We start from the raw sequence: 72089 nt of genomic DNA, 5'->3' as shown, positions 1-72089 counted from the left end.
CAAGATGCTGCCAACTTCCACTACTAATGCTTCACTTCGACTGGCCGGACAAGCAACGAACATGGGTGACACCATCCTCAGAATTACCATCTCAAGAGGCGCAGTTATCAAGGTCTCCACCTTTGGGGTCAGATGATGCACCTAAGGAATGAACATGGTAAGAAGCCCTGTTCAAAGGACTTAAAACACTGAACCCTCAACGGGAGGCAAAATCGGTAGTTATCTATATTTACTCTTTTGTATTGCATGGATTAACTTTCCTTTAAGAATATTTACTTTAGCACCGCAATAGAAAAGAAAAAAACATATATTTGTTTGTTGCACTGCATCATAAATCTTAAGCCCCATATGAATAATTTCGTGGCGTGTAAAAACTCACAGGAATATTCACCGTGGTGGCATAAAATAAAAATAAATATGCATTCATCTTGTTACATTCCCTTTGCATCTTAGAAAATACAAAAATATAAAAAAATATTGACAAAAAGATCCTGCTGAAACCCTGCTTAGGAAAAAAAAATCAGAAACAATCTCAAAGGCTCTCGACAACTGAGGCTTAAGTGGCCAACCACTAACGCTTAATCTGTTCCATGAGTTTTGTTGTTTATTTGAGTTTCACAGGATTTGAAGGACCGAGAAGAGCTGACAAGCAAGTGGGTGTTTTATCCACTGTTGAAGCGCTGTCTCAGCAGTCATCAACATCAATAAATGCTTCGATAGAGGAAGTACATCTCCGCTGCCAGTCTGCTACTCCGCAATATCGAACGACTATGACAACATCTAGCTTGGGGGAGGAGCATCCCCCATGTATCCAGCTAAGTATTACTTTCTCTTTTCAGCTTTACTATTTTTGAGTTTTCTATATATTTGTTAGAGTCATAAAAAGATGCATAATAAACTAAAACAAAATAAAAATTTATCTTAGCTATACATATACAATAGGTGTGATCTTAAATTATGAAAACAAAATAAAAGGTTTATGTCCCGTTTTCTATTCTTAAGAGTTGAATAAAATAAAAGGAACTCAGAAAAGTCTCTTGTAATGGAAATGATGAATAGTTGCTATGTCGTAATTCCTTTCAAGTACCTAGTTTTCAGCTTTGAATTCTCCCGAGTTTTGGATAAGATTGTTTTGATATAAGGATTTACTCTGAACTTGAAACTCGTGGGTAGCATATGCTTGAGCTAAGTCTAGGTAATTGATGGATACGATATGAGAGAGCCTGAGCTGCTATTTATCTTGTTCCTAGTGATACTAGAGTTCTGGAGATTTATCTTTTGAAAATCATAAAATTTATGATGAGCTCCTGTATGACAAAGCTTAAATTCCTACCAGAGCCATATATGATACTTAGATTAGAAAAACTCTTAGTCATATATGTTGTTTGTTTTGCATTGAGTTTAGTCAAGCTTTGTTGATGCCTTATGAGAGGTTTGTCATACTCTTAAAATCAAGATCACATACACACTACCCATATATGCACTATTCCTACACCGGGGGTTAGGCGCAACCACATTCCATCTAGATCCACCCAAAAATGTTTTACTCCTACACTGGGAGTAAACACCAAAAATACCCTATAGGATTCCCATCAAATAAATGCTCCAACTTCTTGTTGCTATCTCTCAAAAGTTTCTGTTGCAGAAAAAAGAGACATGGGCTATGCAAAAGTTATTCATAAAAAAAGAGAAAAAAAGAGAATTGAAAAAATGGACAAGTGTCCGAGTTATCAAAACAATGGGTACTTAGATGCCCACATGAAAAAATAAATAAGATAGCCCTTACTCTCTAGCAATTATTTCCAAGTTTTAAAAGAGAGATATGTTTTCAAGGAGCAAAGTAGAATTAGGTTAGCCACCATATATATATCCACCATACATCCACACACATGCACATCTTGATTTGATTGTATGACTTAACTCTCTTTGGATCCATTATTTGACTTTACAACATATGCATTGCAAGTATGCTCTAGCTTTCTCCCTACCTCTGAACTCCACATAAGCCTTAGTGGTAGGAAGAGAAAAAGGCATAACATCTTCATTGCCTGGGTGAGGATCCATAAATACCATATATATTGAGAGACTTGAGAGTGTCATACAATGGAATCTCTAAGTTTTATTTTGAAAACTTACAAAAACTCCAGAACAATAGTGTAACAAACAACTTGAGACATAATGCTTGACTTGATCGTTCTGTCTTTCAATTACTCAAGACCCAAGTGAAGGCTGCGAAGCCCCATGGTTGAAGGTAATATGGGTAAGTTTGAAAGTCTAGATCAATTTATTCTAATCCGGAGGAGAATTCTTGTTTGAACGCATGCGTACTTTTGAGGCATGAAAGCATCGTAGCAACTCCTAATCCATTACTAAGTTTGACTTTGCTAAGGGACTAGCAAAGGTTAAGCTTGGGGGAACTTGTTGACGATAGTTAACTACCATTTTAAACCGTCAACCAAACATGAATAAGGGCATAATTCTATCACCAAACATAGGTTTAGGGATTGAACTAACAGAATTCCATAAGTTTTGGTGAATCAGTGTTTTCCAGGGATTAATCAGGAAAAGAGCCAAAGAAGACCCACATGTCGGGTAAAAAGCATATTCCACCGCGAAACCAAGTTGAGAAGAATCTAGAAGACACGAGAAGGCGACCCACCAAAGGAGGGGCCCACCTACCACTGAGATGGGTGGCCGATCGGGGCCTGGGTCGGCCGACCCAGCCCAGTTCTGGATGGTGGCCCGCTTCGTACGTCGGCTCTTCATCGCCTTAGGGTTTGCATCTTCACCGTTGATCAAGGTCGGTTTGATCCGAGGGCTCTGGTCCATCCCACCGGCTGATATAAGCACAGCCCTACCCCCTAGATTGAGATCATCCCTGAAATCCTAATTCATATCCTCTAGTTAGGGCTTGGATTGAGAGGTGTCCCATTGAAGGATCAACCTCTCTCCAATGTAGTAGATTAGTTCTAGTTGAGAGTTAGGGAGAGTCGAGCTACGTTCAGGTTCTGGAGAATTCTTCGGAGGTCTGGTATGTCTGTGTATCTTACTTTTGCAAGACTTATGCATTAATATATATCTTCTCTATTTACTTTTATGCCTTTCATGTGATTGGTTAGTATAGTTGTTACACTTTAGCATGGGATCTCCGCTCGTATTGGGTGCTCTAGTTATTGTACATGATTAGAGTAGTAATCGATAGTATAGACATGGTGTCTAGACTATAGGTTACCTGAGATTGCGCCCAATCCTACGTTTAGTTGTGGTAGCCCCAGGGGTGACAGCTCTGTTAGGCCGTTGTAATCCACCACGTTAGGGTTGGTGTTCGTAGAGCTTTAGGCAACCTTGTCCCGACTACGCTTTCTCACCCCCCTCGAGAGTCGGAAAGGTACTGCTGCTCCAAAGTGTTATTGTGTGATCGCTATATCTACCCATACTTCATTTACCATCTAGTCTAGACTAGAATAGAACCAAAGTAATAGAGAAGTATTTAGGAACCTTGAACTCCCCCGTTGTCCTCTCAATTTAGCTAACTACTCTTTTATCATGGAATCCTCCAATGTGTGTCATTATGCATAACTCCTATCATTTATCACTCACCCCTACTTAGGTCTAGTTGGTATATTAGTTAGTAGATACATGATGGTGAACTATCAAGTTATTTAAACATTGCTTCCCTATGGATAAATACGATACTCTGGAATACTCCCGGGTAAAAGCTACAATGGTATAATTGTCTGTGCGCTTGCAGATACTTGATATTCTTAGATATATAATCATTCTAGTCACTTGCACTAATAATAACTGCTTATTATTATTCTAGTAGTAATGCTTGGTAGTATCCATACATATCTCTTGTATATATACTAGGGATGACAACCTAGTTAAGCTAGGAGGTATAGGTTATAATAGGTGGCTAAGTACTTGGAACAAGTGACTCGTTAATAAATACCAATAGGGGCGCGGCACGGGCTCGGCTGCAGGCTGGGCCGGGGTTGGCTTAGGCGGGAGAGGGAGGCAGCAGCCTCACGGGCTTGGGCCAGAGGAGGGAGAGGAGGGAAATGAGCCCGGTTTCCATTTCCATTTTATAAATTCCCTTTTCTAATTCCAAAATAAACCAAGTGCACATTTGAATGGATTTCAATTTGGGTTTCAAGGAGGTTTGAACTGTGGGGTGTTTAGTAATTCAAGGGGGAGGTCAAGGAGTATTACATCAAGGAAAAGTCAAGGAAAAAGTCAAGAAGATTACTTAGTGCCAAATAAATTCTAGGGCAAACAATTCATACAAGCATGAAATCACAAACACCCAAGCACTCACACAATCTACCCTAAATGCATATGGTGAGTTTTGATGCATGGTTTTGGAAAATATTTTATTTTGAAAATGGTTTGGCAGGAAATAAACTAATCGAATTTTGATTTGTTGTAAAGTTTTAAAAAGTTCAAATTTTTAGTAGTTTTTAAGATGATGCAAAAACACGGGTGTTACACCTGATCGAGTGAATTGAGCTTTTCTGCAAATTTATGTGTAGGCCTGAGAAATTCCCAAATGCTTGGAGGACCGTTTTGATAGCTTCCAGATCATCCTTTATGGGGTTGATGAAAATGGCAGCTGCATCTGCATACATGGAGATCCTCCACCTTGCTGCAGCCGAAGGCAAGGGAGAGAGGATTCCATGTTGTGTGGCTAACTCCAGTAGGCGTTGCAGGGGATCCATGGCGAGGATGAACAACATGGGTGATAGGGGGTCACCTTGGCGAACCCCTCTACTTTGGCTGAACTTAGGTCCTTGTTGGCCATTTAGCAACACCGTCGAAGTGGTCGTACGGAAAAGGATGGATACCCATTCGCGCCAACGAGGCCCGAAGCCCAGGGCCTGCAGTACCTCCAGTAAGTAGCTCTAGTTGATTGTGTCAAAAGCTTTATGGATGTCTAGCTTCATGAAAAGGGACGGGGTTTTTTGTTTGTGCAATTTTTGTACTGCGGTCTGGACATATAAGAAGTTGTCATGGATGCTTCTCTTTTTTATGAACGCGCTCTGACAATTAAAGACCAGCGAGTTGAGTAGAGGGGCAAGCCTGTTGGCCAGGAGCTTCGAGAAGATTTTTGCAAAGCTGTGGATAAGGCTGATGGGTCTATAATCTGTGATCCGCAGTGCGTCTTCTTTTTTGGGGAGTAGGACAATGTTTGCCGAGTTCATGAGTTCGAAGCCCTGGGAGTTCAGATGGAACGAATTATTTATGGCTGCTGTGACGTCGTCTTTGATGGTCTCGCTTTGAAGAAGGCGCCGGTGAATCCGTCGGGGCCCGGGGTTTTGTCCGATGGCATCGAGTTTATCGTGTCTTTGATCTCCTCCTGTGTGAATGGCACTTCCAGCTCTGAGAGATCCCGCGGGGTGTATCCCAGAGACTGCCAATCTAAGGTCCTGGTTCTTTGGGACGACGTTCCCAAGTGATTCCTGAAATATTCTCCTGTCACTTTCTCTTTCTCATCATGGTTGAATGCCATCCCCTCATTTGTGTGCAGGCAGTGGATATAATTTTTCCTCCGTCTAGCGCTAGCTCGTATGTGAAAAAATTTTGTGTTGGTGTCTCCACAACAGATATAAGTGAGCCTAGATCTTTGCCTTATCCTTGATTTTTTCAATGGCCGCAAGAACTTTATGTTTCAAAAATGAAGTTGCAAAGATCGAAGAGATTGAGCATTTCCATGCACTCGAAATTCTTCAACCTGGTAGAAACATATTACGGGGAAGCATTTTGCAGTAAAAAATTGCACATGATTCTTGCTGACCTGAGTGACTGCATGTTGTCTGGAAAGTTAGTTTCTCCGGTCAGTGAATTGAACTCGAGTCATATGTTATGCTTCATGCTGTATGGAATTTGTTTACATCCAGATCCTGCTATTTCCTGCAGCCTTATATCACTACGTAGAAAACCATTTGTAGCAACGCCACCTTTTTTTTTTTTTGGGGGCGGCTCTATTTTTAGCCGCTCCTACAAATGGTTCACAAACGAGCCAACCATACAAATCGATTTGTAGGGGCGGCTGGTGTTTTTAGCCGTCCCTATAAATGCGTCTATGTGTAGGGGGCGACTCAACATTCAGCTGCCTCTACAAATCCAATTTGTAGGAGCAGCTCTATATTGAGTTACCCCTACAAATAGACTCCGAATATTTAAAATTAGGCACTAAAATTCAAATTTTTCAAACGACCTCGGATGGAGAAATGACCAAAATAAAAGTTGTAGATCTCGAAAAGTTATAAAACTTTATTGTTTACAACTTTTATATTTGAATTCATTTGATGCTTTAAAATACTGTTTAAAATTCAATTTTAAATTATTGAAGAACTCTGATTTCTCTTTTTAATCTCTGCCAAAAACTTGTAACTAGTTTTTCTCTCTCATACTAACTTCAAATTACTTGGTTTTTTTCTAAAAAAATTTAAAATCATGCTCTAATAAGTTATTGTGTTATTACTGCTATTATTTCGGCAATATTTTATTGTGAACATTTTAAAATTTGAATTTCAAAAAAGACAACTTCAAAGAACATTTTGAAATGTCAAATGATTTCAGCTGAAGAAGTCATGAACATAAAAGTTGTAGAACTTATCAAGATCTACTACTTTTATTTTAGTCATTTCTTCATTCGACAAAGTGATAGTAACATTGTTCACAAAATTTACATATCTCATATAGTTTATGAATACAGAGAGATATATAAGATTTGTGAACAATGTTACTATCACTATGTAGGATGAACAAATGACTAAATGACCAAAATAAAAGTTGCAGATCTTGAGAAGTTATACAACTTTGTAGTTGATAACTTTTTTATTTGAATTCATTTTGCTAAGGAAAACTACGTTTAAATTTCTCAGATTTGAAATTTGAATTTTCAAACGACCTCGGATGGAGAAACAACCAAAATGAAAGTTGTAGATCTCAAAAACTTATGAAACTTTGTAGTTGACCACTTTTTGATTTGAAATAATCTTGTCAACGAAAACTACGTTTGAATTTCTCAAGTTTGAAATTCAAATTTTGTAAACGACTTCGGATAGAGAAACTACCAAAATAAAAGTTGCAGATCTCAAAAAGTTATGAAACTTTGTAGTTGACCATCTTTTGATTTGAAATCATCTTGTCAACGAAAACTACGTTTGAATTTCTCAAATTTAAAATTCAAATTTTGTAAACAACCTCGGATAGAGAAACTACCAAAATAAAAGTTGTAGATCTCGAAAAGTTAAGAAACTTTGTAGATGAAAACATTTTGATTTGAATTCGGTTAGAGCCTCAAACAATCAATTTACACTTGGTTTAGTATAATATGTGGGGAACCAAAATGGATTATAGATACAAGTGATAAAAGAGTGTAATGGTAGAGGAGGGCATGCGCGAGAGGGAGGTCGTGGGGTCAAAGGCCAGCAACCGCATAACGTGCAAAAAATGACATGACTTGCTATTTTTTTTTGCCATTTTTGAGGTCTACAATCATGATTTTTCAAAATGATCTGTAGAGCCGCCCGAGCGGATGGTGTTTTTAGCCGCCCCTACAAATTGATTTGTAGGGGCGGCTGGCCAACCGCTCCTACAAACCGGGCATTTCTAGCCACGGTGTGGTAGGGGCGGCTGGCAAAACCGCCCCTACAAACCCTTGTGAGCCGCCCCTAAAAAGCCTTTCTGTAGTAGTGCATGTTTTATCTTGTTGCAAGTGATGGGAAATCTTGACAAACCTACAAGAGCCGTGACTGGGTAGAAATCGAATTCGACCTTGTGCAGTTTTGTAAGAGCCCTGTTGGGAGGGGGCCCTCGGGGTGCGGCGGCTAGGGTTAGGGGCGGCGGCTATGGTGGAGGAGAGGTGGCGGCTAGGGTTTGTAGAGAGAGGAGGAGGAGACGGCGTTGGGAGAGGGGAGAGGGAGACGTTGGGAGAGGGAGAGGGGAGAGGGATATGGAAGCCCACAGGCTGTTCTTTCTTGATTCCAGATGATTACAATGCCTCTGTATTTATAGTCTCGAGGAGATCCTATCTAATCTAAACCGACCCCTCATGACGACGACGGCAGCACGCCACAGTACCACGTGGTACTGTTCATGCCGGGTCCACTTTGGGCCCAGCAGGGTACCTTGGGCCTATCATTAGACGTATGACATCTCCCCCCCTTCTCCATGCAGCGCGTCCTCGTGCTGCATCCTTGTTCGGTTGTTGACGTTGCTCGAGAAGGAAGGCTCCTCAGAAGTCATCGCCTGTATGCTGAAGATGAAGCACTTTAGCTTGATCGCCGTGTTGGTGGTGTTATCGCGAGTGTTGTTGATGATGGGCTCGTTGTGTAGATGGAGATTACCGTTGTAGCCGACGATGAGGTGGTAGTATGGCTTGGTGGGCGATGTTGGCCCAAGCTTGTCTCAAGCTATGGTGATAATGCGGTCTCCGAAGTTGTGGTGTGTGTTGATGTAGCCGATTTCCGCAAAGAGGGACATTGGGGTTGCTGTAGCGTGGGAGTGTTTGGTGATCAAGTGTTGGTTCATTGTTCACCCAATGGCAAGGAGGAACTCCAGCGAGTTCGGTCATGGTGGTGATGGTGCCTGCAAGTAGAAGTACCTGCCAAAGTCGACGATGATCCCTTGGTCAAGTGGCCAAGTTCGTGTTGTGGTGCCACCCATGATGGTGGTGGCGACATTGGGTGGTAGGTGAGCTCCCACTTGTATTTCCTCCAGCTGCATGATGTGTCTTTGAAGCACTAAGGCTCCTAGGTGGGCATGGTATTGTAGAGCGTTGATGTAGCCATAGAGGTAGTAGGCACCTTCTATGATTGTCGTTATGTGGCGGACTGTGGCATCGATGGAGAAGTGCTGCATCCCTATTGGTGGCGTCGTGAAGTTGTTGGAGTGGTTGGCGATATCGGGAAGCAGGTAGGTGTTCACCCATTGCCAGATGGTGGAGTTGGAGCATGTAGCCGGCGTTGTCGTCAGGTCCAGCATGGTGCTGAACATGAAGTAGCCCTTCTCGAACTCATCAGGGGATAGTCGTTGTTGGTCGGAGTTGGGTCGAAGGCCAATGAAGATGTTGTCAACGTAGAAGATTTGTCATCTCAAGTCGTTAATGAAGATCACCATAGTGGAGGAGACTACGCCCTGCAACCATGGGTGACCCAGTAGAATGCCAGTGGGGGTGGCATTATGGTGGGGAGCCATTGTTGGTGAGTTGCTGCTGAGAGCCAAGTACCTCATATTATCAGGGCCACCCAGTGATATAGCCGCAAGTAGATACAAAAGGAGTGGCGTTGTGGTCTGGTGTTGTTGGCGGAGGATGTAGACCGAGTGCCCGGGCCTCAAGTTTGCTTGTCCGCCGTAAAGTGCTGTGTCTGGTAGGTCCACCAAGAGTGGCCAGGTGGCTGGAATGTAGAAGCCTCCGTCGAAACAGCAAACCTTGGTCAATGGACCAAACTAGGGCTGTGTTTTCATCGATGATGTCGATGGCGATGCGCTGCTATAGTATGGCGTGTCGCAGCTGGCCGAAGACCGTGTCTTGGTTGCTGATGTGGTCGAGGGCGTTTGGGTGACGTGGTCGTGTCGCCCGGCTCATATTGCAGCAAGGTAGGGGCGATGGTGATGGTTACCGAAGTGGTGCAAGCTGCTGACATGCTGCTCGCGTGATGGCCGGTAGTGCGGGTAGAGTGGTGACGTTGGACGGAGCTTGCCCATGAAGTACGGTGGTGTTGATGCGCTGCTCTGTGAAGCCGATGAGGCGTGCAAAGTTGATGTCGATGGAGTTGTGGGTCGCGCTTGTGTCGACGAGCATGTGGTCACCGGTGCCAAGGATGGCGCCTGCTAGGCACATGGTGTGCCATCCATGCACAGTTGACTACATGGCGACGATCATCATAAGGAGGCTGTAGTCGATGTCGTCGGCGTCGTAGTCATTGATGAGCGAGATTTTGAGGTTGTTCTCGCGTTTGTAGTTGTGGATGGGGTGCTTGTTGTGGGCAATGTTGATGCTGATCTACTGTCACTTGTCCAGTGGATAGACTCGGGTAGGCTGGCCGAAGTGCTTGGTGATGTAGAGGCCAGCGTGCACAGTGTTCGTTGCCGGTTTGATCCCTGTCAGGTGCATGTATCGTAATTTTGCTGTATCGATTAGATGAAAGATTGTGTACCCAATTTTCATGTCGTTGGGGCTGTCTTGCCCTTTGAAGGACTTGCAATAGTTGAGCCACGATATTGGGTCTATCGTGCCATCGATCATGGGAAAGGATAGCTTGGCGTAGTGTTGTTGGGGGGTTGGCGAAGGTCCTTTTGCCACCAATTGCAGCGGTTGTTGCAGTGGTATATGCGCTTGAAAGGTCCTAAATGGCTAGAGGGGGTGAATAGCCTAATAAAATTTCTACAACACTTCAAACAAATAGTTAGTCAATTAGATGGCGAAGCGAGTTTTGCGCTAGCACTAACTTGGGTTGCAAGCCACCTATCCAATTCTACTTTCTATGATCACTAATATATCACACAAGGCTATGTCACTACTAAACACCTAAGTGATCAAACTAATGAAGACAAGATAATCAAGTAATTTACTAGCTAGTCTTCACTACCACAATCTCTATGTAAATGAATATACAATGAAATGCAAGAGAGTGGTAGAATGGTATACCGACGTGGCAAGTGATCAACAAGTGAATACTAAGAATACCAAGAGACTATTAATACACAATGATTTATCCCGAGGTTCACTTGCTTGCCGGCAAGCTAGTCCCCATTGTGGCGATACACTCACTTGGAGGTTCACGCGCTAATTGGCATCACACGCCAAACCCTCAACAGGGTGCCGCACAACCAACACAAGATGAGGATCCACAAGCCACGTGCAATCCACTAGAGTACCTTTTGGCTCTCCACCGGGGATAAGATCAAGAATTCCTCACAATCACAACGATCAGAGCTAGAGACAATCACCTTCCTCCGCTCGACGATCCTCGCTGCTCCAAGCCGTCTAGGTGGCGGCAACCACCAAGAGTAACAAGAGAAATCTACAACGAAACACAATCACCAAGTGCCTCTAGATGCAATTACTCAAGCAATACACTTAGAATCACTCCAAATCTCACACAAATGATGAATCAATGGAGATGAGTGGGAGGGCTTTGGCTAAGCTCACAAGGTTGCTATGTCAATGCAAATGGCCAAGAGAGTGAGCTAGAGCCGGCCACACGCCTTATATAGAGCCCCCAAACAAATAGAGTTGTTGGCTCTCTGTCCACTGATTCCTCGGGGTGACCGCACGCACCGGTTGGGTTGACCAGACGTGGACTCCAGTGTCCGGTCACTGGATGTCCTTCTCCTTCAAATGTTAGCCACATGTCTCAACGGCTAGCAGCCGCTCGCGCGCCACTTAAGTGACGACCGGACGCACAATAGTTATTGACCAGACTCTGCACTCCAGTGTTCAGTCGACTCCAGTACGGCACCAGAGAGGATTTTCTGTGACCGTATGCGTCCGATCAGCGTTGACCGGACGCACATCAGAGTCCGGTCCACCTCTGCTCAACTACTCTCTCTGTGTCATCGTACATCAACATTGACCGGACACACCTCCTCAGCGTCCGGTGCTCAACGTCTTCAGAGTTCGATCACTAAGACTGAGGCTGTGTTGCTTTGCTATTATTGACCGGATACTACCCTCCGAGTCTGGTCACTACGTGACTGGCGTTCGGTCACTGTTTCTCAGTGACAATCACCTCTATCACTTCACCAACTTCTCCACCCTTGCTCTAGTGTGCTAACCATCATGTGTATCACCTTGTGCACATGTGTTAGCATGTTTTCACAAACATTTTCAAGGGTGTTAGCTATCCACTAGATTCTAAATGCATATGCAATGAGTAGAGGCATCTAGTGGCACTTTGACAACCGTATTTCGATACGAGCTTCGCTCCTCTTAATAGTATGGCTATCTATCATAAATGTGATCACACTCGCTAAGTGTCTTGATCACCAAAACAAAACGGCTCCTACCATTTATACCTTTGCCTTGAGCCTTTTGTTTTTCTCTTTCTTCTTTTCCAAGCCCGAGCACTTGATCATTTGTGGTCTCATCACAGTCACCACCATCTTGATCATCTCCATTCTTGCTCATCACTTGAAACATGCCACCTATCTCATAATCTCTTAGATAAACTAGGTTAGCATATAGGGTTTCATCAATTCACCAAAATCAAACTAGAGCTTTAAGCGCTGAGGGTGTGGCCTCTGGAGGCGCCGTTGTATCTACTGGCAGGTGCGGGGGTAGAAGAGATAGCATCTCCTTGACGTGCTTGTTGTCCTCCTTAAGTTGATCTGCAACGATATGCTTTTCTTGGTTGGCCTTGATCATTGTTGCGGTGTTGGTGTCCTGCGGTGTATTATCCTCCCGCTGAATTGGATCTGTTATTGATGGGGAATTGGTGCACCCATCGAAGAGCTCGTGGAACATCCTCGTCCAACGATCGAGGACCTTGTGGAAGTCATCTACGCCGTCCTTGTTCAGGTCGGCGTCGTTATCCACAAGTTTGGTGGCGTGGCCGCTGCCTAGAAGGCTGGCGGCGGCACTGCTGGCTGCATGGCCGCTGCGGGGTGCAACGGGCAGCGAGGGCGCGGCGGCGTCGGGCAGCAGTGGGCTGCTATTGTTGGCGGCAGTGGTAGCCCTGAAGTTGCTAATCTAAGGGGACTCGTTTTTTAGGCGAGCGAAGAACTCATCGTCAAACATCTTCTTCCACTGATCGGTGATTTCGCGGACTTTGTTGCAAACTATCTCCATGTCAATGATCTTGGTGGTGGTGGCCATCGGATCGATCTGTTCTCCGGATACCACTAGCGGCAACACCACCAACAGTTCAGCGACGACGATCGCCCATGCACACAGTCAGCCGACCCCTAGCTTCCCCGGCTGTGCCGCCTATCCAGGCGCCACCATGGCAACCGGCCGCCACCTGAGCGCCGGCGTGCCAGGAGGGAGACCGCCAATCACCGTGCACTCAGACGACATCCACGACGACAGCATCGACCCCACCTCAGCAACCCATCTCCATCCAAACACAGCTCACGACACCGACATATGATGGTCTGACGGATCCCAGACCATGGCTCTCACGCATACAGCAAATCTCCAACATCTACCTTTTGCCAGAATCACAGAAGACCTATAGCGCCGTGGGTACTGTTCATGCCGGTCCGCTTTGGGCCCAGCAGGGTACCTTGGGCCTATCATTAGACGTATGACAGGTTTGAAGATTATTAACTAAAGAACTAAAATAAGGCTGGCAAAGCAACAGACCAACTTCAATGCATGGGTTTCAGGTACTCTCTCAACTTCATAGCTTCCCTGTTCACTTGTCTAATTGCTGCAAGGCAAGACATCTGCTTTGCCATTCAGGAATGATCTGTGTTAGAAGAACTGTACCTTAGCCATAATGGAATTCAAAATATGGAAGGCCTTTCTACCTTGCAGAACCTCCGCGATTTGGATCAGGGGCGAATTTGGGCCCCGGGCTGCCCGGGCTGCAGACAGGGGCGAGGCCCAATTGCAGTGGAAATATGTTTCATAAAAAACACAAAAAAAGGCCAGGCAGCCCAATAGCCCACCCCGAGACGAGGATAGCCCAGCAATATCCGATCCTAGCCCTGGCCGCAGGCCGCAGCAACCCGACTCGGCTTTATTATATTGCTGGCTGGGCCTCTCGTCTCGCGACCGCGACAGCAGGGGAGAAGGAATCGCGCGCAGCCGCACGACTCGCGACGGCGCCCCTGCCTGCTCCAATTCCAGCCTCCCGCCTCTGCGTTCGTGCCCTGTACATAAGCTACGAGTAGAATGGAAAGAGCTGGTGAGCCTTCTCCACTATGAATATTATCAAAGACTAAAAGAAGAAATAAACAGTCTAAAGTGCTTTCGAGGCTTAAGAAACAGTAAGATGAATTTGTGGACCAGAGGTGCATGTCGCGTACTAGTATTAGTACATTTCAATATATAATGGTATCTTGCTTTTTAAAGAACTAACACTTAAAAAAGTTTTATGTAGTATCGAAGATATCGGTACAAGTGGTGTCAAATCATGAAGACATATATTGATTTTTTTGACATGTTCTTCACAGTTGGTACTTTTATATGTTCTAGTCTCAATGTTCTTCGTATTGTTTGAGCCTTATACTAGTTAGCCCGGGACGTAGCCCGTTTTTGGATCCGCCGCTGATTTGGATGTTTCATCTATCAAGCTAACCACTATAGAAAATGTCGAAACCTTAACCAGGTAAATGATACCATGCTACTGATAGCTTCTTTTTCTCATAGTAACCAAATAAATAAAAACAGCTATTGTAATATAAGAAGCTAGACAAAATGGTTATTTCTGGCTCTTCTTTCTCATCTGAACTTGCTATATAGGTTGGAGGACCTGTATTTGAATGACAACTAATTACCATCTCAAGCTGGGATAGAGGCTGCTTTGGATGGTTCGTGGGAGAAGTTGATAACAATATATCTTGACCGAGATCCCTGTGTAAGTATCTCATAACTTATACATGTAATCCTTGAATGTTTCTATATAGATCAGAAAAGAGCCAAGATTCACATGCCACAGTTTATTATGGCTAAGCTGCTGCCATTCATTGCTGTGCATTTTTTTTGTAAAAATATATTGTTAATTTTCTAACAATTCCGTCCTATTGTTGATGTTGATACTGATTGCTGTATATTGTAAAAAGCAACACTATTGATTAGGGAACTCTTGAGAAGTAACACTATTAAAAAGTAAACTGTTTGATGGGAACCTCCGTAACCCTTGAATTAATTTGCTATTACAGTTCTGTATCCTGGAATTTGATCAGATAAGCTTTTTTCCAGAATTGTCTTGGCTATTTTCAGAAAGCTCTGACTTTGCCTATGCATGGTCTGGGTTTCAGATGGCTTTGAGTTAGCGTGGAAACAAAATAGCAAGCTCCCCCTGTATAAAAGGACTTCTTATAGGTACTGGCCGGTATACAAAAGTAGTTTTGACACTAGTAGAGAAACGACATTTTATCCCACCTCAAAATTTGGCTTTAGTCCCGGTATTTTTCGCACCCGGGACTAGAGAGACCTTTAGTCCCGGTTTGTAGCTCCAACCGGGACTAAAGGTCCCTGCCCAACGGCTACTGCGGCAGGCTTTTGCTGCAGGGGACCTTTAGTCCCGGTTGAAGCTATCAACCGGGACTAAAGGTTAACTTTTACTCCCGGTTCATCCATCCAACCGGGAGTAAAAGTGTACTCCCGGCTGGAGGCTCCGTCCGGGACTAGAAATGGACCTTTAGTCCCGGTTATTGTCTCCAACCGGGACTACAGTTCCCCTCCTATATAGCCCTTCTTCCTCCCCGAGCCCGAGCCACTTCGAGCTCAGTGCTTTCTTGCTTCATCGCCGGCCTCTCTTCTTCCTCATCGTCGGTAATCACAAGATTTTCTTCGATTCCTCCATCGATTCTTCGGTTATAAAGGTTACCAACTTTGTACTCTCATGTTTCATTAGTAGCATATCTCATTTTGTGGACTAGATATATGTGGTTTTTTATGATGGATTTTTTTATTTGTAAGTCATTTAAGCTCAAAATCACTTTAAAGTTTGCATATTTGGATGAAAGAAGGTTAAAGTAGTTATTCAAAACTAATATTCAGTTTTCATTTCTAGCATGCATAGCAAACTTCATGGTTTAGAGATATAGAGAATTTTAGAGTTTTTTAATTTTATTTGTTTATAAAATGAGAAATTTATATTATATTAAAAATGAGTATAGAGAGTAGATGGCAACTGCTTCTGGGTCCTCGGCCTCTCATTGGGTTCAAAAGCGACTGAGACCGGACCTCCCTCTTATTGCATGCGGCAAGTGTGAGGAGAAGATTGTGATGGAGTACCGGGTGAGGAAGGAGTGTCCCAACAAGGGCCGTATCTTCTACAAGTGTCCGGATCACAATGTGAGTTATTTTGTCGCATTTGATGATTATGGTTAATTTATACTTATTTTCATGATGATTGTGATTAAAGTTCTAATTTTTGTTTTAATTTCAGTGGGATGGCACTGGATGTTCAGGCTGGTACTGGGAGGAAGAGTATGTTGAACACGTGCAAAACTCTCTTGCACAGGCGGCTACGGCGGCTGATGAGGCAGTGATCCTACGGAAGAAGCCCATAGATGTTGAACAAACGCATGATCTGTCTGTTTTAGTTGGGATTGGTCGCGAAATTCTTATGCTGCTGAAGTGCATTTTAGCTTTAGTTTTTTTACTGGTAGTTGGGATTGTCTACATTGTAGCGAGACTTTCATAAATTAATACCTTGTGTGGTGACATGCATGTCGTATAATTAACTAATTATATTCTAGGTTTTAATATGGTATGTATGTTATGTAATGCAGATGAGCCGGCATTGGATGTACTATGCTGATCGCCACTCCCAAGAGTTCATTGAGGGCGTGCATTCTTTCTTACGTGTGGCCGAGGCAAACAAACGCGATAGTTTCATGTGCTGCCCATGTGCCATATGTAAGAATTTGAAGGAATATGCTAGCTCAAGGAGTCTTCATTCACACTTGTTGAAGTCGGGTTTCATGCCAAACTATATTTGTTGGACGAAGCACGGAGAAACCAGGGTTGTAATAGAAGAAGGTGAAGAAGAACAATGGGACGATGATGACATTATTGCTGAATATGGTGCCTTCAATGATACTACAATGGGGAAAGCTGAAGAAGAGGTAGTGGCAGAAGATGAGTCCGCTAATGATCTTGGTCAGGCCATTCGTGACGCACAAAGAGAATGCGAAAGTAAAAAGGAGAAGATCAAGTTCGAGCGCATGCTAGAGGATCACAAAAAATTGCTATACCCAACTTGTGATGCGGGATAGAAAAAGTTGGGTACTACACTAGAATTGCTGCAATGGAAGGCAAAGAATGGTGTATTTGACAAGGGATTTGGGGAGTTACTGAAAATCCAAAAGAAGATGCTTCCGAAGGATAACGAATTGCCCGTCACTACGTACGAAGCAAAACAGGTAGTCTGCCCTTTGGGATTAGAAATCTAGAAGATACATGCATGTCCTAATGACTGCATCCTCTACCGTGGTGAGGAGTACGAGAAGTTAGATGCATGCCCGGTATGTCATGCATCGCGGTATAAGATCAGGCGAGATGACCCTGGTGATGTTGAGGTGAACGTCCCATGAAGAAAATCCCTGCCAAGATTATGTGGTATGATCCTATAATACCACGCTTGAAACGTCTGTTCAGAAACAAAGACCATGCAAAGTTATTGCGATGGCACAAAGAAGACCGTAAGGTAGACAATATGTTGAGACACCCTGCTGATGGGTCCCAGTGGAGAGCAATCGATAGAGAATTCCCGGAGTTTGCAAATGACGCAAGAAACTTAAGGTTTGCTTTAAGTACGGATGGTATGAATCCTTTCGAGGAGCAGAGCAGTAGTCATAGCACTTGGCCTGTTACTCTATGTATCTACAACCTTCCTCTGGTTATGCATGAAGCGTAAGTTTATTATGATGCCAGTGCTCATCCAAGGCCCAAGGCAACCTGGCAACGACATCGATGTGTACCTGAGGTCACTAGTTGAAGAACTTCTACTTTTGTGGAATAGACCAGGTGTACGTGTGTGGGATGAGCACAAACAGGAGCACTTTGACCTGCGAGCATTGTTGTTCATAACAATCAATGATTGGCCTGCTCTAAGTAATCTTTCAGGACAATCAAACAAGGGATATAATGCATGCACGCATTGTTTCGATGACATTAAAGGTATATTCTTGAAAAAATGTCGAAAGGTCGTGTACCTTGGCCATCGTCGATTTCTTCCTGCGAATCACCCCCTAAGAAAGAAAGGCAAGCATTTTAAAGGTAAGGCAGACCACCAGACTAAGCCGGGCAACCGAACTGGTGAGGATGTACTCAATATGGTCAAGGATGTGAAAGTAGTATTTGGAAAGGCACATGGCAGCGAACCTGTTTCGAACAACGCCGACGGTCACGCACCCATGTGGAAGAAGAAGTCCATATTTTGGAAGCTACCCTATTGGCAAGTCCTAGAGGTCCGTAGCGCGATCGACGTGATGCACCTGACGAAGAATCTTTGTGTGAACCTGCTAGGCTTCATGGGTGTGTATGGGAAGCCTAAGGACACACTTGAAGCACGATAGGACCTGTGGTGTTTGAAAGAACGAGACAACCTACATCTAGAGAAGACAGATGATGGACGCCATTACTTAAGTCCTGCCAGCTACACTCTTGGCAAAGAAGAGAAGGAAAGCATGTTTGAATGCCTAGCAAGCATCAAGGTACCATCTGGATTCTCCTCAAATATAAAGGGTATAATAAATGTGCCAGAGAAGAAATTCCTAAACTTAAAGTCCCATGACTACCACGTGCTCATGACGCAATTGCTTCCAGTTGCATTAAGAGGAATTCTACCTCCAAATGTACGTCTAGCCACCGTGAAGCTATGTGCATTCCTCAATGCAATTTCTCAGAAGGCAATCGATCCAATGGATCTAGCTAAACTACAGAATGATGTGGTTCAATGTCTTGTCAGCTTTGAGTTGGTGTTCCCTCCTTCCTTCTTTAATATCATGACACACCTCCTAGTTCACCTGGTCAAGGAGATTAGCATTCTTGGTCCTGTGTTCCTGCACAACATGTTCCCCTTTGAGAGGTTCATGGGAGTCCTAAAGAAATATGTTCACAACCGTGCTCGGCCAGAAGGAAGCATCGCCAAGGGCTATGGAACAGAGGAGGTCATTGAGTTTTGTGTTGACTTTATTCCCGACCTTGACCCAATTGGTGTTCCTGAATCGCGACACGAGGGGAGACTAAGTGGAAAGGGGACACTAGGGAAGAAAACATATATTGGTACGCAGGACAATTATTTTAATAAAGCACACTACACAGTTCTGCAAAACTCCTCCTTGGTGGATCCGTATATCGAGACACATAAAGAGTTGCTCCGATCTGAGTTTCTAGGGAAGTCTGAAGCTTGGATTACGCGTCAGCACATGGAAACTTTCAGCGACTGGTTGCGAAAAGAATGTCAGGGTGATGGGAGTATTGATGAGCAACTGTATTTGTTGGCTAGGCAGCCATCGTGGCATATCCTCACATACAAAGGGTACGAGATAAATGAGAATACATTTTACACAGTAGCCCAAGATAAAAGGAGCACCAACCAAAATAGTGGTGTCCGCATAGATGCCACCGACCCTAATGGAAATAAGCAAATATATTATGGCCGCATAGAGGAGATATGGGAACTAAACTGTGCACCTACTTTTAAGGTACCTTTGTTCAAGTGCCAATGGGTAAAGGCGACTGGAGGAGGGGTAGCAGTCGACAACCAGTATGGAATGACAACCATGGACCTCAACAATATTGGGTACAAAGACAAACCGTTCGTCCTTGCCAAGGATGTGAATCAGGTGTTCTATGTCAAGGACATGTCTACAAAACCGAAGAGAGGGAAAAACAACAATGACCCAATCAATGAGCCAAAGCGCCACATAGTTCTTTCAGGGAAAAGAAACGTCATCGGAATTGAAGACAAGTCAGACATATAAGAAGATTATGAAAAGGATGACCGAATTCCACCCTTCACAGTGAACAAAGACCCAAGCATCCAGCTAAATGATGAGGACACTCCATGGTTATGGCGCGATCATAACCAAGGGATATACGTTAAGAAGAAGTTCACTACTATGCCCGCTTGATATATATAGTGATGTATTAGACCTATTATGTAATAACTGTGACTTTAGATCTTTTTGTCGTGTTTTCATATTTTCTACGGTTTAAATGAATTTTCTGCTTGACGGTGGATTTCCCGTGGAGAATGTGTGATGAAAAACCAAATGATCAACGTTAATAAGATGTGAAAACTTATTTCCTATCAAAAAGTAATAGTTTTAATGATTTTAATCAAGTAGTATATTTTTGCATGGTGCAAATTGTAATTATTATTTACACTATGTTAAATATTTATACAGTAAAACAAAAGAGTTTAGGTTACAAATTTTTGTTGTGTATAATAATGCAAAACCAAGTCAAGAAATATTTATTATAATTTTTTGGATGATATTTTATTTATTAGGCAATTAATAACTCTCTGCATATTTATATAAAAGAAATAAATAAAAAAGGGAAAAACTCCTGGAACCAACTTTAGCCCACCTTTACTCCCGGGTCGATCAACCACCCAGGACTAAAGGTGGGCTACGTTTTCGTGGCCCGCCAAAAAAATAACTTTAGTCCCGGGTCATGGCTGCACCCGAAACTAAAGGTCAGACCTTTAGTCCAGGTTCTTACCACCAGCCGGGACTAAAGGTTCTATAGTCTCGGGCCATGGTTTCACCCGGGACTAAAGATCCACCAAATATATATCGCCTCATCTTCTTCTCCCCATCCATCGTCTTCATTCTTCGCCCGAGAGCCACCGCGCCGTCGCCGCTCCCCATAGCCTCCAGACGCCTCCATGCGCCTCTCCCGTCTCTCACCATCTGCGCGCGCCTCTCCCATTCGAGCATGGTGCCTAGACCCGGATCCACTGCCATCATCCTTGCCCTCACCCAGATCTGATTTGGATCCACCGCGGCCTCATCGCCATCGTCAATCCTCGTCCAATTCATCGTCCCCGTCGCATCCTCATCGTCGAGAGATCACCTCGGCCATCCTCGTCGTCCTCGTCATCCTCCATGCTCGTCGTCCTCGTCGGCACGCTCATCCTCGTCGTCGACTTGATTAAAACCTCCGGCCATCGTGCTTGTGTTGCTCGCCGTGCTATATGTGAGCAACAGTGTGTGTATATTTATTTGTAGATTTTATTTGTGTATGAGTGTGTGCTCGGACCGACGGCCATGGAGAGGGAGCAGGGGAATGGGGAGGCCATGGAGCAGCTCAGCGGCCATGCTGCCACTGTGCCTGGCTGAAGGAGGAGAACGTCCTGGTGAGCGAGCACCGCGCAATCATGTTGCCTGCCATCGGGGGAGCGACACGCATGCCTCGCCACGTCAGTTAGTGAGCATGCTCGACCACGCCACCAGCCGCACACAGTGAGCGAGCGTCGCTCGGCCGCACGCGCCTCGCTACGTCTCGACGAGCGAGCGTAGCTCCATTGTGCCAATAGCTATGTCTCGATGAGTGAGCGTCACTGGGCTAGAGCGAGTGTCGCTCGGGGCATGTGCCCTGCTGTGCCTCAGCGAATTTAATGAGGGCAAGACCACCCCGCCTTTCATGTCCCAGCGAGCGAGCGCCGCTCGGCCCTGCCTGTTGGCGAGTGAGCAATGCTCGCGGCTTGCCACATCCTTGTTATCAAGCGTCGCTCGACCGCGCCACCGGCCATGTCTCGGCGAGCGAACTCTGCTCGACTGCATGCGCCCCGCCTCATCCTACCGAGCGAGCGAGTGACGCTCGACCGCCCCGTCTGCCACGTCCCGACGAGCGAGCACATGTTACCAGACACAAACGTTCGACGGCGTCCATGACGTTGTAGTAGCAGGGCACATAGTTCTCGTACTCGGCCAGGCATACCTTCGCCTCCTTGGCGCAGACTAGTTAGAAAATTGTAGAAAATCCATACTAGTTGAACTCGTGGATCATGTTCATCTCGGTGAGCATGTTCTCTACCGAGCGGTAACGGACGTCAAGGAGGAGCTTTGATTCTACGAGGGAGAGCGGCAACAGTCGTGGAAGACCGTGTTCCCTTCCTCGTAGAATTGGAGCTCTTCCGTGGCCAAGTATGGTGCCGTTCGGTGGAGAAATGCTCGCCGAGATGATCACGTAAGCAAGGTCAACTAGTGCAGATGGTTATTTATTCACACGTCCCGATATCATCGCAGTAGTCTGTCAATCACCGTACCCAAACGTAGTATATATATAAATATGAACGATAAACGATTATTATGTGTGTACACTCCCATTCTTCTGTTAACCTACGGAAATATCATGTGAATTACTTACCTGCCACAATGACCATGGCCACGGCCATGAAAAATGCCAACGACACAACACTAGCAACCTTGTCGGCAAGCACCATTGTGTTGTTGGGGACGAATTACTATATGGAGAGAAGCACTTGTTCCTCTCTGTCTGGATGGGTTCTTGTTCATTCATTGCTCTCCTCTTCCCCGTCGGGTTATATATACCTAGAGTGTTGTTATTACATTTGTTGCATCAATATCTTACTTTTACCAAAGTCTCCTTTGATGAACTTTCCAGAAACCGTAGAGTAATCAATAGAGTTTACTGGAGTTACATATTTATGCCACCACGATGTACATTTACAACAGGTTTCCTTGTCCAGTCTAAACCGCAGAGTAGTGTTAAACACTCTGGAAACCTTTAAACTTTGTCAGTTAAGATTTCCCCTTCAAACAAGCTATGCACTTAAATAAGGCTTATGCTAGATTCTATCACTAGTACAGATACAGAAATGATTTTTACAAATGTTACTATCCTTGAGGTGTCACGTCCTGTAGGAGTTCATTTTATAGATATAGTTTTTATTTTTTATAGATATATCTGGTGGTGTAAAAGCTAAATGGCTGCCTCAAGAGACAACATGGATGAAGAAATGATGAATATTATCAACACCGGCACTCAATTTGCCAATGGTGACCAGCAGGATGTAGATGACGAGAGTCAATACCTGGCTCTTGAAGATAACCAAGAAAATATTGTGCAAGAAAATACTAGCGAGGTATATATATTTATATATATATTTGAATATTATATATATATATATATTTGAATATCTATCATCTATTATGTGTACACATGATATTGATTTATTCTTTTTTATACGTAGCCCTCTGGATCAACGACCACAATGGCAAAAAGCAAAAAAATTCGAGGCCCGAAAAAGCCATTGGAGGGGCGCTACATAATATCGGAATTCAATATCAAGATAGGCGAACCACTTGGTCCACATGCAAAGAAATTCATGCAACACTATGGGTGCCTTGTAAGGGACAGACTTCCGATCAGTGCCCGTGAATGGAAGCAAAAGATCAACGAGCCTCATGTTAGTTTTGTCTCTGATCTTGATAAGAATTTAATTTGGGATGATATCCTTCAACATTTCATGTTGCAAGCGGATGATTATGATGCTATCAACGATGATGAATTGAAGGAACTAGTTTGAAAGTGGGCTATGAAGAAGATGGCCACACAATTCCAGACTTGAAAGAAATCCCTATACACGAAATACGTCAAGAAGAACCTAACGCCCAATTTCAATACTAGCGGCCCGCTCATGAAGTTGAGGCCCTACTGGAATGATTCTATACAGTACAAGACATCAGAAGAGGGTGAGGAACGGGTGAGAAGGAACCAAGAGAATGCCCGATAGAAGGTATACCACCATAGCATGGGATCAGGTGGCTACGCGACTGCCATTCCCAAGTGGGAGAAAATGGAAGCGGAAATTCTTGCCAAGGATATCACACCAGAATCACTCAATTGACCCAAACGTGCGAAGAATTGGTTTTTTGCTCATGGGGGAAGACTGGACCTAGAGACCGGGAAGCTGGTTCATGGCCCAAAACTCAAAAGAGCAACACAAAGATTGTCTTATGCTCTACAAGCTAAAGCTATTGGTGTGTTCAGACCCAATAGAGAGAAGGATGAACTGGCGTATGCCATCGAGACCGCTGAACACAGTGGCCGAACAAGAGGTTTAGGACGGAACATTTCTTGGGAGCATGGTTTCCTTGACGATAGAGATACCTACAGAAGCCGACAGAGAAGGAAGGATGAGGATGCAGCACGGATCAACAGGTTGGAGGAATTGGTTCGTGAGTCACGGGAGGCGTTGCTTCAGGCACAAGAGCGCGAAAAAGACATGCAAGCTAGAATGCAGGACGAAATCATAAAGCAAGTGCAAATAGCAATGAGTGCCCAAAGGCAGGCATCAGATCTAGGAATCAACATTAATATTAGTCCCCCTGATCAGTTGAAAAGCAACTGCGCTTCCACGGAGTTGCCAAATCAAGATGATGCAATGCTATGTTTTCCCGTGGATGACATCACTACACCGTTTACATCATGTGAGCTACATATTCCAAAAGAGAATGCCACAATCATGGTGGCTCTCGGTGTTTTTTCTCCTCTAGATCCTACCAAGACACCAAGAATCCATGGGGCAATAATACCATCTGGATATGTTAGCGTCTCAGTGGATAGAGTTAACAAAGGTTTTAGTGATCTGCCTCTTGACATTCCAGGAGGTGATGGGGAGAAGACTCTAGGAGAAGCAGAGAAGACATTCATACAATGGTGCAGGCGCTACATCATTATTCCTGGGGTCTCTAGTCCACCGCCGCCTCCTCAACTGCCAGACAATAGGTGCGGACAAAAGTGAACGAAACAATTTTTTCACAAATTTTCTATTGACATGCATGATTAATAATAATAATTTCTTATACCTAATTATTCTTTTTTGTAATCACACAGCAGGGCCTCCGCCAACCTAAGTCCAATTATTCAATCTCCAGATCATCATAGTGCTCCGGGCAATGATTATGCAACGCCGCCACCGCCGCCACCTCCAAGGAGGTCTCCAACGCCTCCAAGGAGGTCTCCAGCTCCTAAGAGGTCCGCCCCGCAAACGAAGCCGTTGGCCCACTAGCCGACAAAGAAGAAAGCCTCCTCTAATCCAGTTATTCCCCAAAAACTGTCTTACGAGAAAAGTGAAAAGGAATTAAAGGCTGAAGTACAAAAAGATGTGAAGAGTTTCTTCGAAAATGTAAGAAAGCAACGACAAGCGAGGGAGAACCCGGAGAAACCGTACTTCTACCTACCTCCAGATCTTCTAAGAAAGAAGGTGAACCAGAAAAAGCAGGAATCTCAAAAGACCCAGCCAAAATCGGACTACGAAAGATCTCTCACCAAGTCATTTGAGGCAGCGCAGAAAAAGACTAGAGTAGGGAAAGGTGTTGCACAACTCGGACAACAATCGCAACAATCAGTCCCCCTCTTGTCATTCGTAATGAATATGGTTCAAACTTAGACTTACCAGACGTCAATTTTGAGGAACTGGTTCGGTTTTACGAGGATACTGGTTTCGACCTTGCCCAAGTGCTCGCCGAAGGACCATCTGCTCCGAAAGTGGATCCTTGGAAGAAATTTGAACATGTAAAAAGTCTATACAACCCTGAGGCCTTAGGTGAACTGGGTACGCAAATGTACCTACTAAACAAGTGGTACATGGCGGCGTGTAAACGGGGAGAGAACTTTGTTTCTGTCATAATTAGAAACCAACATTACTTCCATGGCGATGACGTTATATATGTCGAGTTTGGAGAATTACACCAACTATGCCACCTGGACTCTCTCGACAAAAGTCTCATTAGCTGCTATTGTCTGTAAGTGTGATTATTTTCTACTATTAAAGTGTATATATATAAAGCTACATGTATATATATAAATTATATATCCTCACACTATATTTTTATATATGAAGATATGAGATGACAGAACTCAGAAAGAGACAGGATAATGATATTGGTTTCGTTGATCCAAATGTCGTATTCAAACACCCTGATCCCCCGCCTGGATGGAAAGCTGAACTCGAGAAAAATCTCATGAGGTTCTTAGTGAACCAACAAAACAAGGACATACTATTCCCCTACAACTTCAAGTGAGTGTTAAATAATTAATGTCGATCATATGGACATTTGTTCAATTATTTGCTTACTAGCTAAGCTATCTCCCATATATACATATGTTGACTCTAGTTAATGTTGATCATATTTGTGTATAAAAACATATGCAGCAATCACTGGATATTGATGGTCATCGATATGGCCAATAGTCGGTTGAGCATCTTAGACTCGTTAAGAAAAGAGCAAATAGAGTACCAAGACATGATAGATATTATCCAAGGGTAATTTGGTCTCTCTAGAAACTATATATACCCCGATCTCTTAACTGCAACAATTATTAAAGGCCAAATTAATTTTTTATTTTATTGGGCACAGTGTTTGGAAAAGTTTCATTGAGGAACACCACATGAAACATTGCAAAGCGCCACTAGATGTAATCGCACACAAAGTAAGTACTAGCTACATTTATATATATATATATAATTCAATTAACACCATGCATGCTTTCAATTCACCGGATCTTTTTTCTTGTAAAAGTGGGTTCTGAGGCAAGAACAGGGGAACAACTACTGCGGATACTATGTTTGCGAGTTCATCATGACGTACTAAAAAAGAACTCCTAAAGAGAACATCAAAGTACGTTATATAAATATATTCATATATTTACAATTTCTTTTATTGCTCATATATATAAGTAATCATGTGACCAACACACACACACATATATATATATATATTAATACTTTTCCTTTAACTTTTATTGAAGACTCTATGGTTGAAGGAAAAAGTCATATAACGTGACCAACTGAAAGTAATTCAAGAGACCATAGCAGGATTTCTTAATGACCAGGTCCTAAACCCCGCCGGCGAGTTCTACAATGACGTGAAAGAAACATGGAAGCCAAACTAGATGGAGTGAATTTGTTATCCCAAGGATATGATAGAATATATAATGCAAGCTTTATTTGTAATATATATATATATATATATATATATATTATATGTACATAAAATAACGTACAATATATGTATATGCATGTAATTAATATATACGTTAGTTTCATACTTTACTTTGTACAAAATGTTCGAACATTATAAACGTGTAGAATACGTATATTATTAGCAGCGTAGAATGCGTATTCGAAAACCAAAACAAATCATCAATTGAAAATAGAAATAAAAAAAACCTTTAGTCCCGGTTGGTAATACCAACCGGGACTAAAGGGACGGCCCACGCGGCCAGGCCGGGAGCACTACAACAGCACAGGGATACTGTAACACCAACTTGTGTTACTGTAGGTTGGAAAAAGTGTTACTAGCTCTCTTAGTAACATATTTTTTTATTCCAATTGACCATGTTACTATAGACTGATTTATTATAACACATTTACTTGTCTATAGAAACATTTGTCTAGTGTTACAATGATTTTTGCTGTAACACTTTTTTTCTCTAGTAACACTTCACATTATGGTGGAATATATAGTTTGTAACACATTTATTTATCTATGGGAACATTTGCTTAGTGTTATAGTGATTGTCTGTTGTAACACTTTTTTTTAGTTCTAGTAACACTTCTACATTATGGTAGAGCACAGTATGAAACAAAGGAACACATGGTTTGTAACACTTGTTTATATCTATTGTAACATATTCAGATTAGGAAACAAATATTTGTTTCACCTATATATGTGGCACACGGATTATTATAGAATCACACAAACATGACACATTGCAAAATCACATAAACCATAAATTTCAATAATCATAACAAGATCCACATATAGTAGGATGATTTCAAACATAGTGCTTGTTCAGATTAAATCATAGTATTTGTACATAACGATATGGTTCTAGAGAGCAAACACACATAGTCCATACTAGAAAGAAAAATTCAAGAACTAGCTAGGATTCATAAAGTCCATTGCTTCTTCTTCCATTATTCTTTGTACACATCGATGTAGGAATTCAACCATTAATCATTTGAACCTGCAAAGAAAATGTAAGTTGTAAGATTACAAATTAGGCCACATATATACAATGATGTAAGTTAAGAAAGCTAGTTTGAACATACAAACATCGAAGGCCAAGCAATTGAGACTCCTTTGGCTTGAGCATCACCAATATTGTTGCACCCAGGCCTAGGCCTCACTAATGGCTCATCTTTTGCTATAGCATGATCGATACGCACTTTGTAGAATTGACTTCCTATCTTAACTCCACCAACAATGGCTTCTGGATCAGTGCTCAAGAGAGTTGCATAGGCCACATTAGCCTTATTAGGATATTTTGAAGTCATTAGTAGCACCATGGACCCAACCTACATTAATTTGACATAATCTCTTAGTGACCAACAACCCTTAGTTGTACATCAAGATCATGCAATTAGAACAAGTGTATTATGTTCATCTAACTTCATTACATGAAGTTGTTTAGGTGCTTGACCCTTGTTGCATGTAACCTTGTCATGAGCCACCTCCTGGTGTGCAATGTTCGTAGTCTCTCCAGGCCCTCCATGATGACCCTTACACATATAAAATGAAGTATGAAATATTAAGACAAAAATTCCTCTATAAATACAGCAAAGTGTGGTTCATAGATACCTTTTGTTTCTTTGTTGTTTTACTTGTGGTGGATAAAAGTAGACTGTCATCATCACTATATTCAGACTCACATGTTTCTTTATTCTAGTAAAGAGAAAAAAGGCAGTAGCATTCCAGATTTATGGTCCAATTATCCACCGCCATGGTAGCACAATCTAAACAAAATATATCACCAATAGGAAAATAAGAATAAAGCATAGGATAATTCACAAATAAGAATCAAGTATAACGAAATAGTAACAATTTGACTAAAGTGCATATCTGTAATGTTATTTGAACTTGGAGCTTGAGAACAAGTAAAGTGCTATGGTTCAGATAGGATGGTCTAGAGCATGACACATATATACGAACAAAAATAGTCCAAAAGGTTCTTTACATTAAATAAGATATAAAATTAACATGTATGATAATTTATTTGTCTAACATTTAGGAGGAAAAAATCACTGTTATTGTTTTGCTTGATTGAAAATTAACTTTATATATAGTAGTGTCCAGTTAGCTTGAATTAAATAAACGGGCTAACATACCATGACACTAGTGAAACAATCAAGCACTAAGTCGTATACACAGACTGAGTAGAACTGAAACAAAGGTCATAAATAAAATGTGAAAAGTCTGCCCTTTGTTTTGTCCCATTTCAACCATGCACAAAAAGCTAACCTAAGAAGCTAGCAAGTATTGAATAAATAATTACTAAAAGCATGAAAGCAGAAATTATTAAAAGATGGATCCACTGCATCATGATAGGATATTTCACAAAAGCATACTAAACTGCTGCTCGGAGTATTCTGTAACATGAATGACAAAATGCTAGCACTTTGCCCTTGCCTTTGCGAGCAAATGAAAGCTGCAACTCCATGAGCAGATAAGCTACCGATGCACTGCTACCAGCTTACCTAATTGTCGAAGTGCAGCAGCTCAGCTCCTCCGACGACCTGAAATTACAATGTTTTTTCTCCTCTGCTGAATTCTAAATCCCCCTCCACAAAAGTGTTTCCATGAGAGAAAAAATGTAAATAAATCACCTAGACAGCTATATGCAGCAGCACTATACAACTGAGATGAGCTGTCCGTGTCCTGCTCCTTGGAATGTTGGAGTGGCCGCTGCTAGGATGGAGCACATCTGTAGGGAACTAGGATCAGATGGAAATAGCATGGCAAGCAATGAAAGGAAGAGCAGGCAAACTATTTCATCTTCTGGAGAAGACGTTTTCAGAAATGGCACAGTATGCAACTGAAGCAGAGCTGCTTCAAACCTCATCAAACAAACCAAATCAAGACCGATGGAAAAGAAATCCAAACCATGGCACCACTATCTCATATCTCATGGGTGTTCTACTCTAACCGCTAACACTAATAAAGAATTAAAGATTGAGAATTCATCTCCAGTTTCAGGGAACCCTAGAAAAGGGAAAACCTTGGCCAAACTCCCAAATTGAAGGTTTCTGTGAGGGGATCAAATCGATTGATGACAAAGATATCTTGTCACATATCCTATGATAAAAACCCCTCAATAGATTCGCCCCAAATCGCACCCCTCAATTGATAGGGCGATTCATCTTTACCTTAACAGCCCGACGAACTCATGGCATAGGAGAGCATGTTCATGAGGCTGGTGGAGAGTGGAAAGGCGCGCAGGCGGTGAATCTCCGGCGAGGTCTGGCAAGGCGAGGGCGGACGATGGAGCAGCTGTCACGGCGCGAGATGAACGGGACGGGCGGTGGCGGCGGGCGGTAAAAGAGAACAGGCGCGCGCTGGGGAGTTGCGGATCTATCGTTCTATTTGAGGTCCTGGGGAGACGTTTTTTTTCTTTTTTATATATAAAAATTAATTTCCTTGACTTTTTTTTTCTTTCTCCGCGTCCAGTTTCTTTCTGTTTGTTTCTTTTCGTATATATATCGTGGCCTCCCCATTCCATGTTTTTTTTTCGTTTTTCCCTTTTGTGGGTGGAGTAACTCTCCTTTCCATGTTTTTTTATTTTATTGTTTTTTGTATCACTGTTTTTCCTTGTAAACGTCAAGAATAAATAATAAATACAATATTATGGGACCTTGAAACCTTGACCCTTCTCTGATAAACAAATATTCCCACCACTAAATTGTTTTTACCTAAGTAGCTACCAAAGCATTTTTCATATATTTCAATTTATTTCTTGATAAATATTTACACCTTTATTAATAATATTTTTATAATTTTTTGATACATTTATTTTTTGAAATGTTAATTAATAAATATATTATTTTCTATGAGTTGCCTTTTATGTATATGTGCTAAATAAACATACCTTAATCCCTATATGTATAATTACTATATATGTTCTACTAAAACATAAAACGTTTGAACTCAATTTCATGCTATCTGGATCGAATTCATTTCATCCTTAAGGCGATGATTGATTTCTAGCATATGGTCTGACCTAGCTAGTGAGGCACAATCTCAACTTGCTCCGGGTGCTCTGCCAAACTGGCCCTAAGGGCACCCGTAATGGTTAGAGCTAGTTAGTAGCTCTAAGTCAATTCTTCAATAGTGCCAACTTTAACATATAGCTTTTAATATGGATAGCCCCACATGACACTCAAGTAACCTTGAAGTATGTGCAAGAGCTTAGCTCAATACCTAGCTTTTCTCTCTCTTCTATTAAAATATAAGAAAAATGCTTAGAGCTAGCTTAAAAATCGATTGTCGAAGCTGCACTAAGATATCCATGCAACTACTTGCTCATGTATCTTACATAGAGCTAACTCGGTCAAAACATAACCAGCCGGTTTGCTTGTTGGTTTCAACCGGGGCTTATCAGCCAGCCAACAGTGTTTTCCTTTCACAACAAATCAACACCAGCCGGGCTTATCAGCCCAGAAACCAACCAACGAACAGGCCGAACAGGTACAACAAAACAACTTCTTTAGGGATACACACTAGGACAATTACATGGACAAATTAACTTAATCTCAAAATTTTCTAGTTCAACTCTCTAGATGTACTTACAAGGGTAGAGTTTTCGTGTGTTTGCTCATAAGGATGAGTGTGGACAAGTGCTATGAGCATCTACATCTATTAGGGCTAGATAAAAAGCTCAATGGGCTAGCTTAGTGATTCATTTCAGCATTGCTCTTATTCACCTTTATTTTTTCAAGTTCCAAATTAGTTCTTTTTTAAAGAAATATAATTTTATATTGGCTCATTAAGCCTGTGTGAAATTGGGTATCAAACAATGAGTGACAAATAATAATATATCAATTTTGATGAAAAAGCTTGAAAAATGCTCTTATGCAACCTGATTGCAAATAAAAATTGTTGAAACAAAAATGCTGAGCTAGATAAAAATAGAACTCTTTTGGTGAACTTTTCTAGATTTATGGCTTTTGCTATACACTTAGATATACACTATATCTAGATGCATAGTAAAAACAATGTATGTAGAAAAGTCAAAACATCTTATAATTTGGGATGGAGTTAGTAATAAAATATAATAAATTAAATTTTGTAGTGAAATGGCTATATCGAGATAAATAGGGAATTATCCTTTTATCAAAAAAATAGGGGATTTTCCATGATTTTGGAGAATTTGATTTCGGAGTACACTCCAGCCTCGCGCGTTCCTTCAATTTCCCCACTCTCGTTCCTCTTCCCCGCTCGAACCGCATCTTCGGCGGGCAAATCCGTTTCCCGCGGCACTAACGCGCCAAATCCCAGTTTCCCGCGACACCCACGCGCCTAATCCCTCAGTTTCCCACGCTACCCACGCGCCACATACCTCTCGTCCTACTTCCCACCGCACCCACGCAATCTAAATCCATCTGTACCTCGTAGCTTCCCCGAAACCTAGCATCCCCAATCTCCAAATCTTTAACAGTGATGATCCACCGATCCAACGGGAGGTCGCTCCTCCCTCGTTTCAAGCTCTATCTGCTAGCGTTCCTTGGTGGGGTGCTGCAGTGTAGCCCCAAGTTGCCTTCGCACAGCCTGGTGAATCCATGGTCCCTCCTCCAGGTAAAACCGCTAATCTCAATGGTCTTAAGTGAGAAACAAATCGAAACAGGGTCACCACAGCAAGATCTGTTGCGGCCAAAATCAAAGCCGCAAGTTGTAACTTGGGGTTTGTGCTAGGAATCAAAGTTATAGCAGCTGTAGTATGTGGTTTGTTTTTATCTGGATCGACATCAAGCCTTCTATTTTCTTTTCTTTTTTATGGCTCTTTTTCCGGACAAGAATATGTGACTAGAGGTTGGATTTGGTTAATGGATCCGTGAGTGTGCTAAGCCCAGATGGGGATTTGGTTGCTCTTAACAGAGCCTAATCTGAGATTAACAGAACCTTTCTTTTGTGGTTAGTTTTTTTTCTTTCAGTCAACTGCAAGATTAGGATATTTTGAAGTTGAGATGTAGGTCAGGAACGTGGAACGTGTGCTGCATTTGTTGAGTTCTTTCACCAAGATAAATGTTGAACATGACAACATAATAAGCTCCATATTAGTCATTTTGTTTTTTATGCAGGTTGGTGGGCTGCACCATCGGCACAAAACAGAAAGAGTTATCATGAAATTTTAAGTAAAAAATTATCTCTGCTACAGTTCTCATGTACTTATCAGATCAATTGAAAATCGTAACTGAACAATAGCAGAAGTTCCTGCCGAATTTTATTGTACCATATGCTTGTGTAGTGCTTAATTTAGTTAACTCTTCTGCTACTGTACAGAGTATATCTTAGGGCCTTGTACTTCGAAGTTCTAGTAATAAGCATTGTACAGAGAAGTTGAAACCAAGGTGGGATATTTTTTGGGCATTATAAACCAAGTGGGGTATCAAGCATGTTCATGTAGCAATTTCTAGCTGTTGCATTTGAAACATGGGTGCATTATTCATGTCTGAGCTGGTAACGAGCAGCATGCATTTCTTTCTGCCATTGCTTTCTTCTGACCACCTCTGATGTTGATCCAATCATTTAGATGTTTTCTCATGCACATTTCATAATGACAATTCCTAGCAAGTAAAGCCAACACTATTGCTCTGTGAACCTAATCTTCTCTATGTGAATCCAATGCTAATCAACTGAACGGTGTTGCAGTGCACTCTGTTCATTTGCTACTGTTTCTTGTCAGTTAAAGTGCTAGTACTATGCCCACTAATAATGAGGCTATTTCAGCCTTTTGACTGGATCAGAAGAACTTATGTTGCTTCAAATTTGTATGCTTGAGTTTAAGATATGCTGGAGACACTTCTATATATTCAAAAATTTATCTAAGTAGATGATTGTAAGCTTTGTACGAGTAATGTAAATATATTTCTAATATATGATGCTGCTATATATTCAAAAATATGTGATGTTATTACTTGCAGAGGGCTTGGTGGAAGCAATGCATGATCAGGCATGAGGAGAAGAGAGTAAATTTGCTTTTCTTTTTCCTCTTTCTCTTCCTTTCTTGTTGATGATATGAGTGAGTAGTAACTGAAGGTCGAAATTGCTCAGTATAGAACAGATATTCTCTGCAGAGAAATAATCTAGATTTTGGTTGTAGAGAACGGACCATAGCTGTGTTGATAGCTCAGATGGATACTATGGAACAATAGCTCATGGTTCTCTTTTTCTTCGTTAGAACCATTAAAGTTTGGCATTCCGGAATGGAACTCTAGGACATGGTTAGGTTAATTGGTTTGATATTTTGAATATCTATGTACTTGTATGGAGAGACCTTTCTCGTATATTTTATTATAAAAAAAATCTCTCTGTATTGTTGTATCTTGATGTTTGGAGATGAACACAGGTCCACTTCAACTCTTTCCTGTGGTTTTCCAAAACGTGTTGGTCTGTGCACTGTGCTTAACTTCCCCAAACTGCAGCAGGGGAATTTCCTCAGCTGATTCCTTTTTAACGTTATACTATCAACAAAGAGATGCATGGTAGGATTTCTGTTCCCTGTTTACATTTTTCCTCTGTTCTTTTTCTAGGAAGTAACATTCTATTCTTTCACCCACCTAACGTTTTCTGACTAAGCAACTGATTGATTTTACTTTTCCCAAGAACAACATAGTACAAACTATAACAGAAGTTATTTGTCCTTATACTGGTTGGCTGCTATTATTGATGTCTGAATTTCCAATTTTAGATCCATCATCCTTATACTGGGTGGCTGCCATTATTGAACCCTCTCCCTAGAACCCTGTCCTTAACAAATGCTGATTAAATGTAGATACATTAAACAACTTTAATTATTTGGAGTAGATGTTTGGTCATTAGGTTGCAAGGCACCATTGCTCTCATCTTCCCTTCCTAGAGCAGCCCATCAATTTGCTTCCTCATGATGGATTGCTCGTTGTTCTGTACCTAGATTTGTTGTCAGCTTCTAGTAATTCTCTTTAATTTGTTTCTATATTTTACCTGTTCTATTAATTTGTGTTCAGTACTCACTTGTACATGGTACTGTGTTTGGTCATTCACATAGGAAATAAGCTGCTTCCCTACAAATCCTTGATTTAGAATTGGTCATTCACATAGGACATAGCGAATTTATGAGAATACCATGTTTCGCCCTAATTGGACTTTTTTTTTCCCTTCATGCAGTTCTCCGGTGATCATGGTAAAAGATATTTGACATGGAAGAGCAAAATTTGTGTAATAGATACCACATACCAGGAACCAAATTTGGCCAAACAAAACATCGTATGATCCAGCATCCATTAGAAAAAGGCATCATTAAACAATCGTAGCACAGTATGGGAGAACACTTATTTAGTTAGTTACTTTTCTGATTTTTTTTGGTTGCTTGCTTTTTATTTCTATTAATCGGTTGTCATGATGAAGAAATACTATGTATGAGTATGACACAAGTGATGAGAAATACCTACAACTCATTCTGAACGAATTGGCGTAATTTGTCATGTTTGTAGGATGTATCATCTGTGGTCTGAATTTCTAAATAAATAGTTTACTCTTTCATTTTCCTATGTTTTTGTTGGTCTTTAGAGTTGTACTTTTGCTGTTTGCTATTTAACCATGATTTATTCCTCAGTGTACATGTTGCTCTCATGATTTTGCTATCTAATTTTATGTGCTTTTTTGTTTTCAGATTTTCTTATTCAGTGTACATGTTCCTCTAGTGATAACTCCATATAATTTACTTTTTTTTGTTTTTGGATTTTCTTCCTAAGTGTACATGTTCGTTTCGTGATCTCCCTCCATCTACACTATATCTTCAGCTTGGCCCAATAACTTCATAATAGGCTTCCACATCTACACGACTTATTCAATCATCTATTCGGTCTAGCTCGGGTGTCATGTTAGGGCCTCGGTACAATTGTCTATTAGCCAGAACAACACCAGTGCAATTCCTTTTGCCAATCACGAATTGGAAGATGATCCACATGTATATGTTTCTATTTAACACTTTGGTTGTAACATTATGTTGTGTTACTGTAGGGAATATACTTGTCACACATTTTACGTGTTCCATTCATGTGTTACAATATAGTACCACTTTTGTGACATTTCACTTGTAACGTTAACTTTTGTGTTACTAAAATCATTGCCAGTAACATATTTTTATAAAAAACGTGTTTTGTGTTACACCCCAAGTCTGTAACATATAGTTTTGTGTTACTATGAAATTTCTTAGGAACACATTGATGAATGTGTTACAAGCTAGTGTAATAATATCCTTGTTTTGTAGTAGTGGAGGCTTCTTTAGTCCCGGTTGGAATTACCAACCGGGACTAAAGGTGGACCTTTAGTCCTGGGCGCGAAACCGGGACTAAAGGAGGGACCCTTTAGTCCCGGATTCGTGCTCCCGGTTTCAAAACCGGGACTGAAGGGGGTTGAGAACCGGGAGTACAGCTCGTTTCTCTGCTAGTGTGATGAATATAGATATCATTTTTGTTTGTTTGAAGTATAAGTATTTAGAGATATGAGTTATCATCAGCCGAAGTTCAAAGAATTGTCTTGACTATGCAGGTATGCCTAAAGTGATCACCCTCGGGGCGGCCTTGCTGTCAATCTTGCAGTATGAGTTGCTTCTGCTTAATGCACATGCACAGGATAAACAGTGGTCATTTGTGTCCAAGCCTTTGTATGATCATAATTCATCGGTGCCTTTCTTTTACAAACTTATCTCATAGCCATGTATTCATTTACAATTTAAGGTTACTCCTATATTTGCTGAGGCTGAGCCGTTAACTCTTGTTTTAGATCTCGAGTAATAGTGATGATTTGAACATCATGCTCAAAACATCTTTTCTGGGTAACAGTACAACATTTATCTAGTATATCTATATTTATACCTAATATTGAAGACCTAAAATTTTCATCCATATTTTTTGTCCACCCTGTCCTAACTACTCAAGCAACATCACTCTTATTCCGGCCATTGGCTCATCATCTCACTAATTAGTATGGAGTTGTAAAATTTTATTAGCATTGCACCACTCATGTTCAGTGGTGAAGCTAGAGTGTAATAGAGGGAAGTGCGACTATAAAGAAGTGACAAAAAACTACAAAATAAATACTATTAGCATGGTTGAAAAATGTTACCATCGACAAATTAAATACATCAGTTGTTACATTTTGATCATCCTCGACAATTCGATGGCCTAAAAAAGCAAACAAATGACATGATCAATTACAATTTTCCAACAAAAAAATTAAATTTAAAATAAATACATTACATTAACTTTAATTTAATGTCACCATCAAATCTGTGCTCTTACATTTTCATGAAGCGGCTAACCACGGCCTCATTTGTGACTTTCATCATTTCTTCCTTCCCCACATAGCAAATAAGGCAATTGCTCATAAATTGATCGTTGATGTGGTTGCATAAATTTGTTTCACGATCTTCATGCCTAAGAAAATCGTCTGAACTGTAACAATAGCAACTGACAATACTAATACAAGCTTCATGAGTCGATAAACCATTGGACAATGATCATGTTCTAGTCTCTACCATTCTCTGAGAAAAAGCATTATGCCCTATCTTTGGTCTCACTATATTCAAGGCAACTTCCAAACTCATCAAACCATTCTGGAGCAAACCTTCTTGGCCCTCGTCCAATCTGTGTCACATGGAAACTAAACGTGCTGAGGTTGGCATCTGGCAAGGCCATTTTTCCATGTGCTTCCTTCTCTTCATCTCTCTAAGATTAAGATGGTAGTCATCTATATGTTTCCACAACCCTGGATTATATTTAATCTCCTCTTCCCAGCTGATATCACATCACCAAAGACGAATTGCGGGCATGGTTGGCACTATCAGGCTCTGCCGCTTTTCTTTTGAAAAAACTTTCAAACAATTTACCTGTCATTAGTAGACAATAGCAATGCTAAGTAAATATCTAAATCAAGAAAAATCTTTGCACACAGCATGCTGTGTAATAATAAATTATCTGAGAAAGAAATAGATGCAAAAAATCTACAATATAACTACACACCTACAGTACTACTGTAATATAGGCTTGAGTCCTTACCGAGTAGTAGTACTTACGTACCTTGGCTTGAAGTTGAAGGCTTGAGTCCTTGATGAGTGATGTTGTGGAGGCAGGATGCAGCTCTGAGGTGTCTGCTCTCCGCACTTCAGCTGTACAGCAGCGTTGCAAATGCAGCCATGCAGGTTCACAGCGATGCGCCATCATATCGACCAGCCCCAGTCCCCAGCCGGTACTCCGGCTCGTAGGTACCTGCGGTCTGCGGACAGACCGTCGACCGTAGACGTGCTCCGAGAGTTGGAGGCCTCGGCTAGGCGACGACCGATGGTGATCGCGGATTCAGATTTCAGAGGAAGAAGACAGACAGCGACGCCGACGAGAGTAAGCGATGCGAGGCTCAGACTCGAGGGAAACCTGAACTGAGCGAAGTGCTCTTAGCTGGGCTGTGTGGGTGCAGAAGATTGGCCCAAGAGGCCAAGAGGGGTGCTTATAGGGCGAAGTCTGATTGTTTTCGATTTTTATGGTGGTGCATCTGCACCACGGGACATTATTAGGCTTCGCCCCTGCTCATGTCGCAGCCTAACCTGTCGAGTTTGAACCTATAGTCCTATTCTATGCACAAGCAATTGGATACAGGCATTCCTTCCGAGTCCGTGTTTCTTGGTTCGTCCGTTTTTATGCGTTTGTTTTTTTGTTTTTCATTTCCGTCCGAGATCTTTGGTTTCGTCCGTTTGTCCGCCTTTTGTTTTTTTTTTCGTTTGTTTTCCCGTGCGCTTCTTGGTTTCGTCCGTTTTCTTTCCTGTTTTTCTTGTTCTGTTCTTGTTTCCCATTTTTCTTCCGTGTCTCTATTTTTCTCTTCTATTTTTTTTTCAAATATAGAATGAAGAATAATACAAAGATAAAATATAATATTCTAATTTAATTTAAAATAGAGAATGGGATCTACTCCATTCCAAGAAGAGTGTTGTTACCTGGTTCGTGCTGATTTTATTAAGGTTGACTAGATTTGTAGAAAATATTGACAATATTTGTATCTCTAAATAAGTTTATTATGACAATATATTTAGCGATTCGAATGATACTAATTATACACTATAAATATTAATACTTTATTTTATATATTTCGTTAAAGTTAAAAAATTTGACTTCTCGAAAATAAGAATGACACTCTTTATGAGATGGAGGGAGTATAACTTTTACCTGTGGACATAAAGATCCCACAACTAAGGTATTGCTGTTTTTTTATTTTTTATATCTATGAAGTTATCCTATTTGAATATTAATTGGTGGTTCTTTTTTTTAGAACAATATTAGTTGGTGGTTCAACCCGTCTACCTAAGAATTTAAACAAATTAAACCGTTGTGCAATCGGTCTTTTTGCCTATACGTGTGTCTTGCTATCTCCACCAAAGATTTGCAACGTGGAGTCACCTCGTATATCATGAGTGGAAAGAGACACAAAATTAGAGGAGAAAAGAGCCAAGACTCACATGCCACAGTTCAAGTTCTGTTTGTCTGGTTTCCTTTTACGACTACACAAGGGGAGTGATTCGGATAGTATGGATACATAGAGGAGAAAAGATAGGAGGAAAGGGTCTGGTGCCTATATCTGGCTACCAGTGCGGCTTTTAGGGATCATTTGGTTCTATCGTTAGCGTTGGCTTCACCTTTATCCAGCAAGGACTAGGATGAGACTAAAGAGTTTGGTTGTTGGGCCAGCTGTTTTTGAATTCCGTGCAAGCAAGCTATTTTCTTGCTTTTGCTAGAGAGGAGTTTTTAGCTCGCCTCGATTGGCAAGGCCAGGCTCGCTCGAGCAAGCTAGGCTAGGCAAACCTAGCCAAGAACCAGACGTGCCCTTAGTCATGCCAGACTCTATGACGCAGCTTAGTCACATCAGACTGTATGATGCGACTCAAGCCCGATGCTAATGCTAGTGCTCCTCTAATCACGTCAATGCATAGAGCCACGTCATGTGCTTTGGCGTGACCAAGGTCCTTTTTGGTTACCAGGGTTTTTCAGAATCCAGATTAAAAAAATCCCAGAAACCTAGAATCCTATCCAAACGAGCTAGATTTTGTTGGATTTTAGGCCCTGTTTGGCTATTATGGCTCATGAGATTCTAAGTATCGGGATAAAAGAAATGGAAAAAAAATTGGGTAGGGATGGTCCCTACGTGGCACCGTGCGGATGCGCAACCAAATTACCTCGACCCAAAGACTTGCTAATCTCGGCTGGCTCGGCGGCCTCCCGCACTCACGATACAAGGCCACGGCTCGGTAGGATTCCTTGGCTCGTAGTTTAGCTGGCGTGGTGACGGGTACCGTCTGGACAGGGGTTTCCAGATCTTCCTCACCGCGTACCCCGAGTGCCGCCGCATCCTTGACTTTCTGGCGCTCAGGCTCTCGGCGCACGAGACGACCACGGTCCACGGGGGAGCACCTGGCGCAGCTAGGGTTCTCGTCCTCCACTCCTCCATCGTGGAGCGGTTCCTGATGCCGTTCCTCGCTAGGATATTCTTCGACCCGGCGCTGGACACGTCGTCCGATATATTATGGGCTTGGCCCATATAATATTTAATAAATCAAATAAACTCTATGGCCCGTATTAATGCGCAATGTATGGTTTATTACCATACGGGATTTTTACTAGACGTTGACTCGGCTTATATGGTTGAATATTCTTCATCTATATTTAGTGGCTGAGAAAAGGACATAGGCGTGCCACACGCGCACCGGCCGGGTCGAGGCCGTGGGCGTGGGTGAGGCGAGCGGACGTGGTTTTGCCACTCAAGTCACTTGATTACGGGAGTTACACATATTGATGTGGGTGGCTCCTTCATTACCGGAGTTTCATCATTTACTGTCCGACTCTCTGCGTCCCGTTCCGTCTCCACTCAAGTCACTTGATTACGGGAGTTACACATATTGATGTGGGTGGCTCCTTTATTACGGGAGTTTCATCCTTTACTGTCCGACTCTCTGTGTCCCATCCCGTCCTTCGCTTCCCAGCCACAACCTTATATTCCGATCCCCTCCGTCAGTCATCGGTTTTGCTTTTGCTTCCGCATTCACCACATTCCAGTTGCACTTGAGTTTCCCCATCCTGATTCCGGCGAGCACTGGAGTTGGGAGAGTAGAGCCTCCGGAACGTTTCCGTCTTCGAGTTCACCTGCTCGGGTGAAGGGCGGCAATCATGTTTATAGGGAGTGTCGCCTGCGGCATGACTACTCGCTACATCTTCTTCCCGGCGCGGCGTCAACGTGATTGGCATTGCTTCTCATCTGCACTGCAACGAGCGGGACGACTACACCGACAGGCACTATATCGACTAGTGCATTGGGCTCTGTCGCTGGGTATGTTTCTATTCTTCGTTTTCCAGTAAGGTCTTGTGTCAAGAATCTGCTGGTTAGTATTATGTATATGGCGTTCATGCTTAGTACACACAAGAACATGTCTGATGTCACCAACCTTTCCATTGTCGCTATTTTCTGGATTAAATTGCTATTGAAAATGCACAATTATCTAACAATCCAAAAACGTGATAGGTATTTTTCGGTAGTTGGCTTTGCGAGCATGCTAAAACCAAATGTGTTTGAGGGCACTCACTGTAAGAGGTGACGATAGAGGTGCATATGATGGTTGACTGATATGCACTGCTACTTTGCTGTTGAGCCTAGGCCTGTTGGGGTGCATACTCCAGAGGAGGAGAGTGCATTCCAACATGCTGACACTATGTTCAAGGCTGCAATTTTGAGCGTGCTAGGAGACTCCATAGTAGATGCATATGTGCCGCTACAGACTGGCAAGGCCGTGTGGGAAGCACTTGAGACCAAATATAGAGTGTCTGATGTTGGTTCTGAGTTGTACATCATGGAACAGTTTTATGACTACAGGATGGTCGAGGACCGTTCTGTTGTGGAACAGGCTCATGAGATACAAACTCTAGAAAAGGAACTCAAAATGTTTGGATGTGTGCTTCCTGACAAGTGTGTGGCGGGCTGTATGATTTCTAAGCTGCCACAAACTTGGACAAATGTTGCTACTTCTCTGAAATATAAGAGACAAGAGTTTAGTATTGCTGAGCTTATTGGATCTTTGGATGTTGAAGAGAAGGCAAGAGCAAAAGATGTCCATGGCAAGAAAGTCAGTGAGGGGAATTCTAGTGCCCATGTGGTGCAGAAGAATCATCCCAAGCCCTAGAAGAAGAAATTCTAGCAAGAACTCAAACAAAAATCTACCACTCCTTTTAAAAAGAACAAGAAGAACAAGGACAAGGGGGATTGTTTTACTTATGGCAAGCCTGGGCATTATACTAGAGAGTGTCCTGAGGCTAAGTGGAAGCCAAACAAGAAAACAACAAACACAGTTGAGACTGAGGCTGGAACAACGGGGTACGGTAATTTATTGCCTACTGTTCTTTAAGTTTGTCATTCACCTGATTGGTGGGTTGATACTGATGCCAATATACATGTGTGTGCTGATGTTTCTTTGTTTTCTTCTTATCAGGTAGGGCGGGCTTCCTCCTTGTTGATGGGGAATGGGGCGTGTGTGGCTGTACGTGGTGTTGGTACGATCGATCTGAAGCTTACTTCGGGAAAGACCGTGCAGCTGAGGAACGTGCATCATGTCCCCTCAATAAAGAAGAACTTGATTAGTGGTTCCTTGCTGTGTCGTGATGGTTTTAAACTTGTATTTGAATCTAATAAGTTCGTACTTTCTAAGTATGGTACTTTTATTAGGAAAGCCTATAAGAGCGGATGCTTATTCCGCTTGTCTTTGACAAATACATGTTTTAGTTCCGTGAATCATGTGAGCCACGATGATGAAACTAATATTTGGCATTCGTGATTATGTCATATTAATTTTGGTAGCATGACTTGCTTAGCTGGTTTAAATTTAATTCCAAAATTTGATGTGGTTAAAGGTTCTAAGTGTCATGTTTGTGTTGAGGAAAACATCCTCGTAAGCCTCACAAGGCTGCTGCGGCGAGGGAGTTGGCACCGTTAGAGCTAATTCATGCTGATGCATGTGAGATGAATGGAGAGTTGACCAAAGGTGGCAAGAGATACTTCATAACGTACATAGATGATTGCACTCATTTTTGCTATGTGTATTTGTTAAAAACAAAATATGAAGCATTGCATTATTTTAAGATCTATAAAGCTGAAGTAGAAAATCAACTTGAAAAGAAAATTAAACGTTTGCGGTCTGATCGCGGGGGAGAATATTTCTCAAATGAGTTTTCTGAGTTTTGATGGGTGCATGGTATTAGTCATGAGAGGACGCCCCCATACTCACCACAGTCCAATGGGATTGCAGAGAGAAAGAACCGTACTCTAACTAATTTGGTTAACACCATGTTAGAGACTGCAAGTGACGGATCAGGATCCTAGGGATTCCTTAATGGGCCGAGTACTCGGCAGAATCCCGGTCCAGGCTGGAATTGACTTGAAGACACAAAACATGGAAGTGTATTATTCAAGTATTCAAGAATAGGATTAGTTGGAAATCAAAGGTAAGTGTTCCTTGTAATTGAATTAGAACTCTTTATTTATAACAGACTAGGACTAGACTTGACCGCCCCATCCTCTGTTCTATATAAAGAGAGACAGGCGGTACCTTTTGTACAATCAATCCAATCATACAATACACAAAAGGCTACTCGCCGACTAGACGTAAAGGCTATTACTTGATCTCGAGGGCCCGAACCAGAATAATTCGTTGTCTTCTATGTAATCCGTCGAGAACAGCTTACGCCGAAGTTCACCAAATACTACTTCGGGTAAACCCGTAGCAGGTTGCCGGTAATCAAACACCGATAGCAGGACTATCTAAGGAATGGTGGGGTGAGACTATATTGACAGCGTGTCATGTCCTGAATAGGGTGCCCACAAAGAATAAAGAAATTACACAATTCGAGGAATGGGAGAAGAAGAGATTAAATATTTCTTACCTGCGAACTTGAGGTTGTTTGGCAAAGGTGAATGTGCCAATAAACAAAAAAATGAAAGCTTGGGACAAAAACTATTGATTGTGTCTTTCTCGGTTATGCTATTCATAGCGTGGGATATAAATTGTTAATAATAAGCTCTGGTGTTCCTGATATGCTAGTTGATACAATTATGGAATCTAGAGATGTGACATTTTTTTAGAATGAATTTTCCATGAAGAATACACCTAGCACTTCTAGTCATGATTCTATTTTTCTGCCTGAGACACACGAACTGGTAATACACGCTGATGTGGAAACCCATGAAGAAATTCCTGAGGAGGATAATAATATAGTCGCTCAAAAGAGTAAGAGACGAAGGGTTGCAAAATCCTTTGGTGAAGATTATATTATATACTTTGTGGATGACACTCCCACATCCATAGCTGAGGCATATTTGTCTCTTGATGCTGACTTGTGGAAGGAAGCTATTCAAAGTGAAAACTTGGGAAGTGGTTGATCGTCCTTTCGGATGTAAACCAGTGGGGTGCAAATGGGTATTCAAAAAGAAGCTACAGCCTGATGGTACTATTGAGAAGTACAAAACGAGGCTAGTGGCTAAGGGCTATACACAAAAGGAAGGAGATAATTATTTTGATACTTACTCACCAATTGCCCATCTAACGACCATACGCGTGTTGTTGTCCTTGGCTGCCTCACACGGTCTTCTCGTTCATCAGATGGACGTTAAGATAGCTTTCTAGAATGGAGAGCTTGAGGAAGAGATACATGGATCAGCCTGATGGATTTATAGCAAAAGGTCAAGAGGGCAAGGTTTGTAAATTATTAAAATCCTTGCATGGCCTAAAGCAAGCTCCTAAGCAGTGGCATGAGAAATTTGACAAAACATTGAGATCAGCCAGCTTTGCAGTGAATGAAGCTGATAAATGTGTATATTATCGGTATAGTGGGGGAGAAGGTGTAATTATGTGCTTGTATGTGGATGACATTTTAATCTTTAGAAATAATCTTAGTGTAATCAAGGAAGTAAAAGATTTTCTGTCCAATAATTTTGAGATGAAAGACTTGGGTGAGGCTGATGTTATTCTTAACATAAAGCTACTGAGAGAAGGAAATGGTGGGGTAACTCTTGTTCAGTCCCACTATGTGGAAAAAGTGGTAAACCGCTTTGGTTATAGTGAACGCACGCCTTCTCCAACTCCCTATGACCCAAGTGTGCTATTAAGGAAAATCGCATAATAGCATGGGATCAACTGAGATATTCTCAAATAATTGGCTCACTTATGTACTTGGCTAGTGCAACAAGACCCGATATCTCGTTTGCTGTGAGCAAACTTAGCCGGTTTGTTTCAAATCCGGGAGATACACATTGGCATGCACTTGAGAGGGTGTTGCGCTACCTGAAGGGTACTATGAGCTATAGCATTCACTATACCGGGTACCCGAGGGTACTGGAGGGTTATTGTGATGCTAACTTGAAAGCTCTAGTTTGGTTTTGGTGAATTAATGAAACCCTATGTGCTAACCTAGTTTATCTAAGTGATTAAGAGACAGGTGGCACATTCCAAGAGAAGAGCAAGAATGTTATGATCAAGGTGGTGAAGGCATGACCACAAGTGATCAAGTGCTTGGAATTGAAAAAGAAGAAAGAGAAAAACAAAAAGGCTCAAGGCAAAGGTATAATTGATAAGAGCATTTTTGTTTAAGTGATCAAGACACTTAGAGAGTGTGATCACATTTAGGATAGATAGTCGTACTATTAAGAGGAGTGAAGCTCGTATCGAAATGCGGTTGTCAAAGTGCCACTAAATGCCTCCATTCATTGCATATGCATTTAGGATCTAGTGGAGAGACTAACACCCTTGAAATGTTTGTGAAAACATGCTAACACACGTGCACAAGGTGATACACATGGTCGTTAGCTCATATGAACAAGGGTGGAGAAGTTAGTGAAGTGTTAGAGGTGAAAGGCACTGTAAAACAGTGACTGGACGCCGGTCGCGTAGTGACCGGACTCGGGGAGGTGCGTCCGGTCAATACTAACTCAGCAGCACATTCTCGGTCACTTTGACCGGACTCTAGTAGGGTTGAGTACCGGACGCTGGCTGTTCACTATGCAGCGTCTGGTCAGTGCAAGCTACTAAAGTGTAGTGTGCACAGGACGCTGAGGTGCGTCCGGTCAGTAGTCACCGAATGCGTCCGGTCAACGAAAAACCTCTCTGGTGCCTTTATGTTCGTGACCAGACGCAGGGGCTGCAGGGTCCAATCAGTTGTGTCGGTGCGTCCGGTCGCAACTTAACCCATGGCATGAAACCGACTAGTCGTTAGGATCTAACGGGCGACATTCATACTAGGGTGACACGTGGTGCTCATCGAAGCACCGGACGCTGGCCGGAGCGTTCGGTCACCCCGTAGAGACTAAGAACAGAGAGCCAACGGCTCTATTTGTTTGGGGGTCTATATAAGGCGTGTGGCCAGCTCTAGCTCACACTCTTGGCCATTTGCATTGACATAGCATCCTAGTGAGCTTAACCAAAGTCCTCGCACTCATCTACATCATTGATTCATCTCTAGAGTGAGACTAGGAGTGATCCAAGTGCACTGCTTGAGTGATTGCATCTAGAGGCACTTGGTGATTGTGTTTTGCTACGGATTTCTCTTGTTACTCTTGATGGTTGCCGCTACCTAGACGGCTTGGTGCAGCGAGGATCGTCGAGCGGAGGAAGGTGATTGTCTCCGGCTCCGATCGTGGTGATTGTGAGGGGTTCTTGACCTTATCCTCGGCGGAGAGCCAAAAGGTACTCTAGTGGATTGCCTGTGGCTTGTGGACCCTCATCTTGTGTTGGTTGTGTGGCACCCTATTGAGGGTTTGGCATGTGATGCCAATTAGCGCGTGAACCTCCAAGTGAGTGTATCGCCACAACGAGGACATAGCGTGCCGACAAGCAAGTGAACCTCGGGATTAAATCATTGTGTTGATTGTCTCTTGGTATTCTCTTGTTGATCACTTGCCACGTTCGGTATACACACCTCTCTCTCTCTCTTGTGAGATTGTAGAGTTTTAATTTAGGCTATTCACCCCCCCTCTAGCCTTTCAAGGACCTTTCAAGTGGTATCGAAGCCGATGTCACCATGATTTGAGGCTTAACAACCTTTGGTGTCAAAATGGCTCAAATCAACAACACCAAGAAGCCCCCCTAATTTGATGGCTCAAATTATCCCTATTGGAAGGCAAAGATGACAATCTATTCAAGTCAATCAATAGGAAGGTTTGGAAGGTGGTTGAGACCAAGATTGAGGTAGCAAATCCGGAGAACCCCACCACCGCCGAAGAAGTGCTACTCTAAAACAATGATATTGCTCTTAGTGCCATTCATGATGCTATTGATGAGAGAACATTTGAGCAAATCAAGAACATTGAGATGGCTCATGAAGCTTGGAAGAAGTTGGAGGAGTCATTTGAGGGCACACAACCTATGAAGGGTGCCAAGGCATACATCCTCAAGGAGAAATTTGCTAGCTTCAAGATGAAGGAAGATGAGAGTGTGCCGGAGATGTCCCATTGGCTTCAAGTGCTTGTCAATAATCTCAAAACACTTGGAGTGAAGGTGGAGGACAAAGACTTCTCACATAAGTTCTTGAGATGCTTACCCTTTAGATTTGGCACATTGGTCACTATTCTAGTGAGGAGTGATTTGGACACCATGACACCAAACCAAGTGTTGGGAGACATCATGACCGATGACACATATAGAGATAGATGATGATGAGAAGGATGAAAAGAGGGAGAAGAAAGATGAGAAGAAGGATGAGAAGAAGAAGAGTGTGGCATTCAAAGCCACCACATCATCCAAGGGCAAGGCAAAGCAAGAAACATCAAGTGAAGATGATGGTTCATGGGATGATGATGATGATGAGAAGACGGCTCTCTTTGTGAAGAGATTTGGCAAGTTCATGGTGAAGAAGGGCTACCGTGCAAGAAGAAAGAGATCTTCATCCAAGAACAAGGAAGAGTCAAGGAGGTGCTTCAATTGTGGAAGTAAGGATCATTTTGTTGCTCAATGCCCATACAATAGTGAGAATAGTGATGACAACAAGAAGAACAAGAAGAAGGATAAGAAAGAAAAGAAAGAGAAGAAGGACAAGATGACCTTCAAGAAGAAGAAGGGTGGTTCATATGTAGTCACTTGGGATAGTGATGCCTCTTTAAGTGATGATGATGATAGTGATGATGACAAGACCACCAAGAAGAAGGCACTTGCAAACATTGCTATTCATGAGAAGCCTTCTCTCTTCGACACTCCATCATGCTTCATGGCTAAGGCCACCAAGGTACAATCTTGTGATAATGGAAGTGACCATGAACATGATAATGAAAGTGATAGTGATAGTGATGATGATGAACCTACTAAAGATGAACTAATTGACATGCTAGAAGATGCTAAAGAGCATTTTGACATTAAGAGAAGGGAATGCAAAGACTTGCAAAAGGAACTAAAAGGCCTTAAGCAAGCCTTTGATGAGCTCAATGCATCTCATGAGAGGCTAGAGGAAGCCCATGAGAAGCTTGGCAAAGCTCACAAGAAGCTTGAAAAAGCCCATTCCACTTTGCTTAATGAGCAAAATGAGAAGAAGCATGTTGAAACTTGCAACATAGGCTTAACATGTGACTTAATTAATGAATCTATACATGAGCCTATTGTTGTTGCTATCACTAACCCTTCTTGTAGCACATCTACTTCCATCTCATCTACTAATGATGGTTTTACTTGTGATGCCTCACTAATGGTTGAGAATGAGACTCTCAAGAAGGAGGTCGCTAAGCTCACTCACACTTTGGCCAAGGCCTATGGTGGTGAGGACCGCTTGCTTATGTGCTTGGGTAGTCAAAGAGCTTCTCTCTACAAAGAGAGATTGGGCTATACCCCCAAGAAAGGCAAGGTGGCCTTTGCTCCTCACAAGACTTGTTTTGTGAAGAACAATGGTCGGTTTTGCAAAAGTTGCAAGCAAGTTGGTCACCTAGAGCATGAGTGCAAGACCAAAACCAAGAATGCTAATGTATCCTCAATTAAGCTTAATACTTCCTACATGCTTGTTGAGGGTACAAATGGTGTGAAAGTTAAGTTCATTGGTACACCATGGATGGGCTCAAAGATGAAAGCCATTTGAGTGCCAAAGAGCTTGGTCACAACCTCCAAGGACCCAAGCAAGTTTGGGTACCTAAGAAGAATTAATTTTCTTTTGTAGGTCAATTACAAAGCCAGAGGAAGGCATTGGATTCTTGATAGTGGGTGCACTCAACACATGACCAGTGATTTAAGAATGTTCAACTCAATCAACACTAATGGCAATGATAGCTATGATAGTATTACATTTGGTGATAATGGCAAAGGCAAGGTTAAGGGGCTTGGTAAGATTGTAATATCAAATGACTTGAGCATATCAAATGTCTTGCTAGTAGAGACCTTGAACTTCAATTTGCTATCCGTAGCTCAACTATGTGATCTTGGATTTAAGTGCATCTTTGGAGTTGATGATGTAGAAATCATAAGTGTAGATGGATCAAATTTGATATTCAAAGGATTTAGATATGAAAACCTATACTTAGTCGATTTCAATGCATGTGAATCACAATTGTCAACATGTCTATTCACTAAGTCAAGCATGGGTTGGTTATGGCATAGAAGGCTTGGTCATGTTGGGATGAAGCAATTGAATAGATTGATTAAGCATGATCTAGTTAGAGGATTAAAGGATGTGGTATTTGAGAAGGACAAACTATGTAGTGCTTGTCAAGCCAGCAAACAAGTTGGAAACACCCATCCGAAGAAGAGCATGATGAGTACTAGTAAAGCATTTGAGCTATTGCACATGGATCTATTTGGCCCAACTCAATACACTAGCATTGGTGGAAACAAATATGGCTTTGTGATAGTTGATGACTATACAAGATACACATGGGTATTCTTTCTAGTGGACAAGAGTGATGTATATGCAACCTTCAAATCATTTATCAAGGGAATTCACAATGAGTTTGAAACAACCATAAAGAGCATTAGAAGTGACAATGGTAGTGAGTTCAAGAACACAAGAGTGGCTGAGTTATGTGATGACTTTAGAATTAGACATCAATTCTTGGCCAAGTACACTCCACAATCAAATGGCCTTGTTGAGAGGAAGAATAGAACACTCATTGATATGGCAAGGTCTATGCTTAGTGAGTATAATGTGAGTCAATCCTTTTAGGCCAAAGCTATCAACACGACTTGCTATTGTAGCAACCGCTTGTATTGTCACCGATTGAAGGAGAAGACACCATATGAGCTCCTGAATGAAAGAAAGCCCAACATTGCATATTTTTGGGTCTTTGGATGCAAATGCTATATCTTAAAGAAAGGCACAAGATTGAACAAGTTTGACAAGAAATGTGATGAAGGATTCCTACTTGGATATTCAACTACAAGCAAAGATTATAGAGTTTAAAATTTGGCTAGTGGTACTCTTGAGGAGGTACATGATGTTGAATTTGATGAAACCAAGGGTTCACAAGATGAGAAAGAAAACTTGGAAGATGTTAGAGGCATTCAACTTTCAAATGCCATGAAGAACATGGATATTGGTGATTTGAGGCCTAGGCAAGTAGATGATGATGAAGATGATCAAGTGCAAGTGCTCTCCAACTCAAATGTGCAAGATGATGAAAATCAAGCTAGTACAAGTGGCTCTCATGACAATGATCAAGATCAAGTGGCTAGTACATCATCTCAACCCAATGATCAAGCAAGTGCAAGCAATCAAGTTCCCACACTCCAACCTACTCATATTGCAAGAGATCATCCATTGGATACTATAATTGATGATATTTCTAGAGGTGTGCAAACTAGATCAAGATTGGCTTCATTTTGTGAGCATTTCTTATTTGTATCATCCATTGAACCAAAGAAGATAGATGAAGTATTGAAGGATGTTGATTGGGTGAATGCTATGCATGAAGAGTTGAATAACTTCACAAGAAATCAAGTATGGGAATTAGTGGAAAGACCAAAGGGACACAATGTGATTGGAACCAAATGGGTCTTTAAAAATAAGCAAGATCAAGATGGGATAGTAGTAAGGAACAAAGCAAGATTGGTAGCACAAGGCTATAGTCAAGTTGAAGGTCTTAACTTTGGAGAAACATATGCCCCGGTTGCTAGATTAGAAGCAATTAGAATCTTGCTAGCCTATGCTTGTGCCCACAATATCAAGTTATATAAAATGAATGTCAAGAGTGCATTTCTAAATGGCTACATCAATGAAGAAGTTTATGTTAAGCAACCTTCCGGTTTTGAAGATGACAAGAAGCCCAAACATGTGTACAAGTTGAAGAAAGCATTGTATGAATTGAAATAAGTACCTAGAGCATGGTATGAGAGATTGAGGGATTTCCTACTCTCTAAGGGATTCATAATGGGTAAGATTGACACCACACTTTTTACCAAGAAGATTGAAAAAGACTTGTTTGTATTGCAAATCTATGTTGATGATATTATCTTTGGATCAACCAATCAAGATTTTTGTGAAGAGTTTGGAAAGATGATGGCTAATGAGTTTTGCAAATCTATGTTGATGATATTATATTTGGATCAACCAATCAAGATTTTAGTGAAGAGTTCGGAAAGATGATGGCTAATGAGTTTGAGATGTCTATGATTGGAGAATTGAGTTACTTCCTTGGTCTTCAAATCAAGCAATTGAAGAATGGTGCATTTGTGAATCAAGGCAAGTACATCAAAGACATGTTCAAGAAGTTTGGCATGAATGATAGCAAGTCCATTAGTACACCTATGGGAACAAATGGCAATTTGGATAGTGATCCTAGTGGCAACATGGTGGATCAAAAGCTATATCGGTTTATGATTGGAAGTCTACTCTATGTGGCCGCATCAAGGCCGGATGTCATGTTTAGTGTGTGCATGTGTGCAAGATTTCAAGCCTCACCAAGAGAAAGTCATTTGAAGGCAACAAAGAGAATATTGAAGTACTTGAAGCATACACAAAATCTTGGCTTGTGGTATCCCAAAGCAGCAAAGTTTGAGCTAGTTGGTTACTCCGACTCGGATTATGCGGGATGCAAGGTTGAAAGAAAGAGCACCTCGGGCACATGTCAATTGTTGGGAAGACCACTTGTTTCATGGTCATCAAAGAAGCAAATAGTGTTGCATTATCAACCGCCAAAGCCAAATACATATCCGCCGTTAGTTGTTGTGCACAAATACTTTAGATGAAGGCCACTTTGAGTGATTTTAGAATCAAATTCAAGAAAGTGCCATTGCTATGTGACAATGAGAGTGCCATCAAGTTGACAAACAACCCGGTCCAACATGCAAGAACAAAGCACATTGATGTCCATCACCATTTCATAAGGGATCACCAACAAAAAGGGGACATTTGCATTGAGAGTGTGGGCACCGAAGATCAACTCGCCGATATATTCACCAAGCCATTAGATGAGAAGAGGTTTTGCAAGCTAAAGAATGAGTTGAACATATTAGATTTCTCAAATATGTGTTGATGCACCCTCACTTATATGACATGCCTCTCCTTCGAGCAATCCAAGGTAAAAGTTGATTGGCATGGCATACATACTTGCTAAGGACATGTTTAGTGCATCTAGTCATTCCTCTCATGCATTTAGGACCTTTCTTTAGGACCCTCCTTAATTTAGGCTCATTCATGAAAATCAAATGAATTTGATGCTTATATGGTACCACTATTGCTTCTATGTTTGATTTGATCTAGTGGTAGCATGTGACATGTTTGTGAGCTTGTAAACCTAGTGTTTAATCTAGAAGATGAGCTATAAGTGTTTAACTCAACATGGTACAAGATAACCCTTATTTGGAGGTGTGAAGAAGCTTGTCCTTGGATCAAACCGAGTTAAATATCTTTGACAAATATTCTAGCTTGAACCAAATTTGGAGATATTATCCTCACACATTGATTGACATTGAAAATCTCACATATCCTTAAGTAGTAACCTTGTAGTCTTAATTCAAACCTTTGTGGTCATTGATGACAAAGGGGGAGAAAATGCACAAAGATAATGAAAAGTCTACATAGGGGGAGAGATATAACGAAGGAAAGGGAGAAAATGCACAAAGATACCTACATAGGGGGAGAGATATAACGAAGGAAAGGGATCAATTAAAATTTTGAGCACACAAGTAGGGGGAGCAAGCTCATGAACTTGTATGATGCATTTGAATGTGCATTTCATATGTTTGCTTGCATAGCACAAGTTTAAAATTCAATATTCATGCTTGTGTGGTGTATGCTAGCTATAGGATTGATTGATGAAATGGAAACTAGCATGCATAGGTCAAGTAACTAGATATATGTTGTAGTAGTTTCAAGCGGTATCTAGCTTGTGTTTGCCTTTTCAAGTGGTATCTAACATTGTGCTTACAAGTGATTTCTAGCTTGAGTTTATGTTTCCAATTGGTATCTAGATTGTGTTCATTTTCAAGTGGTATCTAGTTACAAAATGGTGCTAAGGATGGTATATTGGTGCACTCCGATTGGTATCACACTTCAAAGGTCCACCTCTTATACCTTAGCATCATTTGGTAGACATTGACTCCTACACTGCCTATCTAAACATATGTGCAAGGTACAATCCAAACTCTTAGCACATATGTAGGGGGAGCAATTGCTACCATTCGGGATTCATCAAACTTGTCCATATCCTTTTACACATGGTAAATATACTTAGGAAAGCAATATAGATTCAAATGAATTTCATTTCATATCTTTGTTTAAAGGGTTGTCATCAATTACCAAAAAGGGAGAGATTGAAAGCTCTAGTTTGGTTTTGGTGAATTAATGAAACCCTATGTGCTAACCTAGTTTATCTAAGTGATTAAGAGACAGGTGGCACATTCCAAGAGAAGAGCAAGAATGTTATGATCAAGGTGGTGAAGGCACGACCACAAGTGATCAAGTGCTTGGAATTGAAAAAGAAGAAAGAGAAAAACAAAAAGGCTCAAGGCAAAGGTATAATTGATAAGAGCATTTTGTTTAAGTGATCAAGACACTTAGAGAGTGTGATCACATTTAGGATAGATAGCCGTACTATTAAGAGGAGTGAAGCTTGTATCAAAATGCGGTTGTCAAAGTGCCACTAAATGCCTCCATTCATTTCATATGCATTTAGGATGTAGTGGAGAGACTAACATCCTTGAAATGTTTGTGAAAACATGCTAACACACATGCACAAGGTGATACACATGGTGGTTAGCTCATATGAACAAGGGTGGAGAAGTTGGTGAAGTGTTAGAGGTGAAAGGCACTATAAAACAGTGACTGGACGAAGGTCACGTAGTGACTGGACGCCGGTCGCGTAGTGACCGGACTCGGGGAGGTGCGTCCGGTCAGTACTAACTCAGCAGCACAGTCTCAGTCACTTTGACCGAACTCTGGTAGGGTTGAGTACCGGATGCTGGTTGTTCACTATGCAGCGTTCGGTCAGTGCAAGCTGCTAAAGTGTAGTGTGCACAGGACGCTGAGGTGCGTCCGGTCTGTAGTCACCGAATGCGTCCGATCAACGAAAAAACTCTCTGGTGCCTTTCTGTTCGTGACCAGACGCAGGGGCTGCAGGGTCCGATCAGTTGTGTCGGTGCGTCCGGTCGCAACTTAACCCATGGCGCGAAACCGACTAGCTGTTAGGATCTAACAAGCGACATTCATACCAGGGTGACACGTGGTGCTCATCGGAGCACCAGACACTGGCCGGAGCGTTCGGTCACCCCATAGAGACTGAGAATAGAGAGCCAACAGCTCTATTTGTTTGGGGGTCTATATAAGGCATGCGGCCAGCTCTAGCTCACACTCTTGGCCATTTGCATTGATATAGCATCCTAGTGAGCTTAACCAAAGTCCTCTGACTCATCTACATTGTTGATTCATCTCTAGAGTGAGACTAGGAGTGATCCAAGTGCACTACTTGAGTGATTGCATCTAGAGGCACTTGGTGATTGTGTTTTGCTATAGATTTCTCTTGTTACTCTTGATGGTTGCCGCCACCTAGATGGCTTGGTGCAGCGAGGATCGTCGAGCGGAGGAAGGTGATTGTCTCCGGCTCCGATCGTGATGATTGTGAGGGGTTCTTGACCTTATCCCCGACGAAGAGCCAAAAGGTACTCTAGTGGATTGCTCGTGGCTTGTGGATCCTCATCTTGTGTTGGTTGTGTGGCACCCTATTGAGGGTTTGGCGTGTGATGCCAATTAGCGCGTGAACCTCCAAGTGAGTGTATCGCCACAACGAGGACATAGCGTGCCGACAAACAAGTGAACCTCGGGATTAAATCATTGTGTTGACTGTCTCTTGGTATTCTCTTGTTGATCACTTGCCACGTTTGGTATACACACCTCTGTCTCTCTTGTATTTATTTTGTGTAATTCTCTCTAGAGGTAGTGGTAGTGTAAGCTAGTTACCTAGATAGCTTGTCACCTAGGAGTTAGTTGCAACTTAGCCTTGTGTGTATCCTAGTGATCATAATTAGTGAATATGAGTAGGTGGCTTGCAATCCAAGGTAGTGCTAGCGCAAAATTCGCTTCGCCACTTAATTTACTAAGCACCTTGTCTAAGTGTTGTTGTAGAGTTTTAATTTTGGCTATTCACCCCGCCTCTAGCCTTTCAAGGACCTTTCATAACTAGATTTCTGATGCTGATGAGATTTACGCCACAAGCGGATATGCATTCTTGCTTGGAGGTGGCACTGTCTCCTGGAAGTCTTGCAAGCAGACTGTCTTAACGAAGTCTATAATGAAAGCAGAACTCACAGCATTAGATACAACTAGCACTGAGGCCGAGTGGCTTCATGAGCTCCTAATGGATTTACCGGTAGTTGAAAAACCGATACCGGCCATTTCCATGAACTGTGATAACCAAACGGTGATAATTAAAGTGAACAGTTCAAGGGACAACATGAAGTCTACATGACATGTGAAAAGAAGTTTAAAATATGTCAGAAAACTGAGAAACTCCGGAGTAATTGCGTTGGACTATGTCCATACATCAAAGAATCTAGCAGATCAATTTACTAAGGGTCTGTCACGTAATGTGATAGAAGGTGTATTAAGAGAGTTGGGCTTGACACCCACTTGAAGTCATTCTATAGTGGTAACCTATCCTATGTGATTGGAGATCCCGTGAAGTAGGATGGCGAAACAAGCTAGTGGTTGACTGAGGAAGAGACCCCTTATACTAAAGTCTGACTCGTTTGAGATGTGCCATTTCTCCAATCCTGTAAGGCAGGATGGTTAATTCCTTAATGTGATCCGAGTGGCTTGTTTAAACAGGGATGTTGTCCTACAGAACATCCTAAAAGGAACACACCTATATGAGTTCGATTGCTAGTCACAATTTATGAGATGTGGGTAATCTCTAGATATTCATGAAAGGCTATGAAGTGTGACTTATATGCTTCAAATAGAGGGAATGCTTCTTGCAGCCTAGTACCGGTTAAGAACTTTAGTGACTAGCAGATCAGTTGTTCATTGTTCAGTTGTGATTGAGTGAAACTATTGCTCTAGATGGATGTTCGACTTAACAGTCTCCATCAAAACACTGGTATATCAAAGAAATGTGGTCTTGAGACTAGCTTACTACGAACTCTAGAGTTTGGTGGGGATTGTTGGACATATTATGGGCTTGGCCCATATAATATTTATTAAATCAAATAAACTCTATGGCTCGTATTAATGCGCGATGTATGGTTTAGTACCATACGGGATTTTGACTAGACGTTGACTCGGCTTATATGGTTGAATATTCTTCATCTATATTGAGTGGCTGAGAAAAGGACATAGGCGTGCCACACGCGCGCGCGCTGCCAGCGGCCGCAGAGCCGAGGGCGTGGCTGTGGCGGACGGACGTGGTTTTGCCACTCAAGTCACTTAATTACGGGAGTTACACATATTGATGTGGGTGGCTCCTTCATTACGGGAGTTTCATCCTTTACTCCCCGACTCTCTACGTCCCGTCACATCTCTTGGTCTCCTCCACTAGCCCTTCGCTTCCCAGCCGTAGCCTTATATTCCGATCTTTCGCTTTTACTTCCGCATTCACCACATTCCAGTTGCACTTGAGTTTCCCCGTCCCGATTCCGGCGAGCACTGAAGTTGGGAGAGTAGAGCCTCCGGAACGTTTTCGTCTTCGAGTTCAGCTGCTCGGGTGAAGGGCGGCAATCACGTTTTTGGGGAGTGTCGCCTACGGCATGACTACTCGCTACGTCTTCTTCCCGCTCGCGGCGTCAACGTGATCAGCACTGCTTCCCATCTGCACTACAACAGCGGGACGACTACACCGACAGACACTATATCGACTAGTGCATCCGGCTGTGCCGCTGGGTATGTTTCTGTTCTTCGTTTTCTAGTAAGGTCTTGTGTCAAGAATCTGCTGGTTAGTATTATGTATATGGCGTTCATGCTTAGTACACACAAGCACATGTCTGATGTCACCAACCTTTCCATTGTCGCTATTTTCTGGATTAAATTGCTATTGAAAATGCATAATTATCTAACAGTCCCTCCTCTTCGAGCTCATGTTCAAGCGCCTCGCTCTCGGCAACAACGCCCCACCGGAGGACAGCATCGGCGACATCGTGGCGCAGCAGCTCACGACTCGCCTCCTTACGGTTTCCGTTCGCCTCAACACCGGCACCGTCGCCATCGACCAGTCCGGTGTGATGCTGGACACCAGCGGAACCATCCCTGCCATGGCTGCGCTCAGAGAGGAGATTGGAGCGCTTCAGGTGGATGGTGGCTCGGCCGAGCCAATTAGCCACGACCTCAATTGGGAGCCAGAGAAAAAATAGAGTTGATAAAGATGCCACGCGTCGTCATATGTGTGGCCGTCCGCACGGTGGACCATCCCTACCCAATTTTTTTTTTCCAAAGAAATCTCAGAATCCTAGAATCCTATTCAAACAGCCTTGGATTCTATGAGATTATAAAACACATGCACAAAATTCAAAAAATACTAGACATTATTTTTTATGCAGAATCCAAATTTTTAGAGTTCCAGCCAAACCATAGTTATTTGAACCGGACTAGACTGACGATCCAACCGGTAAAAGATCGAACCAGAGCATCGGCCTATCCGGTCCAGCTTAGAAGACCGACAAGCAATCGAACCATATAAAATCGGTGCCAACGGTGTTTCATAGAAACCGGTATAAGATCTCCACTACTGAGCCACAACTTCAGTTGTGTTTGAGTAGCGTTTCTCATTATATTTCAACCGGATTAAACCGGCGGTTCACACACATGAAATCCAATAAAAGTTTTTTATTGAGATTATAAAAATCCGCACGTAACCAACGGAACCTTAGCTACATGGTCATCGAGGGAGACGCCGACGGTTGTGAGGGCTGTGGCGCCGGCGTCGGCATCTCCAAGACAATGTCGTTCTTGTTCCATAGCACGCGGACGCCAATAGTAGCGCCGATGAACCTGTACCAATCTTCAGTTGGAATATCAATTCATCCTCATCATAATCTTGGTTGGTCTATGTCACGTCGACCCGGGCATATTCTGGCGAGATTGGCTTGCCGCCTTACATGGCGCTGCTTTCGGGCGGCAGTGCCACCCCGGTGGCCACATCCTTCTTCCTCTGTGTCCTGCCGAAGGGCACCTGTAGCGTGCAGCTCGTTGGTTCAGTGATGTCATCGACTGGGTACCTAGGGAGTCCTCCGATCCCCGACACCATCTGACCTTGTACGTTGGCTTGACCCTGTGGCAGCTGCACGCCAGCCTGGTGAAACATCTGAGTCCTCAGCTCCACTATCCGGGGGTCGGTGCTCGTGAAAGCCTCTTGTATCTTCCCCATGATCATGTTCTTGACTACCTCATCACGGCCTTTCTGGATGAGATGCAGGACCTCCCCTTGCCGCCTGCTGCGTGATGCACAGCTTCTGCGAGCGCACGCGTTGGCGAGGGGCGTGACCCCGACCCTGATGCAGTATGAGCTCAATGACGAAGGCAGCGATATCGTTCACGATGAGTCAGCACCGTTTTCCTCTCCCTCCCGTGAGTCCACATAGGTAATCGATGTGCTATTTTGCTACTCGAGCGTGCCCATATTAAGGTACTTCATCCTTCTGACCGTACCTACTGTCTACTAGTGCTCGGCCTTGCCGTCGACCTCTCCACCCAGGATCAAGTCGTGGTGCTGCCATCCTTGGCAGATTGCTCTTTAGGTCACTCCGGTCGCAAGAAGCAGTGATCGCCTGAGGGGATCAGGCAGCGAGAGGGGTCAGGGGATTGGACTCTCAGCCTAAGTTCAGACCTTTGACTAATTCCTTTTTCATCTTCTTTACTTCCTTTTTTGTTCCCTAGGTTGTTGGTGCTTTGCTTTGCTTTGCTGTAACTTTGTATTTTCTTTGTACTCAAACTTTGCTTTCAATAAAATTTCTATAGGGGCCCAGACCCTTCAGTTTCCTAAAAAAAAGAGGGGTCAGGGGATGGAGAAAACAGGAGGTGATCCGACTCAGGGCGGCAAGAGCACAGGGGAGAGGGGGCTGCCGTCGTGGGGAGCAAGGGCGAGGCCCGGGGCTGCTGGTTTGGATTTATCTTGTATCTAGGTCAGCAGTTCGAGAATGAGGCATCGGGGAATTGATCGGGAAAGGTACGATTATGGAATCACTAGTACACAAATGATTTTGCAAGACGGTGCCCTTTTATTAACAGAGGCGATCACAAAATCCAACTGTCTCGGTTAATACCTGCGATTAATGGAGGCGGGCATTTTTTATTTACCGAGGCGGGCACTTTTGACCGCCTCGGAAAATGGATTTACGGAGGCGGGCGTCTTAAGACAACCGCCTCCAAAAATAGTTTATTTTCGGAGGTGGTCAACTTAAGAAGCCTGCCTTCGTAAATACATTTTTGGAGGCGAGCGCACTGTAAGGCCCGCCTCATAAAATACTGAGGCCCAAAGCAGCCTAGAAGGCCCATTACCAGGGTTCCATATATATACCAACATTCAAACCCTAGCTCACTTCATCCACCCTCAGAAGCGCCTCAGCCCCGTGCGGCGCCCTCAGACCCGCGACTCCGATCCCTCTCGCGTTCCCTCTCCGCTCACTCTCCCCACGTCGCTCGCACCTCCCTCTCCTTTCCCACCCGTTCAGCGCTCATGCCACCTCTACTCTTCGTCGTGCGGCGCTTGCGCCCCCGTCTCCCTCTCTGTCTCTCCCCCACGGAGCACGGTGCCAGGCGGCGGCCCTCTCTGTTTCTCTCACGTGGAGCACGGTGGCCGATGGCGGTCCTCTCTGTCTCTCGCGCAGAGCATGGTGGATCTCGGTGGCCGAAGAACCACGGAGGTGGATCCTGGCGACCACCACCAGATCTGGCGAGGAGCTCGATCCAGCGGTGGCGCGGCTCCAACGGCCGGATCCCGGTGGCCGGAGGAGCACGAAGGTGGATCTCGGCGCCCATCTCCTCCATCAGTGAATGGCCCCCACCTCCTCCACAACAACGACGTCCATCTTCTTCAACACGACGGCGGCGGCGACGGATCTGACGCAGATCCAGCTATGGGGACCGACGTAGGGTCCTGGCGGCACAAATCCAGCGTTGGGGGCTGGCACAGGGTGTGCTAGCGGCGTGGATCCACAATCGGTGCAGGAGGAGCTACGGATCCAGCTAGCGGCGGCGGTGGCCCGTGGATGGGCTCAATGGGCCTATCCACGGGATTTTCTTTTTTTTGTTTTTTTCTAATTGATTAACCGAGGCCATGGCCTATGTATTAACTATGACCTTTGATTGGAGGCAGTTGCTTTGCCCGCCTCCAAAAATCCAAAACACCCGCCTCCACAAAGATTTCTGTACTAGTGAATATTCATGCTTTTTGTTCGTTTTTTCCATTCTTTAGTAAAAACACAATCTTATCGAAGAGTTGGGCGTTATGGTTTTGCCCAATTCTTTTAAAAGGAAAGCAATACAAAATTAACCAGCATTTAGATGTGTATAAGATGCTTGAGAACTACTGATCGCTCTTCCCATTAATTAGTTTTACACGGTTGATAGCTGTATATACGCAGCTCAAATGCTCAATCCATACTTCAATATTAGGTTTTTGTAAGACAAATGAAGCAAATACTTCGGAACAGTTGGATTTTGACTTGGAATCCCTGTCTCCAGAACCTAGAGTACGTTTCGATCTTATAGACTAAAACTATAAACTTTCTACCCTAAAATAGTACCCTGTTCGCTTATGCTGAAATTTGGTTTATGCTGATGCTTATGTTGAAACATTGTAAGAAAAAAATATTGTTCCATGGCTGAGAAGTAGCTCAAACGTGTATTCATGGGACTAAATGTTTTCTGAGGCAAAGCTTGTTCACACTAGCAACAAAATTTTCTTCCACGGTGGAGAGATGAATTGGTGGATAGCTCTTAGAGTCTTAGTGGCAAGAATCCATTACTGAAGGAAAAAGATAGGTAACTCTCCAAATTCAGGAACTTTAAATTCAGGAACTTTATACTAGCACATTTAAAACTGTTTACTTTAAGATTTAAAACTTTGTAATTTGAATACAAATCATAACTCGGAGTTAGCAAGTTCCACTTCCTAACAGTAACAATTCATATCAAATCATGCAACTCATTCTACTCATACCGGCCCAAATTCAGTAGGTGTTGTAATTTCGAACTACTAAATTGAACTATGGTTGTAGGGATTCCACAAGCAACAAAGGAAAATAAATAGACAAAAATAGAAAAAAGAGAGGAAAAATCACAAGAACTACGCACCTGGTTGAGCCACCTCCAGACTGATGAGTCCATAATTCAATTTTACAGCAACACAGGAGAGGACACCACCTCCGGAATGATGAGTCCAAAATCAATTTCACAGCAAAAAAGGGGAGGAAATTTGCAAAGCTGTTGAAAGGATCTGAAACGCTTCTGTGGGTACTAGACCCTACCCATAGGGTGATCAAGGTGATACTGGTTGTTTGGTCATCTTCATCACTACACAGAAGAAGATTCAGTGTAAGCAAAGGGAGGACACAGAATTAGCAGTAGCACTTGCGCTAGCACTACTAGATGCATCTACTCACACAGCTGGGAAGAAGGTTTTAAATTGCAGGCTATGAAAAATAGCAGCTGTAGTTAAATTACAACATGGTTAGTAGTGAAATAATATATTCCAAGCGGACGCATCAGGTTATTGCTTGTTAGTAGTGATACAGTTAATTAAATATATGTGTAGAAGACTTTCAGTGTTATTACTTTCATCCAAATATCACTCAAATAGTATGCAGGTATGCCTAAAGTGATCACCCTCGGGGAGGCCTTGCTGTCAATCTTGCAGTATGAGTTGCTTCTGCTTAATGCACATGCACAGGATAAACGGTGGTCATTTGTGTCCATGCCTTTGTACGATCATAATTCATCGGTGCCTTTTCTTTTACAAACTTATCTCATAGCCATGTACTCATTTACAAGTTTACTCCTATATTTGCTGAGGACTGAGCCGTTAACTCTTGTTTTAGATCTCGAGTAATAGTGATGATTTGAACATCACGCTCAAAACATCTTTTCTGGGTAACAGTACAACATTTATCTAGTATATCTATGTTTATACCTAATATTGAAGACCTAAATTTTCATCCATATTTTTTGTCCACCCTGTCCTCACTACTCAAGCAACATCACTCTTATTCCGGCCATTGGCTCGTCATCTCCCACTAATTAGTATGGAGTTGTAAAATTTTATTAGCATTGCACCACTCATGTTCAGTGGTGAAGCTAGAGCGTAATAGAGGGGAGTGAGACTATAAAGAAGTGACAAAAAACTACAAAATAAATACTATTAGCATGGTCGAAAAATGTTACCATAGACAAAATACATCAGTTGATACATTTTGATCATCCTCGACAATTCGATGGCCTAAAAAAGCAAACAAATGACATGATCATTTCCAATTTTTCAACAAAAAAATAAATTTACAATAAATACATTACATTACCTTTAATTTGATGTCACCATCAAATCTGTGCTCTTACATTTTCACTAAGAAGCGTGCCCGTGCGTTGCTATGGGATAGCTAACATTTTGTACTAAAAACACATGAATCGCACGATAAAAGAACAATACTGTAAAATAAAATACCAACATTAAAGTGATATTTAATCCAAAATGCAAAGTTTGTGAAATTAACACAATCACGGAGAGCGTGGCGTCGCAGGCTTACAAATCTACTTTTAGGCCTTTCTGTGATGCGGCTAAGATAATGTTTTATATCGGCAGGAAGAAATCTCCGATATCTATTTCTTTCGTGCGTCAATAAATCCACAAATAAATTCCGCCGCATCTCATACCATCCTGTACACCTGTTCGAGTATATATGTAAAAATATTAGTGCATGTCACATGGGTAATATTGTGTGTATTGAAAAATCTCCCACAAAACTTTAAAACAAAGTATGTTATACTCACTGTATAAATATGTGTGGTTTTAGGTCTATTCCACGTGAACATACACTGTAGAATAAGGTATCCACTTGAGTGTCTGTGGAAAGATTCACCTTCAACAATATATAGAAAGGTCAGATGTTCTGATAGAAATTCAGGGGTTTTCATCCATTGCCCCACCTAAGTTTTTTTTGACAACATTGCCCCACCTAAGTTACTTCATCTGTTACAATCAAAAGTACTCACAGTTAGATAAGGATCAACGGTACTATTATCATAAATATTAGTTCAACAGAATTCTTTTTTCGAAAGGTAGTTCAGCTGAATTCAGTATATAGCAGTATGAACACACACACACACATGCAGCTCAAGCAATGCACTGGCTCCAAATATGTTACCAACGATATATGGACTATGGAGAGTCTTAAGTGTGCAGGGGGAGTTACCAGAAATACACAGGAGGCTCAACATCGTCTTTAATTTGCATGGCTACATATTTAGGGCAGAATGAGTGATGCAAAGGCGTGCTGCAAACCAGGTAAAATGAGGCGCAGGTCGCGGCGCCGATCTTGGTCACGGACGGCGGCAATGTCTCACGGACGCTGTTCTTAGTCGCGGCGCCATTCTTGGTCACGGACGCCGTTCTTGGTCGCGAACGCTGTTCTTGGACGCCTTCTTTCGACATCAATGCGCTGCGGGCTGCGATACCTTCCTTCGACGTCGCTGTGGACCGCGACGTACGCGCCGAGGGTGACGTGCCGAGGCGGCGGAGGCGCAAGTCACGGTGCCGTTCTTGGTAGCGGATGGTGGCGATGTCTCACGGACGCCGTTCTTGGTCGCGGACGATGAGGGCAACGTTGATGGCAACGGCGCGGGTGCGACAGCGAACGATGCGGGCCGCAACGCCTTCCTTCGACGTCGCTGGGGGCCGCGATTCCTTCGGCGTCGCTCCTTGTCATATTGCAAGAGAGGGGATATCTTGTTCACCTATCATACAATCAACCCTAACTCTCATCACAATCAGCACCGTAAGAGATGGTTCCATGAAATAAACATTTGTGTTGGATCAACTCTAATAATATAATTTAAGAGGTACAATTTTTTTAAGTATACACAACGATATACTCGTTATTTGGCTAATGGACTCAATGGCACATTCAGTACTGTTATGCTATATCATTGACTGATGTCTAGAGCCTGGTCGTGCACAACAACAAATGAGTAATCACCAAATATACCTGCGGCAAGAAGGTGCCGCGCTTGTGCACGTAGGAACATGCGGCGCATGTGTGCATGTACGTACCTGCTGCAAGAAGAGACCTGTACTGACAATGATCTCCTCCTCCTGCAGGCTGCATCAACAAGCTGCCGCGCTTGAGATCTGGCCGAAGGTAGTTGAATCACCAAAAAACTGCCTCGTTCAAACCATGGATGCCATGCACAAGCCTCTGAGAGTCTGAGTCCTCAGCCGGCGACCACAAACTATGAGATTGGAGGGGATCAAACGCGCCGTCTGCTAGATGGTGCTATCGTTGAGACGGTGGCGAGGTCGTCGCGGGCTTCTCTGATCAAGCCGGCGTCGGCTGTGTGGACGGTCATGGCGAGGTCGTCACGGCTTCTTGAAAGGATCTAAACAATGCCTAGAGGGGAGGGGGTGAATAGGCGTATCTAAAAAATTCTACACAAAACTCAAGGTCACTTGTCAGCAACTGTCGGAAGTCCCGACAGTTTGGGTCGGAACTCCTGACGTTGTCAGCAGTTCTGACACAAACTGTCAGCAGTCCCGATGCCTACGTGAAAGGAACTACAGGTGCTTAAATGAACTTTGTGATGCCAATAACTTACGCCCTCACTTCCTAGAGGTAAGAAGATGATGTTAGACCACTTCCCTGATGTAGAGACACCTCCAAATCATAGATCAATCTCCAAGTACCTAAGAGAGGGGTTGAGAGCGAGAGAGAGATACAAATACATACAAGTAATAACAAGCAAAGTACTCCAACAACAACAGACACAAGACACACAAAGATTTATCCCGAGGTTCGGCAACCCCACTAAGGAGCTCCTACGTCATCATTGTTGAGGTGACCACAAAGGTCGGAGTCTCTTCCACCTCCTTTCCTCTCTCTAAGTAACCACAAAGGTCACTTGAACTTTCCACTAAAAAATCAAGGGTCATACAAACTTCCCAAGGCTCTTCCACAAGATGGAAGCTCTTGGGCGACTTATCTTCCTCAGACCGACTACTTTTGCATCCCTCTTTATAGTACGGCATTCCTAAACTCAAAAGCAAAAATAATAAACTTGAAGCTCCGCTTTGAGTTGGAATCGTGTTTCAACTTTATGAACTGAGGGTTGCCATTTCATCTTTATCAACTCTTTGAGTTCTTCATTGGACTAACAGCTGCAACTTATCTCAATAAGATCACGTTAGTCCCTAATTTGGATGTCATTAATACACCAAAACCCACATAGAGGTCAAATGCACTTTCAATCTCCCCATTTTTGGTTATTGATGACAACCAAATTAGGCTTTTATAAGAATGAAAGAATTTAAAGCTTTTGAACCCCAAAATTTATAAAGAGCTCCCCCTTGATCTATGCATGAATTTGAATTTCAATATGAATCATCTTTACATGATTTGCATATATCAAGACAAAAGCCCCCCCTAAATTTTGCAATCCGTGGGGTGCAACAAGTGTGTGAACAAGTATATCCGTGAAAAAGAGATGCAATATGACATATTATATTCACTTAACAAAAGAAAAGAACATGATGGCCAAAAACTCAATGTAAATCAAGGAGCAACACATGGCCATCGCAAAAGTCATACACCATCACAAGACAAGCATAAACTAACAAAGATAGATAGATAATCATTACTTGTCCTACAAACATCCATCACACACAAATATAAAGTTGTCCATCACATAGTGCCACCACACGATATAGTTCATACAAGCTAAAAGTTTTAAAGTCTCAAAGAACACTAACTTATTACATGAAAGATCAAAGCCTAACACTCCCCCTTTGTCAGCGATATTCCTCTGTGCCGCCGCGATAGAGAAAGACCATCTACTCATCCTCGTAGTCATCATCATCATCATCGGCGCCATCATCATCATCATCTACCTCCTGGATGTAGTCATCATCCTCAGGAGGGACCAGGCTCTTGCCATGAGGGCGTGAAGAGACCTCATCCGCATATGCCGCACGAGCCTCATCATAAAGTACCAAAGAATCACGAGGAGGCACAAACGGCGGCGGAGGTGAAGACTCAATGCTAGCACACTACTCTAGAAGATAGAGCCTTTCTTGCATGTCATGCTCCCTCTGAGCGCTAGCACAACACTAACCAAACATGTAGTTCATAAGAAACTTGAACTTGCTAGGCTTCTTGCTCTTACCAGAGGAGGAGGAAGATAGAGGCTTGGCACTAGTAGAGCGGGAAGGGGCAGCCGCAGGTGAAGAGGCACCACGATGAGACCGAGAACCCGATGGACCTTTGCCCTTGCCATGGGCTTCAGCAGCTACCCGCTTCAACTCCCTTGCAGTAGTGATGGAGATCTTGTTGGCAATCTTGAGAAGCTGATGCTGAGTATCAGTGGGAAACCGGATGCCAGACACTTGCTCAGTGATGTGCATGATGTAAGGAGCATAGGGAAGACTCTTCATGGGATCCTTAGAAGAATCATGAATCTTGTTCCAAATGTAGCGGCTAATGGAAAACTTCTGAAAATCATCACCAAATCGATCATGTACCTTTTGAGAGTCATCACGAAGGTAGGTGGAATCACCAACCTTGGGATACAGAATCTGCCTCAAAATGTTGTTCAGTACATAGAAGTAAGGCTTCAAGAACACCGTCTGACCATCTATGGCATGACCCTCAAGATACATGTACCGGTACTCCTCCATGTCAACATCTTCATACTCAATAAGCTCAGTACTATGATGATCAGAGCCATTGAACCCAAGCAAGTGAGAAAAGGTACGAAAATCCACCTTGTAGTGCTTGCCCTCTGTGGTCTAGTGAATGGTGTCAGGATCTCCAGTCTTGTCCTTCTCATGATGATAGGAAGCATAAAACTGCATAATGATTTCATTGTTCCAATTCTTCCTAAACTCCAGCAAGTGAATGAGGCCCATAGACCGAAGATCTATAACCATCTATTGCAGCTCAGGCTCCTCAAACTGACTAAGTGTGAAAGCACTGAGACACTTCATCTGCACAACTGGAGGCTCCATCTTCTTGAGATACTTGCGGTAGAGGATGGAGTCATAGTAGTAGAAATGGAAGGGATGCTAGAAACGAGACTCCAGGTGAAGATCCTTCTCATCCTCAACATACAAGTTCCGGGCTCGCTGCGACCGAATGTCACGCACATTGTGACGGTAGTCAACAGGTTGAGGAAGAGCCCAACCACCATGGTTGGGAGCAAGCTGAGGCTCCCGCACAGTGGGCTTCAGACCGTCGAAGAGCACAAGCTGATGGATGACGTGCCATGGACCTCGATGCAGTGACTGGTCGACCAGAACGGCAATGGTGCGGCCAGCACGCTCAAGCGCTTCCTCTTCGGCATCCACGACCGGATCCTGACCAACAAGAGCAGGTAGAGGGGCTGCTGCCGACGAGGCCTGTCTAGCCTGACCAAGGGCAGCGGAGCGAGCATGAGAACCTCCAGGGCCAGCACGAGGACAACCCGCCTTGATGCGGCCAGACAGACGGGTGGCGACAGAACGATCTTGTGTCATCTTTGACCGCTTCTCTTGGTGGCATGAGGGACCGTAATCCATGGCTACGAAAGATAAGGACAACTCAAACATAAGAGATAAAGAATCGGAAGTGAAATAAGCAACGCAGCTTGGGGTAGGATGACTGGATGGGTGACATTGGGTCGGGAGTCCCGGCCGAAGCTGGAAGTCCCGACAGTCGGGACTACCGACGTGATGCCGGGACTCTCGGTGTGGTGCCGAGACTGTCGACGGAGGGCCAGAACCCCCGACGCGCAAGATCATGAATCCAGTCACAATACACCACATGACGACGGACAAACATATAAGGAGGGTGGAGAAGAAGATAGGGACCAAGAAAGAAGGCAATCGACAAGGTACATTGAGATCTAGTGCTGAAATTCCATGGATGTACCTTGAGATGCGAGAAGGCGAGATATGAAGCGCGAAAACCACCGCAAGATCACGGCCTTGAAGAAACCCACGAGCAGCAGCTTCCTCCACCACCGAGCCAAGGAGGAACGACGACGAGGACAGGTGGGTGGCGTGAGGACGGGGAGAGGCGGCGCGAGGACAGGGAGAGGCGGTAGAGGGTGGCACCGGCGGCCGGGGGAGGGGGTATGCAGGGCAGTGCGAGGCGGTACCGGCGGACGGGGCGGCGCGGGGGCGGGTGTAGTGCGAGGGGAGTCCAGGGAGAGTAAAAAAATAACCGCGGAGGGGATAAATACTCAGGTCAAGACCTAGGTTAGAGACGCGGTTAAAGTGGCGCTGACCAGATCTACGTCGGAAGTGCTAGCGAGGTCGCCGGTACTTCCGACCCGTTGGAACTGTTGGCACAGACGCTGGGACTCCCGGCCGTCGGGACTTCCAACGCAGTGAAACTGAAAAACTTCTAAACTTGGACAGACTACAGCATATGGGGCAAAGATATGATGGACACAACCATTTTCACAAGTGACTAGATTTCAAACAATCATCACAAAGCGATAGGCACATATGAAAAGCTAGAAAATAGGTTTTGAAAGTGGCACATAATATTTTCTCAATTCTTTTCGCCTATCTAGATCAAACAAAGGGTGTGCAAGACATCAAACTACGTTACAAGAATCAATAATATTTAGCTCACTCCTCAAAGCACAAAATCTTGACTCATCTAGGGGCTTTGTGAAGATATCGGCTAGTTGTTTGTCAGTGCTCACATGTTGAAGTGTGATATCCCCTTTGGCTTCGTGGTCTCTCAAAAAGTGATGTCGGATGTCTATGTGCTTTGTTTGAGAGTGGTTTACAGGATTATTTGCCAACTTAATGGCACTCTCATTGTCACACAAAAGGGGAATCTTGGTTAGCTCACAACCAAAGTCTTTGAGGGTTTGCTTCATCTAAAGTAGTTTGGCACAGCAAGCACCGGCCGCCACATACTCGGCTTCGGCGGTGGACAAAGCAATGGAATTTTGCTTTTTAGAACTTCAAGACACCAAGGACCTACCAATGAATTGACAAGTCCCGGTGGTACTTTTGCGAGTTACTTTGCAACCAGCATAATCCGAATTGAAATAGCCAAGTAACTCAAAAGTGGAGCCTTTAGGATACCATAAGCCAAGATTAGGAGTATGTACTAAATATTGAAAAATTCTCTTAACGGCCATCAAATGACATTCTTTCAGATTAGCTTGAAATCTTGCACACATGCACACACTAATTATAATATCGGGCCTAGATGCACAAAGGTAAAGGAGGGATCCAATCATGGAGCGATATACCTTTTGATCGACATCCTTTCCTCCTTGATCAAGATCAAGATGTCCATTGGTTGGCATCGGTGTCTTGATGGGCTTGGCCTTGTCCATGTCAAACTTCTTCAACATGTCATTGGTGTACTTGGTTTGACTTATGAACGTGCCATCCTTGAGTTGCTTGATTTGAAATCCAAGAAAGAACTTCAACTCTCCCATCATGGACATCTCGAACCTATTCGTCATAATCCTACTAAATTCCTCACAAAAAGCCACATTAGTACTACCAAATATTATGTCATTGATATATATTTGGCAAACAAAGATATCATCATTGACTTTGCGAGTAAATAAAGTAGCATTGACCTTTCCTATCTCAAACCCTTGTTTGAGTAAGAAATCCTTCAAACAATCATACCAAGCTCTAGGGGCTTGTTTGAGCCCATAGAGTGCTTTGTCGAGCTTGTAGACATAGTTGGGAAACTTGGGGTTTTTAAAGCCCGGAGGTTGCTCAACATACACCAACTCGGATAGGGGGGCCATTGAGAAATGCACTCTTCACATCCATTTGATATAGCTTGAAGTCATGATGAGCGGCATAGGCAAGTAGAATGCGAATCGATTCTAGCCTAGCCACCGGTGCATAGGTCTCCCCAAAATCCAAGCCTTCAATTTGAGTAAATCCTTGAGCCACCAATCTTGCCTTGTTTCTTGTCACCACGCCATGCTCATCTTGCTTGTTGCGGAAAACCCATTTGGTTCCAATCACATTTTGCTTGGGTCTTTCTACTAAGGACCAGACTTTATTCCGAGTGAAGTTGTTTGTAACACCTCGGTGTTAAGCATGCATTAACATTCCATCTCATGAGCATAATCATCATTTCATTATGCATAAGCAGCATCTATGCATTCCATTCTAAAGAAAGGAAGTGTCATTTCATGTGGTGCTGAAATTAAATTGAAATTCCTCATGTTTAAACTATTTGAAATGCCATGCTCATGTTTAGGTGATATGATTTCTTGGTTTGATCACTTAGAAGTAATTAGGATGCAATTTGGAGCAAAGTTTATATTCAAAGTTTTGCCAAATTATGCTTTTAAAACTAATTCTTCAAAATTAGGGTTTTGAATTAATATCGATTTTAATTTTGTAATTCAAAATCTATTTGAAATTTGACTTTGGTCATAAAAGCAAAGTTGTAGATCTTGAAAAATAGAACAACTTTCATTTTTACACCAACTTGTGAAAATGCTTTTAAATGGCTCAAAATGGAATTTTAGTTCTGTTTATTTAAGAAATAAAAAGAAAATCATTTTATTTTTCCATCACGGGCCGCCGCCTCCCTTTCGGCACAGCTCGCAGAGCCGGCCCGGCCTGCCCCGTGCATCGCCCGCTCGCCAGCGCCAGTGCCCCAACCGTGTCAGGCCACGCACGCCGCGTGGCGGCCATGCGCCAGCGAGCTCACCGCGCGGCACCGCCGGCCTGCCCGTTCCGACCGGCCCCGCCTGCTTTAGCCGTAGCCGAGCCGCGCTCCTCCCCACTCCGCCATTTCTTTTCGCTTCACCACCCTCTCCCACTCGGACAGTAGTAGCAGCAGCGCAGCTCAGCGCCGCCGCGCCATTCACCACCACGTTCCACCTCAGCCACCGCACCACTCGTCGCCTTCTCGCGCCACAAGCACCGCCACCTCGCGCACCCCGCTGCCGACCAGCTCGCCACGTGAATCGATCGGAGGTACGGCCAATCGGGCGTTTTCCTCTGTGCCGCCGCTCGCCAGGCTCGGCCGCAGCTCACGCCGCCGTGGCCAGCCCTGCTCTACCTCCCTCTCTTCCTCCTTTCGCGCGCACCATGCCTGCCTCGCAATGGCGAAGCTCGGTCGCGAGCCGATGTCGCCGCTCCGGCCACCATTGCGCCGGAACGAGCCCGCACCGCCTCTATACAGCGTCGCCGCGCGCCATGGTAGCCGACCACCTTGCTCCGGTGGTCCTCTGGCCGCGCAAGTAGTACCAGCGTGTGCGCATCGTCGTGTGGAGTCCGACAGTGGCGACCACGCCGCCGGTGACCTCACCGTCGGTGAGATCCGGCCGGTCAAAGTCGTCCCCTGTCTCCGGTTGACTGACTAGCGGGGCCGGCTGACCCGCGGGGGCCACTATCAGCCGCAGGGGTGCAAGCCTGGGTAGAGATCCGGGTTGATCTAGCATTTTTGGGCATGGATTTTCAGAAAGAATTTGAGAAATGATTTTTAGATTTCTGTTTAAATGCTTTGGAAATTTATAACTTTCTCAAAATAGCTCCAAATTTGTTGAAATAAGTTTTGCTAGGTTTCTTGTGACTAGATCTATATGTTAAAAATATTGCATGTCAAATTTGTGATACTTTTCTGTGTAGCTTTATTTAAATTGAATAAATGCTGATTTCTTAGAAAATGTCTAATAAATAGAATATACATCAAAAAATTATGATTCCAAGTTGCTTGATCTATTCTTGAGATGTACTTTGTAGGAAAACATATATCAAGCATGTTCTGTAGGGAAATATTT

The sequence above is a fragment of the Miscanthus floridulus genome, chromosome 10, assembly GCF_019320115.1.
Source record: "Miscanthus floridulus cultivar M001 chromosome 10, ASM1932011v1, whole genome shotgun sequence".
In the NCBI taxonomy this organism is placed as follows: Eukaryota; Viridiplantae; Streptophyta; class Magnoliopsida; order Poales; family Poaceae; genus Miscanthus; species Miscanthus floridulus.
This window is presented reverse-complemented; position numbering follows the sequence as displayed.